At 39.5% G+C, this 72,089-nt stretch overlaps 1 protein-coding gene across 1 annotated transcript; it reads right to left on the reverse strand.

Annotated features, from left to right (window-relative positions):
• Positions 1 to 4,790: 4,790 nt before the first annotated feature.
• LOC139708866 (ras-related and estrogen-regulated growth inhibitor-like) lies at positions 4,791 to 43,808 on the reverse strand. Its single transcript, XM_071620832.1, has 4 exons — positions 43,628 to 43,808; positions 12,730 to 12,786; positions 6,717 to 6,790; positions 4,791 to 5,231 (listed from the first exon to the last, which is right to left on the reverse strand). Exons 1-4 carry the CDS (start codon positions 43,806 to 43,808, stop codon positions 4,791 to 4,793), a joined length of 753 nt encoding a protein of 250 aa, XP_071476933.1.
• Positions 43,809 to 72,089: the final 28,281 nt, after the last annotated feature.

Genomic DNA, 72,089 nt, shown 5'->3' on the forward strand with positions numbered 1-72,089 from the left:
GCAAGAAAAGTAATCCACTGATTGGGCAGATGAAATCACACCGGCTGCGCATCGTAACCCAGTAGTTTACGGTCCGTGAACATTTCGAGTATATTGAGCACAGCTGACATGCTACAAACCATGTCAACCTGGTACTTAAGCTGTGGTAACTCATAAAATGTGTCCTTCGTGAGCTAAAGCGAAGTTATCGAACGGATTTTTGTATCTTACTTTTCCCTATTTGCCGGTCGACACGTGAAAGTCTCTCACGCTGGATGCGACATTTCGTTGGAAACAGTAATAACATAAGAAAGCAAGAATATGACAAGTACAAAATTCAATTCAAAATTTCCAGTCTTCTCCACAAACAATCAACGCTGAGTTACACAGAAATTCAAATTATAATCTACATTTGGCCTTTAAAAGTTAATCAAAAAACCTCTCACAATCACTGTAATCTTAAATGAGAGATTCACTTCAGCATGTAGAAAACATACGATTTCAAATTCTGTACATCGTAGTTTCATTATCAGCTTTTTGTTTTTGTCGATGACGCGTACATTCGATCATCGCCTACAAACATTGCCAACATTACATGTCTCATTCCTTGATAACTAACGAGTTATCAAAGATACAGAATTAGGATGCAATTTCACATAATTGATGGTGAGAATAGCTGATGAATGATATTCTTTGTTTGTTTGTTTGTTTGTTTGTGTTTTCAGCAGAGAAGAACATGGAAGCAGATGCAAAAACAAAAGCAAACAACATTCCTCCGGTAATTTTTTAAATATGAATTTTCCTTCAGGAGAAAATATTCTAAATCTGTACTGATATCAGTTTAAGGTATTATTGATGCCTATCGCTATCAAAGCTAAATCTAGTTTATTCCTTTATGCCTATCCCTTTTTTGTTAGCTGGACATATGAAAGATGAGCAAAAATTTCTAGTTATTCGCGTCTTATACTGTCCATTCCACCTTTCTTTTAGAATACCACCCAACGTGACATGAAATCCACGTGTCGCCGATGCGAAATATCCAGCACAGCCGTGCGTCAAAACAAAACGTAAAACCAAAACAGCCGTATACGTAACAGCTCAGATGCACTGAAGATACCGTTCACAGAAAAAAAAAAAACAGATAAAAACCCAATACACGTTGTACAAACAAAAGCTGTTGCTATCGACCACAAAACACTTCGTCTTGTTTTGTTGTTTTTTTTTTTGTTTTATTGTAATGTACAGTCTAGCTGTGTAGCCGTATCTTTTTTTCCTTTTGTACGGCGCGTATGCAAATTGCGCCACGACGTATCGATCAAGTATAATGGTACAAGGCTAAGTGTAACGTCGCGAGATTTATCTCGGATCATACTTGATCATACTTCTTGTGTCCACTCCTTGGTTCACATGTCGAGCTCTTGTACACATTGTACAAATCATAAAGTAGCACACAGCCTTCACATTTGTGTGTACCGAGAGCTGTTCAAAACATTCTTGCCTTTTGTTTTTTGGATGGTCAGGGGATAAACAACGCCTACTCTGACAAACCAAAAATATACGCTCCCTCCTTTTCATTGTGTGGATTTGTAATTGTGTGCTTTGTTTTAAAAATGTGTGTCGTGTAAAACCAGTAAAACAGTAGCAATTATTCTAAATCTCATTCCCAACTGTCCTGTAAAAGTTAAGATTAGTGGGCACTATGCCATCGCTCAACAGGAATAGGAAACCTACGGCGTAGGCGGGATCGCACTTCGCCGTGCACTGACTCCCAACTTTGATTGATATGGCCACGCACATTTTTCCCCTTGCATCTATTTACGACTAACAGGAATATTATGGATATAGGCTGAGAAATGAAGACAATCTTTCACAAACAACACATGGAGTCCTCAAAGAGGAGACTCGACCTCGGAGAGACTTTCTGAAATCATACAATAAATCAAAACAAACATGCAAACAAACAAACAAACAAACAAACAAACAAACAAACAAACAAACAAACAAACAAACGCAAACAAACGCAGACAACAAGATTGGTCGATCGTGAGAGTTTGAGGAGGGCAATTTCCAGCGGGATTACAGCCAAGATTTCAGCTCAAATTGGAAAAAGCCCACTCAACATATCAAGTTATCTGAACTAGCGCTTCAAAACAGCCAGAGTACGAGGATGAACTATCGCCCTGATATACAGGTTCGTCATTGAGTTCTCTTTGTGCAACTCCTCCTCCCACGGGAAATAGAAAGAAATAGAACTCACCTCTTTTCTCCTTTTTTTTGGGGGGGGGGGGGGGGGGGAGGGGGAGACATACCAGCGACTCTTACTAAGCTTGTATATCTGTGCGCCTTAAGCTGTGAAATGCATTTTACTTTGCCCTGAACGGGAAATTAGGTCCTGATGACATTGCATTTGAACAAGCATCTTTACTTTCACTTCGCGCCCCATGTGCTCTGGCTGCCAGCGAGGTATCCAAATGAAATCGGCGAACGTTACTGTCTGAGGCTTTAGAAAATAATGAAACAATGATCACTGCCTCCGTCGATGACGTCAGAATTGAAATTTGAGTTGAGGGGAATTATGTGCGCATTGTGCATTGTTGTCACAGCGTGATGGAAGTAAGATGTAAAGTCGACCTACATTCTTGCATGAAATATGCGTTACGAATTTCTTTCGACAAGACGTCTTGCACAAAAGTCATTCATTTTTGCTCGTGTGTATACCGACGTTAGATCAGTCCCGCAGCGTTGATTTAACACACTTTCGTGCACAGTGCAAAAACGTGGAAAACGCCAGGGTGAACCAAGAACAGTAAAGAAAGTGAAATAACAACACCTGAACAGTCTTACGTGTATTCGTACCCACCTTGAAGGAAAAGAAGAATAGGAACGCTATGGATGACGTTAACTGATCTACTATATTTAGGTATGTACACCTTGATCTTTACTCAAAATCAATATTTTTGAATGTCACCTTGTGAAAAATGCAGACAACAATGATATCTTACGTCAACACATTGCGCAATGAGATTTTTTTTTTAAGTTTGAATGCACAATTCATTGAACAAGAATTATTTGGGTAGAAGTTGAATAGCAGGCGCTGCCCTCGAACTTAGGGGTAGATGATAATAACCCGCGTGATATCAGTCTTTATGAGACCTGTGACGGACAATGGTCTCAGAAAAAAAACCCGCTAAAAGCTACCTGATTTATTGATGACATGAATCGTGTGCACCTTTTTACGTCATGTTGCATGCTATCCAGATGTGACACATTTGTTTATGGGTCCAGAGCTAATGGTACATAAATCATCTCAAACTCGACAAACCAGGCGTTAGGGCCTTTAAGTTGTGTGCCTTACTCAGACAACTGAAAGCCGGCATTTCCTATGTATCTGTTCAGAAGATGATGTTGGTATTTGCAACCTACTACTCACAGTGAAGGGAAACAAACTCTAAAGGCATGAAAGGCAGACCACAACAAAATGCATGTTGTTAATTGACACTATATAAAAAAGGAAGGGCCGATTAAAGAAAAAGCCTTACTCACTTTCTTTTTTATACATAGATTTTCTAATTACGTTTGTCATTGCGGTTTTTTTTTTAAATATTGTTCGACATCCAGTCGTCGCGATCTGATTCTACAAGACTTGTGTACGATACATTCTGGTCTCTATTAATGAAGCATGGTGTGATCACCCGAGTCAAGAGGCCATTGTGGAAAATACTCCTTTTCAATTAAGCGCAATGCGCCGGAAATGAAATCGACATATGTGTCGCATGAAATTCATCACACTTCGAAATGATGACCTTTAATTCTCCAAAACATAACAACGGACGTATACCATTTTACTCTGGACGCACTCGGAACTTCCATTCAATGGCTCTTGCCTTCTTTCACTGTCGACATAATGACTTTATTGCATTCCGCTTTTTATAGTGCTTACCGGAATAAAAACAAACAAACATTTGCGACACATTTTCGTGTATCTTTCTCTCCTTTTCTTGATATAGTGCGTTGGTTCATTAGACCCTGCTCTGGCATGGATTAATGTGCGAGGAGAAAAAACGACTTCAAAAGGTCAACATAATTAATAGTACTGTAACCTGACAGTACAAACAACAGACATGCAGTCATTAGTTAGGTAATTAGATGGATTACCCTGTCAAACACGCTCATAATTTATACTTCATTGATTCAGCAGCCGAAGAAGTGATTGGCCATCTTGAATCATGTGCTTGTGATGCAAATTTCGTCCTTTAAACACATTGGTGGCATCGGTAAGAGACTCTCAGAGAGTACTCCAAACCTTGTTCATGTCTTCTATAACAAATTCAGCAATTATACTACGCAAAGAAAGACCTCATGTCGAAATGATGGAGCGAAATAAATAAACCCAGTTCAGCCCCGGATGTAATATATCACAATATGCACATAGACCAGACCTTCACATGGCTGTTGTTTTGTTAATTTGTTTGGAACGTGATCTAACATAGATTCATGTGACAATCCATTGGTTGTGAAGGACAAAAACGAGTGAAATTGATATTCACAAGAATAAATTTCAGCAAGGTGAATGCAAATGACATGAATGACACAGTGCTGTTGTGATCACACGGTCAGGACGTGCTCGTCACACCCTGGATGCGTGACGGAAATTTTCCATCCAAGCCATGACCTCGGGTCAAGCATCAAGACGCAGTGCTCGGACCATCTCGTCACATCAGAGGTGGTGCCTTCTCCGTCGTGAACCAAGCTCGAAAAAAACGTATGGACAACATAGTTTGGAAGAGGCATGCTTCCTGATTAAGCCGCGATCAAGGGAGTGAAATCTTCCGCGACCGCCTGGGCGAGCCAAAGACAGCTTGCATCACTTTGTTGGCGACATTCCGCGTCACGCTACTGCGCCTGCGCTTTATCTGAGTCTTCGTCTTCTTGGCCTCATGCAGCTCGCGTAGCACTGTCAGGAATGCCTCGCGCACCTCCGCGCTGCCCTCGGCGGCCGACACCTCGAAGAAGTGGCATCCGTACTCCTCGGCGAGGTCACGCCCCTCCTCGGGGTTGACCTCGCGCCTGTGCTCCAGGTCAACCATGTTGCCCACGATGGCGATGGGGACGGAACAAGGGGCCTTGCAGCGCTGTAACCAGCGGATCTGGGCCTCCACCGGGCGGAATGTGTCTCGATTGCAGACGCTGTAGGTGATGACGAAGGCGTTGCCCCATCTCACGTGATCATCTCGGTGCTTTAGTAGGTCGACCTAAAGTGGGATAAAACACAATACAGTGTTACTTTCCATGTGCCTCTTTGTGGCTGAATCCGACTAGTATATGTGTATGAATTTAACCCACGGGTAATGAATTCACAACCTAATTCGCTTCTTGGGTGCCGTGCGCATGCATACAAGAATAGGCCTTTTTTTCATGGCTGCTTCTCCTCACACCGTACGCAACATACTTCATGATAATTACTGATGAAACGATATGATTATTCTTTACGTGCTGTCTGAATTCTCATATTCAGCCATAAACAACCATGAATCGCACGTATCAACTGGGTTACGCATGACAAACTTGTTAGTATGTCGTGCTGATGTGAATACAATATCAATACAGTCAATTAAGAAAATGAAATTATAAATCCTGATTTGTGTGTGTGTTTGCAAACATCTCAATCCCCATGTTTTTTTTTAAACATTACGTGTGTGTGTGTGTGTGTGTGAGTGTGTTTGTTTGTTTGGAAAAGTGAGCAGCATTTTGGAAGCTAAACTTCCCTTATAATCTCCCTACCAATAGAGTCATCATATTGTCTAACTTGAGGATGACAGACTTTAAATTTGCATCCTATTATCGTCCTTAGAATATGAAACTCGTTACCATTGGGATTTTTTTATGTGTTTTTATTTTTAGGAGGATCAATAAGAGCTAGCATCTGGAGTCAGCTAAGCTTAGGAGACCTGCAGCTTGACGTATCGGTCAGCTTTCCTTCGGCTAAGCCCCAGCTTTAGTTTGAAATCACTCACAGGTGCATCTAGTGGAAAGGAAATAATGATGACAGGAAATACCCCCTAATCTGTAGGAGAACTGGGCGCCGATTGACTACGAAAACAACCTCTCTCCTCTGTAGGGAAAGCCATAATGAACGCGATGACGTTTTATGATTGACCAAAATTGTAAATTCAGCTAAATTAATGTTTGCGATGTTAGATAGTTAGTTGCTATTGGCCATAATATCAAGATATCTGCAAGCCGAAGAGAGAAATAACGGCTAATCAACAGCGGGAACCTGACGCACATGGTTGTTGGAGCTTTCTTGACACTGTTGTTTTTCTCTCCCCTCAAGGTGAATAATTGGACAATATTTAACCTTTTTGCCGGAAAAATCAGGCATAATCGAGACAAATTAGCCTGCAGATGTGCCTAACGGATTCGCTCATATGCACAAAGTCAACGAGAAATCAGAAAAGATCAACGCTGTTTAACAAGCCCCTTTGGCTAGAGTGGGACGACAGTATCAAATATATTCAAGAGACCTATACAACGCACCTGGAATTTCAATCAAACGTTTTACGCCCTTCTGGCGTTTTAAAGCTTTATGAGAGACATCTCTCTTATTATCACTTATGCTTGAGATGGGAAGATTTTTGGGCGAATGAAAAATACAGTGATGAGTGGCGAAGGTATAGCACCGACAAGATTGGAAAAGCCTGTGTCACTACTTGAAAAAAATAGTAGAAAATACTTACCCTTGTACAAGTATCCAAGACTTCCATATTCATCTGCATGTCACTTTGAAGCACAGTTTGCTTGTACAGGAGATCTGCACAAAATAGAAATGAGAAGTAAAGAATGGTATGAATAAACATAGGATTGTTGTAATGCAACTACTCAGTGGTATTCACAGCATGGAACAAACTAGAAAAATAAAGCTTTATCATGTAAGGAAGATTTTTTATCTATCAAGAAGAAGCTGAAGATGGAAAAGAGGAAAAGAATGATTTGATAGAAAGAGGAGTTAAGATAGGAGCGAAATGAATATTCCATTGAAGGTTGACGGTCGTGCGGCGTGAAAACCAGGGAAATGAATCGTGAGGGACGGATATATTAAGATTTGGCAGATGCTTGTGTGTGTATTTTTTTGTTGGTGTGTGTGCCTGTCTGTCTGCGTGTGTGTGTGTGTGTGTGTGTGTGTGTGTGTGTGTGTGTGTGTGTGGATGTGTGACAAAATGTCTCAACAGCACCGGTCCCCCCGCCTCTCCTCATCCCAGCATACCCTCAGCGGCGTCCAGTTAACTCCTCAACTAGTCAATCCTGTCTGTTGGTTAGTTCCCACAGGCACAACTCTCAAACAACCAACATGCCTGAATGACTTGACATTTCTTCCAGGACAATCAGTACTATGAGTCATTTATGACAAGACTTACTTTTGTTTCTCCAAACCTCACTCCCATCACCCCCCCCCCCCATTTTTTTTTTCTTTCTTCTGCCTTCCCGTGATGGTACATCGAGACAATGTATAGAGAAATTGTATGTTCTGGAACGTTTTCTTCAGCAGTAATCGATCTTTGTCGGCTTATGCAAACAATCGTGCACACCACGCTTTCAAGAATTATGATTCTATCTTGTTCAGTTTGCTATGTGTGTGACTGCGGTAATCGATTTCTCTTACGAGACATCTAAGCTCCTTCTTTTAATATAGCACATTATACAATCATCCAGGATTGTACACTCTGTACTCTGATTCTAAATCTCCTCTCCTTATACGGTCTTCGCTCGAAAGCCCCATAATGCCACCAACATTTTGGTTTTATGAATATTCCTTCCTGCTAAAGTCACGTGATCTGATTGCAGTGTAGGGTTCGGCAAGATTAGTCGGACGAGCGCCGTCCCGTTGCCTCGAGTGAACCGGAAATTCCGCGCGGCGGATGCCAGGCAAGAAAATATGGATCCAACCGTACATAAAGTTAGTCGTTCTTAATCATAATCTTATTAAGGTATACCCGAGCGATGTCACTCCCCTTAGTCAACAAAGAGAGTGAGAGAGAGAGAGAGAGAGAGAGAGAGAGAGAGTGTGTGTGTGTGTGTGTGTGAAGATAGATAACAGATAATGCATAGATATAGACGGATAGAGAGACAGAGAGGTATAGCGAGTGAGCGGAAGAATGAAGGAAATACATTTAAATCGATAGGCATAATACGTCACTGGAGGGCGCTATAGAGCCCGAGGCCAGCGCGCAGTATAAAGGCTTAAAATCTTCAGAAGAAGCCCGAGCGGGTTTGGCTCCTGGCTTGTGGTGCACCCGGGGAATGTTCCCGAAATAAACGCAGCCTGTTCATACCAAGGATAAATCTGACAGGTGTTTTAATATCCCAGAGATAAAGAGCTAGGGATGGGGAGAGCTGATTTGTCGGCCCCCTTATCACTTCTTTCTTTCTTTCTCCACCTCAATCTTTCTCACCCAGCTTTCCCGTTCTTTTGATGACCAAATATTATCCATCTACACCACAGAGCGGAGAGGAAAGGTGATGAATACAAGTATACTTTATTTACATTCTATAAACTGTATCCTAGGAACGGAAATGTGACTAGGACTCAGGTAAGAACAGGTGTTTATGTATCTTAAATAGCACGCATGTCACGACACGTGCAATGGAATTGTTTATCGTCAATATTATTTGTTTAGTGACAAAAATTGTTTCTGTAGTGAACCAGAATCATTTCTTTCTGGGCGACCTTTTGTTTAAGTGTGAAAGGAGAGGAAGAGAGAGAGAGAGAGAGAGAGAGAGAGAGAGAGAGAGATAGATAGTGGGGGAGAGGGGTTGGGTAGAGATTCGCAGATGTCCTGTGACAAGCAGAATACAACGAATAATAATTCAGCTCAAACTTTCTCAGTCTGGTCTGCATCACATGGTCTTATAGTGTAGGCGTACTTAGCGGGAAGGACTGAAGGAGCGGGGCGGGAAGGACTGAAGGAGCGGGGAGAGTGGGAGTTGAAACAAGTTCATATCTAACTTGGACAGCAGGTTGATATTTTGTGAGGCGACGGCTCGGAAAATCAAGGAAGAAGCACTGTAAAACATCGTCGGTATATAGGTGCCGCCTTTGTAAATGCTAAGCTAGTATCGCCGAGGGGAGGGGGGGGGGGGGGGTGCCTATAAAAGGAGAGGTATGTTTTGATTTGCTGGCACAATCGCTATCGAGGGTTTGTTTGTGTAAGATCAAGTACTGATGTCCGCGTCTAAGTAACGCCTCTTCGAACACGTTTCTGTCTCCACAGGATGGCCCGCAGACATCGTCATTCTTCACGCCTTAGCTTGAAAAGAACCCGTAGATTTTAATAGCCTGACAGTTTTTTTTTTCTCTCTCTCTCTCTGAGAATTCGTTCTTCTCGTAGAGAAGCGTTGTGGAATTCAGATGTTCGAGTCGTGTCATCAATGTTAAAAGGAACTTAAAGGCCGTATTGCTCACTATCCATCAGTGTTCTAGAATTTGGTGACATATGAAGAAATGCATGGGCAACAAAATCAAAAAGGCATGAAGCGAACAGTGACTTTTCTCTCTCGGTATTTTTCATGTATTCTTGCGTAAATGAATGTGCTATGTTGCCACATAAAAAGGAACATTAGTGTGTTCTGCTTGCTAAGCTGCCTACATGTGGAAACAATACCGAAACGTAAAGTACACTAGTACGTGCCGGGAGCTGCACTAAATTGTAAATTGTGTGGGATCCGTACTTAAACGTGTGTTACATAAATCCGTGCCGAAATGAAACACGGTATACATGCATCTGCATTGGAACGACTACTAGTATGTTGTATGTGAGTTCCGCTCATATGGCACGCAAGCTCTTTACAGCCTATTACGATGGACGTAACTTCAGACTAGGCTGCAATGCACGTACTGAAAATGTGTACTGGATCTGAATTGAACTTGACGGGTGATCACATGTGATCATGTGACATTTTGGTACATGCAGGGTGCATGCAACTGCAAATCGCTTATCCCACCAGCATTAATGTACCACCAAGAGTAAGCTCGTACTGAGGGGTTTTCAGGTTTCCCCATTTCTCATCAGTGTACGATAAACACACGATTGTTTAGAACTCAGCTTCCCACCACGAAACCTTCAATACACGTAAGAAACATTTTCATACTTTTGTTATCTCAATTTCTCCATTATGAAAGATGATAATCAAATTTTGATATGTCATAAGGTAAACAAGTATCATAATCATAGCAGTCCCCTACGAAAATAATTACAAAGCAAACCAGACTTCAAAAATCTAACCACAGCCAGAATCCCTTCCCTAATCACGAAAGCGTATATTTGTTTATACATTTTTGATATAATTTCTTTCTTTTTTTTGTTTGTTGCTATCTTTATTTTGGCTTGATATTTCTGCTCATAAATGGTCCCGATACTGGTCTATTTGCTCACCCACTGCTCTCTCGCAGACGGCTTATTTACACAGCCAGCACAGCGTTTGAGCGGGAAGGAATCTTCCGACAGATCGCAACGACAAGCACAGCATGAAAATTTTGTTTCTGTTTTTGTTAATCCTAAACTGTATGATGACAGAGGCTCCATAGGTTGCCTTCGGGGTAACATCCTTTTTACAAAGGTGTACCCTTTTATTCCAGCACTATACACCTTTGGTATTTAAACATATTATGTTAGTGTTGATGTGTTTGTTAACCCGGAGAAATTGAAAATCACTGTAAACTGTTATTTTTCAGTGATTTCCTCATCAAGAACTTGTAAGACACCAGAAAAGACTGCAAGGGGGTTCAGATAAATATGTAAGCACATTTACAGTCTCTGCTTACAAAAAACAAATACAAAACCTCCAACAAACACACACACACACACACAATCACACGAAAGTCATTTGAAACCACCTCCCTATTTATGACATCTGCGCTATTCTACTTGATCAGGTCCCGAATCATTCGAATAAACTAGTTAACAGAGAAAAAGGAGAATGAATCTAATAAAACATATATATCTAACTTCGAACCCGTATTAACATAGTGAAGTATTAAAATCGGATACATTGTATAAACCGTGTATTGCCTGCTCGTGTTTCTGTTTCATTATTGTTTCGTTCTTGTCGTCTACTATATACTTCTTTGTTTTCGCTTTCCTTTTTTTTTAAATCTTATTTCTCTTCCCCTTTCCGTGAGGAGAGAGATGAGCTCGCCACTTCCTTAGTCTTTGCTTCCATCTTCCAGTGTCTTCGTGTTTTAGATCACATACAGAAGACTCGCCAGTAGCTACTCTGAGGGACATATTATGCATTACAATTTCACGGAGCATCACGCCCTAATTTGTCGAAGAAGAATCATATTGCCCTCAGGCAGTGGTACTGATAAGACCCCGATTCATGGCGTCATTTGCGGAATGACACATTAAATTATATCTGCCCAGGTTACGCATGCAGTGGATGTTATAGTAAATAATATTACGTTACAAGCTCCAATAGATCTTCGACAATCGTATCACAGGGCGCATTGCATGTCGTTACGACAATTACGTGCTCGCATTCTAGGCATATCACGTACCTACTTTGAGAGAGATGCGAAGACATTACTTTCAATGGTATAGAACATTATCCCCCAGCCCCCTACCCCCACCCCCCCCCCCCAAAAAAAAATGATGTAGCTACCACGACGCCAGAAAGCAGTGGTATAGCTGAGATTATAGGAGACGGTTGGCAACGATTTCTGTGTTACTTGATATAAGGCCAGACACCTATTAAGAGCCTCTTCCCCTCATTCTCTTCACCCGTCATGCCACATTATGTATATTGTTCTCCTGAAATGTAGTACTCACGGGTATTGCCGGGAAGATCCTGAATTAAAGGACCATGTCAAATACCCCTGAGCTACTCTGAAATGGAAAACGTCAGATCTGCCTGCATTCGCGATATCGGATTGATATGTGAGTTACATACAACCGATAAAAGACGAAAACCTTGAGCGTGAAGTGTTAAACCCCTTAACAGATGATGTAAAATGCACTATTTGTGAATTATCAGGTATAAAAAGGTCCCTTGCCATTACTTCCTGCACTTAACAGGATGCAGAAAAATTATATATATATAAAAAAAGAAAATGATGCATTTTTTCATGAGGTATTCAGTGATTTGGTCATGTTATACAGACGAAAAGGCACCAATAGAGGTCAACATATTAATATTTGGATTACAGGGACCTTTTAAGGTAATATCAGATCAAGTATATTATTTTGTGTGATTTCAGACATCAATGGCTGTCAGGCGAAAAATAAATGCTTGTCTCGAGTCGATACTATTCATTTTGCTTCTCCCAGGTTATTCACATGGTATTTTACTTGTCAACATGAAGAAATGTCAAGAGTATATATGGTGGGTGATTTTAGGGGAAAACACGAAAATCTACAAGTCAATTCATCATTCATAATCATCATTAACTTATTTCTTATTCGTCTTCAGTATCACTTGAGGTCACTAATCTCAAGAGCCTGTAAATGGCTAAAACCTTAGAAACATCGATTTCAATGTTCACCAACTATTAACATACGGATACTATATGCGTCATCACGATTACATTGACATTACTTTTTCGATATTGCTACAGAGAGAGAGAGAGAGAGAGAGAGAGAGAGAGAGAGAAAGACATCGAAAAAGAGAAAGAGAGGGAGATAGAGAGATAGAGAAAGTTCTATCAGAATAATTAAAAAAAAAGTAATATCGGGATACGGCTGTAGATGTACTCACCGGAATCACTTTCGTATTCTCCAATGTACCTCCGGGTCAGAAACCTCACTGTGACAGCTACACGATACGATGACACAAGAGAAAGGAGAAATAGAAAAGGAAGTTGAGAATTAGAATACATAATACACACTAAATACTATACATAATACATAATGCACAGTACATAATACATCATAATATAATACATAATGTATAATACGGAATACATGATACATAATACATAATGCACAATGCATAACACATAATACAAATACTCAATAAGTGCACTATTTTGTCTCTCATAAGAAAAATCGTTTAGATTGAATCAGAGAAAATGAACAGACAGTTAGTCAGTTTTGACTGGGTCAAGTATAATGTAGGCAGTTTGATAGTGTATTTGTATAGTACTTATGTAAAAGGTAACATTTTCTTCTGGACATTGCATTATGTCATATGGCACTTTGAAAACAGGTATGTACATTATATAAAACATAATTTACGTAAATATACTTATTATGGTGGCGAAGGTATGGTATTGACGTAATAACACCGATAGTCACGATTGTCTCTTTTTCTTTCCAATCTGAAAAGAATTCACTATTTCTTTTTTTTTATACTTCTATTTCAATGACACAAACAACATTTTGATATCGGGTAATGCAAAATGCACAAATTCAATTTTGATAGACAAGCATAAACAGATAAAGGTCTCATCGGATTCTAAAAGTAGAGCACCTAAAGTGCTTTGATCTCAAACTCCTTCCAGTCAAGTGCTCAATATCTTGAATCAATGTACAGATTCTGCGTCAGCTGATCGGCCATAAAATTTGTCACCGCCTCGCACTGACAAACGTAAATTAATCGCGAACACAAAAGAACCATATGTACGCACAAACAGATCTTGACCAGCTCGTGTTGATTATTTAAAGCACCCAAGTTGCAGAGAGAGAGAGAGAGGGGGGGGGGAGGATGCGAGTAAGGTGTTAATAGTCGGCCCACTTCACGTACGCCGATTGTGTACGGAGAGTGTGGACGTCACACTGCAATCAACCTCGTACCGTTTCGCGCTTCTCTTGGCATGCCTGGATAACGTATCGTTTTCTCGCAATTTGCACACTTTTACCTCCGATTCGGCGTTAACGTATCACAAAAAAAGAAAAAGAAATAGAGACGAATGAGGGCAGATGAAGGACACTATCAACCCTCAGATTACATCTTGAGGCCTAAACCAGAGGTCACGCCCCCCCCCCCCCCCGCTCTTGAATTGCATTGCCTCTATCTTCCCTGAATATGTAGTGTCAAATCTCAATCACTCTATAGAAAGATATATTACGTCACTACGTAGACCATAATTATAAAGCAGGTAAGTATTTACCTGTACACAGATATATTATACATGATAATATATACATAATGTGTACGTGGTACACACACACAGTATAGAATATTATAATACAGACGAATTACGAAATTTAAGAATTGATGGTATACAGACGTACAGCACTACACCCAAACACACTCATACACAATGCACATATTAGATAATAATTTAGTAGTATTGTATAATCTATATATTAGTAAACTATGTGTTTGTACATAATCAAATCGGTTCCATGACATTTGCTCCTGCGACAATAGGTCCCATGAAATATCTGCACGCTAAGCCAAGCATAAGTTCTACCCACAAACTTAACCCTGGGCCTAATCTTAAACTTCACATCAAACTAAACCTGAAACTCTATCTCAACCCTTACCCTAACCCTTAGTCCTTGGAGAAAATAAGACGGCAGCAATTGTCGCGGGCGCAACTGTCGTGTCGCCAATCAAATCAGCCTTTAGGTATATTGTGAGGTACAAGAAAACTGAGAAATGCAGGACAATTTACTTGCCTTCAATGTGCTGTTTTATAGTTATATGAGGTTGTCAGTCAACACGTATAATAGCAAACATTCTCTAGACCACACAGGCACACACATACATTCAAATATTGATATTTTCAATCTAAAATCAAAAGTAACAAGTCATATTATATCTACTGAATGTAGTACCTTATTAGGGGAATTTTGCAAAGATGACCAATCGACGATCGTTTTAATATCTTATTTCTTTGCCACAACTTATTTTGAATGATAACATTTACAAGGTATCAATAGAGCAAACCTGATTTGTGTCTAGACAATCTGTAAGAAATGAATATACATATATATATATATATATATATATATATATATATATATACATATATATATATATATATATATATATATATATATATATATATATATATATATATATGTATATAGCATGCACGGTGCTTTCCTCTTCATCCTTACTATGGCTAATAACCTAGGCGGAATACTAATACACCAAAAAAGATGGATTACGCTTTTCATCATAGGATACATTCTGGAGGGATCACGTCGGCAAAGTGACAACCTATTTAACAGGCATGAAAGCGAGATCTAACGGCGAATTCTAGGAAGATGACATCGTGACGGACTTGCACTCGTTACCATGACAACAGCATGTGCGCTGCGATGATACCAAGGCGTGCTTGTTGTAACCATTTTGTCATCCAGGTATGCTCCAAAATAAATGATCATTACGTGGAGTATCTGATGAGGTCTTCACTCTCTGTTCTTTTAACAAACCTAACATGTCCAGGGGGAAGGTTAAGACAGAATACACCTTCTTGTTATTGAATTGGATAATGAAATTTGACTGCATATCCTATGTTGGAGAAGATCAGAAGGAACTCGTTATATCGAATTAGTCTGAATGACATCAGAAAGAAATTCATGAGCAAATTGCCCATTTGAGAGAGAGAAAGGGGAACTCCAAACTTCTAAACTATACGTTGCAAGTTTTAAAGTCGTTTATAATAAGGAAATTACGGGGCTTTTGAAATCCTGCAACAGAAGCATACAGTTACAGGCCTGTTTGAAAAACAAAGGGTTCGACTATTCATAACCTTTCTTCTGATACAATGAAGGAGAATAGTAGAAAAATATTATTAAAAGATACCGCACCAAACGCAGAGAAAGCAGATTTCTGGGATTTGTTGGATTAAGGCACGGAGCTATCATGCCGCAAGGCAAAATATTCAAAGAGCTCAGGGACATTAAACGGAAATATATACCTCTATAACTTTCCTCCCCCAACACACACACACACACACACACAAAAAAAACCAAACAAACAAGGAAAGTGAGATCCGTGAATCGTGCCGATGAAATTGTTGTTGCAGCACCCGACACCAATCATCGCAGACAGTCGCTTCATAGCATGGATTGCTAGGATCTGTGCCAACTCAACATCGAAACCAAGACAAAATTATGCCCGTTTTCGAAAGAACGTGATCCGTGTAAGACTTAATAATACATATGAAAATGGTAACGTCATGGTACAATATTCTATGCCAACGAAATCGACACGCTCGGACAAACTTTCCAGAATCTAGCCGCGCGTCTCATGAACGTACAAGTCGCTATTTAAAGATAATGATCGTTTTTCATGCGTGCCTTGAGAAATTTGTGCATGTGTACATTCTGGAGGTGTCTATCATAGTCTTTGTGTCTCACACACAATAACAACAGCCGAATTCTCCTCGCTATTTCTTTAACTGGTCTGAGATAAGTCCCAGAATAGGATCTAACGCTGATGTGAAGCAATTTTCTGAGCGCTTGACCTGTGGAGGTAGACAACAAGCTATTAGTCACACGAAACCGCCAATTTGAAAAGTGAATTGCGGGTACTTGGTTATTGTTCTCGAACGCCGGTAAAGATGATAATGTGATATGCTGCCGTTCAAATATTATTATCGTCAAACCTTCAGTGTGGCTGACGCACAAGCCTCTATCTTTTCTCTTATAAAACGCACATCACAACAGCGCCTGGAGGTCCTCCAGAGCGTTTGACAAAACAGAAAATCGACAATCACACAAGTATCTTTCTCCCTATACAATTGGTCTTTAGAATAAGGGGAAAATCTCAGGAATGGCATTCGATAAGGCCATCGGTGTGAGTTTCAAAATAGAGAGATTCTTTTTCTCCGGGCATTCTTCCTTAATTGAACGATCAAATACAGCCAGGTACATGAACGCATGATTGACGGGGGGAGGGGGAGGGAGTGAACATACCCGCTCTCTTCCTCTCTCTCTCCCTCTCTTTCCCGCGAGAGATGTAAGAACGAGAAGATGCAAATCTCGACATTTTCGTCTCCCTCGTGCGTTTTGACGATGGCGATGTAAAATTCGTTCGGCAGCGTTTATTGATTACCGATTCTTCAAGTTATTTCCGACGGCTCTCTGCAGAAAGCGGTACCGCGCAAAAAGTGTGTCAATTCGCATGGATGTTATTTGGGATTCTCCTTCGTCACCGTCCCTCCCCTCTCTCCCACCCTCCCAAGGACATTGAGGGGGTAAAGACGCTCGTCCGACCCCTTTCTGAGTCTCTTTCCTTCTACCCCCGCAGGCACTTTTTCGATTGGAGGAGTTGTTTACCAATATTTAGACATTCACAGCTGAAAACGAGGATTTCGGATCGAAAGCCGAGCATGTTGCGTTGGTGTTGAACGTGCGGAACAAAACCGCGATCATTTAACGGTCTAGTTCTTGGGAAATAGTGTCCCCTCAACCTGTCTCGGCAAAGTTTTTACAGAAAGAGTAAAAATTACTCACTACACACACACACAGCTGCAGATCGACTCGGCGCCGGGTTCAAATATTATCTTGTAGCGGGAGAGGGGAATTGTTCCTTTTCACGTTTTCTTCCTCTCTGAATTTTGATGAATGACATTTTTTTTTTCTATCATTTTGATGAATAACCCATCAGGACATGAGTACTGCGTCAATAACGTGCCTCTTCGAAATTTCATGAACAGTTTCAAAGTATTTCATTCGTGCCGATGCAACATAACAAGTGGAGCCACAGCACATTTTACAACTAAAAAAAAAAATACATACTTCCGTTTCCGCATCCTAAAGTTCAGATTGGCGTTTAAATAATATGCCCAACTTTCTTCCGAGAATCGCATCTCGGATCTCGTAGTGAAGAATTTCAACTGATTATCTTGATGGTCGTTCCCAAAGACCTTGTGAGCAACGTCATCCAAGCCTCAACCAGGGACTTAACTTCCGTCCTCCCGGTTTCAATTGCTCTGCACCCTCTTCCCGATCTCCATCTCCTTCCTTCCTCCTTCTTTTTTTTCTTTCTCCTCCTCTTTTTTTTTTCTGCTCGTTTACCTTCCCCATTCTCTCTTCACCTCTCTGATTTTTTTCGGATCGCCTCCAGCCGGGATGAAATTCTGGGTCGAAAATGGGGGCGCACGCTCGGGTGGCGCTCGGGCTCACAGGCCGAGTTGGTAATGGCGGAGAGATCGTCATATGTCGCAGCCTGATTAGACAAATTCGATCCGCCATAATTTCATTACGTCGCTTGCTGAGTTTGTTATCTTTTTGTACGCGTCGCCGCATCCGTTTCGTTGGATTTTGTATAATGTCGCCTCTATATGCTTCGGTTCCCGTAACGACATCGCAGTGCAAAAGTTGTGGGTTTCAAACATAAACGGTACAAAATACAAGCTCACCATGATGATGAAAACAGGTGCATTATGTATAGCATTGATCGGGAATGAATATGTAACCAAACTACCTACAATGTGTCTTTTTTTCACCCATGTCCCTTCTAAACTATCTATCGCATCGAAGATCATGTCTTACACAACTTTTCATGCATATCTTTAACGATTGACAACATTTCTATAACTGACAGCAATCCACCAATTTGGTATACCTATATAATCTTACATAATCCTGTACATATATGTATGTATATATATATATATGTATATATATATATATATATATATATATATATATTCATATATAAGAAATTATTGCAAAAATATCATGAAAATAACATGTCTTTATCGCCACTGGCTTTACTCACCATCTAATTGTAATAGTAAGCTACGGAAAAAAATACGTAATGTCTTCTTTTCGAGTGTACAGGTGGAATTTTTGGCAACCATTAATTGCGAAAGGTTTTGACGTCAAAATCTAACATCCTGATTGACCAGTATAGTTCACCAGCTGTGGCTTGTTTATCTCCTCTCTAACACTTGTCTAATGAGGTTTGCATAACCTTAAGTTTATGTTGTGGTTGTTCCGCCCTTTGGCGGTTATCCGTTCTGATTTCGTATTCTATAATTAGTATGTATTTTTAACGTGTCTCAGGTGCGCAATACTATATCAAACTGGAAAAGTTTATGTCGTAACGCCTCCGTCATCACTGGAAGCATCCCGACGCTGACTGACTGGTACTACTGAAGTTTGTTTGTTCGTTTTATTTCCATAGTTAAAAATCAACATATTCAATGCAGTAGGAAAATGTTTGCATTTAAAGAGTTCAAGGAAAAAACGTCAACGGAGGGTACAGCCAATTTTCAGTAGTGACGATGACTGTCATTCCTGGTCTTCCATGAGGATGTGTTAAAAAAAATAAATGAAGTGGTAAATCGAGCAGCGACATGCCATGAGAAATGAAAAGTGCAAATTAATCTATGGTTATAACGATGAGCTTGCTCAGACTCAAATGATTATGCCCTTATCCACACAAAGGTGATGGCATCTGAAATTCCACGTTTATTGTATAGTCCTGGCCTGGAATGTGTTCATCGTGGCTGCCTAAATCTTGATAAAGAAAAAAATAATCTTTATCAACTTTTGCGACGATTACTCAGTCAAAAATCGCACAGGGTAATGAGACAATATCCTCCTCCTTTCCAATTCAAACAGACAGAAAGACAAACTCGCATTCACACACACACACACACACACACACACACACACACACACACACACACACACACACACACACACACACACACATACATACACGCACTACACTCACGTACTAACTCATAGCGCCATGCACCCACGGAAGGCAAAGTATTTTTGCAGAGCAAATATGCTAACGGAATGACATCGGGGAAAAGTAGTGATATTTGCGTTCGAACGATTGAGCAGCTCATCTGAAACTGGAGCGGAAGACGGCACTTATCTTTCTCTTTCCAAGATAGAAAGGCAGCCTTCGATGAAATTCGCAAACGATCTTTAAGTTTCATTAACAAATTTTGTGCGGGCGTGTTGGTAATACCACAGGTAGGCCTACACGATCCAATTCCACGCAACAGTGCCATATACGAATGTGCAAGTATTACTTGCCATGACTCTATCCAAAGAATGCAAAATTGAAGTGAAACATACTTCTCATGATATGTTTGCAAACCTGTTGATTTTTGCTCTTAAATGTACACCTTTACGCGCTAAAAATGTGTGAAAGATCGCGCCATAATAACATAATTTCAGTATTGGTAACAACGAAAACGCGAAACATTAGCCAAAATGCTTCGCCTGAAGTATTATATTCTCAGAGCTGTACCCAATCGCGGTTGCCGTGAGATGTTTTATTGTCGATTAAATCGATTCCGATAATTATATCGGGCCATAGCGGTGTCCATCGAGCGCGAGAGTGATGTTTTAGCTTTAATAGGAATGCAATGTGTTTGCGTAGATCAATGCGCGTATCGTGCGGCATATCATAATATTGTCGTATTGGTGAATGGATCGTTTTAATGTACAATAAACTACGATAGGAACTTTTTTTATTTTCTCCTCTTCCTAGCTAAATACAATTGCAGAAGTACATAGACACTCATCACCAGGCATTCATGCTGTAATGATGATTAGGAATTCAAATTTCTTATCTATGATATCAAACAATATCATTTCATATCATATCACTTCAAATATCATGAATTAAAAAAAAAAAAAAAACTTCATTCAATGAAGTGATGGTACGAAAGGTATCGGTGAGTCCCTTACGAATTATCTGTGTCTTATATTATTATGGTATAATATCCTTGTTATCATGCTTTTCACTTGTAAGATTCTAGCTCCCACTGGTCGTGGGGTCACGTGTACATACTATGCCTCCATCTTCAAGACGCCCCGTTACCAGTAGAAGATTAATTGTGCACACTATGAAAGGTTAACCTTAGTCAAATTCTGATGCGGAAGCAGCTATCGCGAATCCTACCACGCGAAGTCGAGACTTTTGCCCGATTCTACTGTTTTCTTCCGAACTGTATATGGGTTGGTTTTCAAGTAAAAAAAAAAAAATGATGCAAAGGGCTTTTAGGCCGTCCGAACCGGTTTGCCGTCGGTTTCCGGCGTAAGTGGATGTTTTATTTTCTGTCGTTGCCTGTCGTGTGGAGGTTGAATAGATAGACCAACGCTGATGGTTTGATGTATATCCACACATTGCACTCCCATTTCAGAGTACTTTCACTTCGGAAGTAAGTCCTCACCCCCCCCCCCCCACATTCTAGATTTGTCCATAATATGAAGGTCTTTATATTCTAGTTCCCAGAAGCTTTCCAGCAAAGTAAACTAGCGTTACGATTCCGAAGAAAATGAGCGTATATGAATGCATTCATTGCTCTCAACTTCTCCCCTACTCTCGCTTTGTGTGTGTGCGCGTGTGTGTATCATCGTTTTTATCTCTGAAGTGCATTTTCTATCGACCCTGATTGATATATCCATTAGTTTGACTGCCTAACTCGGTTTCGTCTCCGCGCGCATGATCTATACTCTTGATTCGCAGAAGGCGGTATGTCAATTTTTAGGGCAACCGCTTCAATTTGGCCTGCGATCCCGTCAGGCAGTGGCATCACCGAAAAGAGAGTATGCGATGTGTAGCACTCTGTGATCTCCTGCATTATAGTCCCTTTTACTGCAGCCCTGTCCAGTGCTTACCCCCTCCCAACGATCCAAACGGCATCACTATTTTCAAGTGAAGCGGATTGTCCAACACTAATTGTCTAGGTAACAGTAATGGGTATCATCAGAGTATTTCCAATATACCCAGAGCCAACTTGAGTCACAAAAGGACATAAATTCATAGACTATTCTTACATCTAATCAGGCATTGGCAATTAGTCCATCTAAACGTAAGGAAGTGGCATTCTGTTTCTTTGTTTGTTTGGTTGTTTCTTATACGTCTTCCTTCCTCATGCACCCATACATGATAAATAGGAGCATTCGATATTGTTGACGTGCGTGTTATCCTGCAAGATTGATCAGATTGAAAGGTAAGTACAGAACTTGCGGGGAGCGAGTTTTTAGTTTAGGAAAGGCAAATGGTTTTATGACCAAGCTGCAAAAAGACGAACATATAGCCACAAAACACACTTATCTGCTTTCCAGCTTTACGTTTGGAATAAAGATCAAGCTAAATTCCTGCAGCTCTCGATACCCGAGACTAATAAAAAAACCTTCTATAATCCAGTGTAATCTAACTAAAATGCACCGCGATGTTTGAGATTAAATGGATTTCCTTATTTTTGTAAGCACTCTTTGCATAGCCACAAAAAAAGTTCAAAGAGTACTCTTAGATATCTCCCTGTACAAAGAAGAGGTTAAAAAAAAAAAACTCATGGTCACGAGAAAACTAGACTAATGAGGAATAAAGTAGTGTTTGGCGGTGGAGGTGGCGGCAGTATAACAGGGAGAGCGTAGTTAGCTAAGTGATATGTATCATAATTGTTGTATATACTTTTTGGGTGAAAATCATGTCGTGGTATGCACAAGTCGGCCACGACACCATGCACATATCCCTCTGGACCCGGAAAAAGGCTCGACTCGGAGACATCTCATTTATATAATTCTCTGTAATTTGTTTACAGAATACTCGACGTGCCTCGATTTCTTCAGAGAGCACCGTCGCGTTCAATTACATAATTATCTATCGACAAATATTTATCTAACCACCTAGATTTTCAGGTCGGCCGTGAGAACGTATTTACCAAATACCTAATTAATTAGATTTGAAATCATCCTCTGATATTACATCAAGTATGAAATGGTTTAGAAAGCAAAACAGAAAAATATTTTGTTTGTTCACTGTGCTTGATTACTTCCAACATTAAAGAAGAAAAATTCTGGTAAACTCTCCAAAACAAATGATCAGCTAGTAGTATAGCATATTTTTCATCTTCACTGAGAATATCCCCTAAATTTGTCCCCTTAATTAGTCTAAAACCAATTGTCAGCTGATAGTAGCATGTTTGTTTCCATCTTCGCTATATATAGACTCCCATTCCTGAGGAGTTTGTTTCTTCATTGATAATATATGTCTAATCCGATTCATCGCATGATGGACAGATATCTCAAGGCGCATTGTTGTTAACGTCCAAGCTATACGCCCCGTGCGATTGTCCAAGACTGCGCTGTTTGACCGTATAAGATAATTGTCTAGCCGCACTAACATCTGATTGACCTTGCGAGAAGCTTCATTTTATTCTCCAAATGATCGAAGCTTAGCCGGTTGCAAGGTCTCGCGACATGATTTGTCGACGCAACGCTAAATGAATTAAGAAAAAAATCATAAAATTCATGCACAGCCACGAGGGTCCATGGATAATAAGCAACCTTAGAGTGTGCCACAGCATGCGTGTAACGATCAACATATTGCTGATCAGCGACATCTACACAGAAGTTATCTTCTTGTTATGACGAATAGACGTGATTAGAGTTCTCGTATTATATACTTCCATTATACCGCGTTATTATTGAACACTGAAAACAACGAGGAGATAAAGAATTAAAAGACGGGGGGGGGGGGTTGGGTCGAGACCGAAGGGACTAGAGAGAGAGGGGGGGCAGGAGCGGGAGCAGAGAGATAGAAAGAAGAGAGAGGGACGGAGGGGGATGAGAATGGGAGAGGAGAGAGTTGTAGAAAGAAAACAAGCATCACTGGGTTCTTTCGTTCGTGAATGGCAGTGATTAATGTTATTCCCGGGAATTTTATGCGCGCCTACCTGGTATGTGCGCTTGCACGACAGACACCGTATAATATACGGCGGATTTACTGAATGCTTTGATATTTCTGAAAGCTTCGTGCCAAATCCAACGCTTCTACCAGTAACGGAGAAGACAAATTGTTCGCGTAAATCATAAAATTCAGACAGCCGCATCTTTACTCAGCCTCTAAATTTGTTATCTCCGCCTAGAGATAGCTGAAGTTCTCCCCTGGGCAGCCCCTATACTGCAGCTGGCTTCATTAAGTTTGCTCGGTAGATTTTCTACTACACAAGATACAGGCGAAACGTTTAGCGTGTTCTTCTTCTTCTTTTTTTGTCCCCCAGTTTTGTTCCAAGACGCGAATGATTAACGCCTGCGTCATTCGACAAGAGTACAGGTTACATTTTTCTTTGTGTGTGTGTGGGTGTGTGTGTGTGTGTGTGTGTGTGTGTGTGTGTGTGTGTGTGTGTGTGTGTGTGTGTGTGTGTGTGTGTGTGTGAATAGCTACATACATGGAACTAATCCATGAACAAACCGAACTTCAATTTATGAGAGTGCTCTTTTAGTTATGCATGTTTGCTTTACAATTTCTTTGCAAGGAGATAGCGAGCGATGTATGCCAGTGTATGCGTTGTAAAGTGAGAAAGTGTGCGCTGTTCACCAGAGCACCCTTGTATATAGTGCATGCCCGCCCAGTTCGTGGAGAGGAATAGAAGAAAAAGAAAAGAAGAAGAACACAAATAGAATTGAAGACAAGGAAGCAGAATAAGTGGAAAACATAGCAAAAGAGACAAAGAAAGAGAAAAGCAAAACTACGAAGTGAAAGAAGGAACAGGGAGATGTTGATAATAATGGAGAAGAGGAAGAATTAATGAGAAAAAGATAGAGAAAACACTGTGGCGCTGTTGTAGCGTAATAGCACTCCAAACATTTCGCACATAATTAGTTTATACTCGTATACTGAGTATAGCTATATACAATCCGTGATGGACAGATTTCTATACTGGGCAGGCAGTACATTCTGCCAGTAATCCTCGGTTGTGTTTTCAGCTTCCCAGGAGAATAAACAGTTCAAAATAAAGCATTGGCTCAATGTTTGGTTTGACAGTTCATAAAACAGTGTTAATAAAGGAATACGACTTCGTGTACGGAGAGAAGAGCTGAGAAGTACAACGTACAGACCTCGAATCATCCAAAACGGTCAATAGCCGTAAATGCCAATCCAATGGACACAAACAACGCAGTAGGTATAATATGAAGAACGTATGGGCCTATGCCTAAATCAGCAACGAAACTACCCGGGAATAACATTCAAATAACAGGAGAGTGCGCACAGCGTATAATTGTTTTGACTTACAACGATTAAATCGCAGACATTGAAATAGGACCCAATTAAAAGTTGCAAATTGCAAATTCATAAGAACGATATGATGGGCCCTCAAGTTCCCACTACGCCGCTGAATTCAGTAGTGTCATGTCATAATTCTGTCATGAGAATACCTTTTGGTCTATGAAGGTCAAGGAATATTTTCGCTAACTTAACGGAATTTTTAGATTATAGAAACACGACCATATTAGACTGAGGACGATGATAAAAATGAAGACTATAATGGTGGAGGTGGTGATGATGATGACGTCATCTAGATGGATATGAGAGAAGACTCTCCTCTTTGCATAAATAATCTCTTTCTTTCAAGACAGCTACAATTTGGAAATCTAAAATATTCGGGAGTCTCCTTATAGTGCAAACCACACCACATAATTATCTTAAAGGTTATAGGAGAGTGCTGACGGATCCAGGCAGTTGCCATTAAAATGCAACATGCAACGTATGAAAATGAGATTAGGAAGCTAGTCAGTGATACCCTTATAGAAGGTAGCGAATTACTCATCAGAGATTGGGCACAACACGTGTTCGTGTCTTCTCCTCTCTTCCTCTCACTTTGCCTGTTTATGACGTTATTTCGTTCAAAGAGGGCGGTTGAAGTAATCCCATTAGATAGTCCCGGAGAACCCCTCCACGGGATGAAGAGAGCCGTGAGAACGTCTTCCCAAGATTGCGACCTTGAATCGGAGGGCGACGAGGGTGATGAGCGCGTGGATGATAGGCCGGCCTGATCGCCTTGCCACCTGACTCGAATTACGATAATGGTATCACCTCCGAGGCTGATGCGTGATGTGGGAATAAACTCTTATAGCGGGAATGGTGCACGGCTGCTCCATGGGAGCTAGTCGGGGGAACAGGGGCGGGTAGTGACGGGGAGCGGGAAAAGAAAGGGAAGAGGGGCTGGAGTGAAAGGGAAAGGGGCGCCAAATGGTTTGGATGCTCTCGAAAGCTCTCTTATTACGATTAGGTGATTGCTGAGGAGCTATTGTGGCCACGGTAGAGGATGGAAAATAGAGAGAAGGAATAGGTATCTGTCGAACGATGTGGATTCAAAAGCGATGCAAGAAAAAAAAAAGAGAAAGTGATAGAGAAATGTCATTCGTATGGAAGGAGAACGGAGGTATGAACGGAAAGAGAGGCAAGTAAACAGAGAGGATGAACGTTGATGAGGGAGAAGGAGAGAGGGGCGAGAGGGAGAGAGATGATGCTTTGATCTGCCGACAATGCGTTACTTACGCAGCCTCAAACTTTAGAATTATTAAGCGTCACAAACTTTTTAAACTTCTACACGGAGGGACAGCATATAATATATGTCTCCTTATCATTGCTTTCTTGTTATTCTGCCCTACCCATGGTATTCACTGGCACAGAAAAGATCGAGACTATAACCCAAAAAGATTGTGAGAAACTTTCGCCGGAAACTCATGACCGAAATGGCAATCATTAATGTATTAGGGTTTGTCCTTCAAAGTGGTGGAAAACAATTTACGAGAAAATTAATTCCATAACTGGAGTAATGTGCATGCATTTATTAGTCATTATCAATGAGCCATGCATGGTGAATCGATGTCGATGGGAAAAATGATAAAACAATTCCATGAAAATGTCCCCGCTGCTCATGATACTTCAGCTGCACTTTCGGAAGAGGACGATTCCCAGGAAGCGAAGCATGGGCACCAGTCGATATAGAGAGTCAATGGATACCTGTTTCGCCAGGCGTAGCATTCTATCCCTGCAATGTAGCTCTGAAGATAATTCGATATAATCTCGGCTCTTCGGAAGAAAACGTGACAGCGGGTAAGGATGCGCGTGCGCATGAGCAAAGAAGCATAATCCCGTCCAAAGCAATCACAGGCCGCTGTACTTAATGGTGTACCATGAGAGTTTAACTTGGACACGGTTTGGCCATTGATACTGAGAGCCATGCAGCGTGCGTATAGGTAATGTAATACTCATCACATGCTATGGGCTAATACTTATTTCTTCGGCATCACAGTACACCTGTTAAAACGAAAAAGTCTTCCACTTTAGTCAATCTGTTGTTCCTTGTTCCCTTTTTGTGTTTATATTGTTTTTTCTCTTGCTGTGAGAGCTTTTTTTTGTACTGCATCATATTGATTTGTTTTATGCTGTAAACTTATATACGGACTTACTGAAAAAAAAAGCCTTGTGGCTGATAGCGGTTTTTTTTTAACCCTATGAAAATAGATAAAGAACACGCAAATAAAACAGTCTTCACTGTAATGTGAGCCCGAACACATTTTCAGTTGCGTGCACAACCACCGCAACGAATGCAGTGTATACATTATATTCTACTGCACATCGGCTGCATAGATTCTAATTAAGGATATCATCAAGACCAGATCTGACACATTCTTCATTACGGGTCGCAAATCGTAGTCTCATGGTAAAATCATGCCAGCAGCCACCGCCTTATCCCAAACTTCATATCTACTGCTGATACACTTGCATCATCATCTATTTCTCTCTATATCTTTACAGTATGAACAGCATCTGCATACAAGTGTAGGACAAATAGTCGTCGTAAAAAAATTCAATCCCGGTCCCATTTGCTGTCCATTTGGTCACGGGCCAGTACGATCCCTACCTTTCGAAAACACCCTAAAGAACACTCGTCTGTTCACCTACCGTTTGGCAGGAACCCGCGAAAAGTCGGGCAGAAGTGTCCCTTGGTAGGGGTATAAGTATACTAACGCAGGCTACTTTCCCCTATTGTGTGCTTCGACGGCAATGTTGTGCTCCCCCCCCCCCCCCCCCCCGCGCGCTCTCTCTCTCTGGAGCGTACTCATGACGTCATAATGACGCAAGAGAAACCGAGCGAAACTTTATTTCTACCTTGCGATGAGCATTTCAATATTGTTGAACAATGTACGGCTTTCTCGCGCGCATAACGAAATACATGCGGGACTTGAAGAATTTTTCCATTTCTTTCACTGATTTATCAATCTATCTATCTATCCGCTTATGTATGTATGTGACAGCAAACATAATCAGGTCCTACATGAGCATGTTGAACACAAGTGCTTGTAGGGTGTGTGCACGTGCGGGTGCGGGTTGCTCTCGTACACTCGCTCACTGCGTTCTATGCATACATAATTATACAATACAATTTCTAACCATCTCCTTTTTATTTTATCTTTTTTTTTCATTTACAGTCTCCTCATCTTGCCAGCTTTGCTTCGTTGTGCTCCATCAAAACTCTCCCCCTCGCAAAAAACCATCCCCTACATTTTTATTCAAAGATCCGTCATTCGTCTAGCATCGTCACTCGATCTGTATTTCGATAAGACAGCAGTCTACCCACCTTGTGTCTCACGAAATTTTCAGAATTAGCTGCTTTGGGCGACAGCCTAATTTATCGATCTAGCTGTCGCGAATTGTACGATCCCATTACTATTCTATTTTTTGTGCCATTATCTCGCCATCTAAGCGTGGAAGGCGCGATGAAATGATTATAGACGACTGGGGTATTCATTGCAGTAAGGATGAATTACAGGCTGACTCCCCCCCCCCCCCCCCCCCCCCCCCTCAAACCTGGTTGCGTTTCACGGCTTATTAAACTATTTATGACGTTTTCAATCCTCTGAGGTCTCTTTGTCAATGTTCATTTTGTCCTGCAGTGAGCCTTTCCTGCACACCAGGAAAAAAAAATGAAATTTGTTGTTGTTGTTTTTTTTCATTCCGTGCAGTCACACTTGTTGACGATGGCGTCAAATGTCTCCAAACTCACGTGGCGCACCACGCTGCATGGAGTGTGGCATCATCAGGGACAATACAATTATGGCTAATGAACAGCTTCATGTTAGAGGGCAAAAGAGTAACAACAACAACAGCAGCAGCAGCAAAAGTTACCCCCTATACCATTTACTACATGAAGAGTTTGACAGAAAAATGAGTTAAATCCATTCTTGTTAAGTTGAGATATTTACGATTCAACCTTCGAAGAACAAAAGAATAATAAGAAAATGTTCGATTTTTTTCATCATAACTTCAGAAATAATCTCTCCCCCCCCCCCATTTTATTCTATCTAATAATGAACTTACTTTAAAGGGGCTGTACAGTACTGGTTGAGGTGGGGATTCATGTTTTTTACATTCCTAAGTGAGATAATGAGAAACCTCTTATGAAATATGAAAGAGCATGCAACTTCAAGAAGGATTCAACGTTTATTTGATGAAAATTGGTTTTCAAATGGCTGAGATATCCCAAAAAGTGATAATAATAAAAGACTACAGGTCACGCCTTTTATTAGGATCTGTTTGTTTCACCTTGTTTTTGGATATCTCCGCCATTTCAAAACCGATTTTCATCAAATAAACGTTGAATCCTTCTTGAAGTTGCATGCTCAAACTTTTGATACCCCTTAGAATTGCATGCTCTTTGACATCTCAAAGAGTGGTTTCTGAATATCTCGCAAAACGTTAAAAGCTAAATCCTCACCTCGACCACAACTGTACAGTCCCTGTGAAATGTTTTGAAATAGCTTTTGACTCGTTTTGCGATCACCCTCTTCATATTTACCTCATCTTTCCAAGGTGAGGCAAAAATACTAAGAGAGCAGCTGGAGACAGTGAGAGAGGGAGAGAGAGAGAGAGAGGGGGGCAAACATACGCGGCGGAACGGTTTCACTCTGGAAGACATTTGGGAAAATGATAAACAAGTCATCCATGAGTTCGGAGAAAATAAGCGACTCTGCCTTTGCCATTTTGATGGATACCCCGATTGGAAGTGGGATCAGCTGCTGGAAATCAAAACCTGCATGTAATCCTGATTAGCTGTGTTCCAGAGCATCCATCTCCTTATCTTGACATGCACGGGGTGTGAATATGGATGACGTTATCAACCTCTTTATCTTCATCTCAAGCACAGTGTGAAATCTTCCACCCTGCAATGAAAGTCCGTTCTTCTTGTCCTTGAGTTGTCGTGTTAGATGGTGATCTCACGCGATATAATATACACGTTTCCATCTTATTCTTTCAACTTCTACAAATTCGAAAGGCAGGCAACAAAGTTCTCCACGTCTTGGAAACGCGCCACTTACAAAAAACAAACAATAGATAACAACTGTCTACTTTTTGCACGCATAAATGCAGATATATCATGGGATTTTTTGTGGAGGGGATTTAAAGTCGTTTCAAAAGCTCGAAATGATAAGCAATGTCCCGTTGCCAATCTCCCTTGCTACACTACTCCGTCTTAAGCAAGACGAATGTTCACTTTCCGCCATCGAGTAATCGATAAGGAACGTCGCCAAACTTTCCTCAAGGTTTCCTAGACCCGATTCTGCGGGGAGCGCTGCCTGACTCGAAGGTCAAGCAAATGGAGATTTCCCTCGTCGCGTCGTGCTTCAACGGAAAACGTTTAAGGGGGAAAAGGTTAAAAGGTTTTTTTTTCGCAAATATTAGAATATCTCCCCCCCCCCCCCCCGGACGAAATGGCGCTAGTTTTACTGAGAAACATGCGCCAAATGCACAAACATATACATCTTCATTTTGGTCCACTGCATCGCTGAACAGTAAGGTGGTGTAACACATTAGATAGGCCTATTCGTATTTTCCGCCACTTCCGCCTTCTCACGGAGCCTCACAGAAGTATTGATTTAAGGAAAAGAAAATACTGTAAACCAACCTTTTACTCTATGTCATGCTTGGTATAACCAAATTTATATGCCCTTTAATAGTGTCTTCCCCACCTCATGCATACAATTCGTGGGTGCTATGAAGATATAACATTACGTGTGGTCATGGGTTATTGTTGTTGTTGTTTTTTGAGCCGCTGCTCTCAGGTCGAGTTTACAAAAATCTTAATCTGTTCACTGCTCTCTGAAATACAAATTTTGGCGACAAAGAACTAGATTACAAGCATTATCAATGAATTTTGACCTTCATTTACATTAAATTTTACATTTTAAATCAGAGCATCATGACACAACAGCAACCTCAAGGGTGCGCTCTACGTAAAAAAAAAATAAAATAAAAAATTATTTTTGTCGCAAAATGTAAAACTTGAGACTTGGAAGAACCATATAGCATTCCTATACAGCAAGTTAAAAGATCTCCTTGTAAAAAGACTATGCTCAAATGCAAATTTGGACAATCATTCTTGGTCGAACCTTGCCACGCTGGAAGCAATTACTTCAATTTTGCAGTGTCAAAAAAACAAAAAGGAAAGAAAGAAAGAAAGAAAGAAAAGGAAAAAAGCAACAAGGAAAGAAAAAAGAAACAAGGAAAGAAAAAAGAAAGAAAGAAAAAATGCTTTGCATTAAACAAATTTCACTTTGCTGCAGGCATTTCACATCGGACGTAAGGCTCAATTACAACACCTATCCTTCACATTATTGAATTGTCGGTGCTATCCCTATCTGATTGGGATCGATTCATTTGACAGAATCATATTCATTTCATGGAGAACTCGCGAGGCTTAAGGAAATTAATGATCGTGTGTCTTCAGTATTAGGTACGATTACACATCACGTTGAATAACTTTTGAAACGAGATGTTGTACTAAAGTAAAATTAGACCAGCAGAAAGAGACGAAATTCACGTAAAAAGAGGTAGAAAGATATGCACATGCTTTCAACGGAAAGTGATGCTGTTGCAATCACAATATAGGCCTAGCACAGACGCAACGTAGCTGAGATGGTGATGTCATTAGCTCAGAATACTCGTATTAGGCATAGGCACACAAATATCACCGAATTACATAATTTTCCTCTTCTTTTTATGGTAAGTAATATACCTTGACTAAATCAACGCCTTCGCCCTTAAAATCAATCATTGTTGAGGTGACTGAAACACACACACACACACACACAATCATTTTGATGTGAAAGATATACAATGCAATATATATCCATATGTTTTCTTTTCAATTTTAGCCCTCGAAGAAATATCTAGTGATGTTTATGTGGTGGTCAATTAGAGATTTGTGATTTCATGGCGATCATCACGTCATGTGCGGCTGAATGATTGCGTTTATACCGTAATATTTGATGTCATTTCAAGTTTCATGCCTTTTTGTACTTTAAAACAAGTACTGCATACAACATACTTCATACCATTAGTATCTTATACCACTAATCAAATTCCTTTACGGTATATAATTGGACTGATTTTGCATACATATGCTATTGTTATGTATTGTGTGTGTGTTTTTTTCCAAGTGAGCCACGTTTCATAAGCAGTACAATTCAATGGATCACTCTTTTCCATCGTTGTTTTTGTTGTTGTTGTTGTTTTTAAGGAAGAAGAGAAAGAGAGAAAATCGCTTAATTAATTTTTTGTTGGCGATTGCAAAGTTTGCATTTTTCCAGCTATAACATTATCCGTCTATATATTTTGCATAGTATACTTATGTGTCATGACAATAATATTATGATTAATTTATAAATGTATATTTTGTATTATCTATTGTTTTACAGTGATGGATTGAAATACAGTATTATTGAATTGAAATGCAAATTGCCTTCAAATACAGTTGATGGTAATATCTCTGTTTCATGAATGCACAAAGAGTTTTCAACATTATTCATATCATTCTCATTAGTTTTGCTTCTGCTTTGACCTTATCTATTGGGGCCAACTTTGAACACAGAGTAGAAGTTACTCTTAAATTTCAGCAACCATCAATCTGTGAAGAAGACTCAGAGAGGGGGAGGGGAAAATATCGCTGGGCTGATTCGATCATAAAGACACGCTGTCGTTTATGACATTCACTCCAATCATTTCATCCTTAGATATCCTTATAATATCCTGTCCTCCTGTATACCATTATTTCATCTTCCTACTCCAGGGGGAGCGCCCACACGATGCATCCGATGTCTTACCAACATCACTCATCACCTACACTTTTGTTTCAATAAATAATTGTGTCAGAGCTCTCCTTACCTCGGCGAAACCTTTTCTTATACACCATCAGAGACTACTTATTGTAGTTAATGCTCCCTCTCAGGCTACATATAATTTTCACGAGTCATCCTGGTGTCTTTAGAGTGATAATTGACAAATTATAGCGGGCAAAGTGCGGATAAACAAATAAAAAATTTTTCGTCAACTTGATGACACGGCGACCTTTTTTACCATAGTTCCGAAGATGAAGAAACGATTGAAGATACAAATGTTTTATGTTTAAGATTATGCCAATATATTCTGCGAATTGATTTCTCTGATGAATCTGTCGGGGTGTAAGATGGGGTGGAAAGTCCTGTACAAATCTTAATAACCTCCCTTTATACACTTGTACGTTGGTGTTTATGTTTCAGGGGATATCTCTTCAATGGCGTTGTCCGTCAAGTTAGAATTATGAATTGAATTTCTTTGGGGGTCACGATGTACTATTTCAGTGAATCAGGCTTGGGTATTACACGAAATAAGTTGAACTGCAAAGCTTTCATTGGCTCTTATGGTGGCTCAACAGCAACAACAAAATCTGAATGAAAAATCTCAGAAAGGAGTTTTCTTATTCTTTGTTTTAAAGTGTCCCTATCTTTCTGTATCCAGGGGCCACTCTATATGGTCAAACCTACACAGCGTAGCCGGTCAGATCTCCAAGGGATAGTCTTCACTGACCCGAATTGACCGTCTACATGTCTGCGAGTAACTAACCCTTTCAGCACCAGAAGCTTATACCTGTCTGTAACGTATAGGCCTACTAGTATACCTTGGTGGCTACAAGGGTTTGAACATAATCATGGAAGTACAGCTCTGTGGTTTGAACTAACAGAGACCAAAGCACAATTCTGATGAGGGGAGACCTATCAATCATCAAGTAAAGAGTTGTCGTGACACAACACAGCCACAAATATCACGGCATTACATCTTTATTACTCGCTCGATAAATTCCCATTTCTTTCTCTCCATTCCTGTGTATCGGTCAAATGCCCTTCAGGCTTCCAATCAAACGAAGGAATACGAAAGCTCTTCAAAACTTTTGCGGTCGCTTCTGTTCCTCGTGTCCCTCTAGAATATCCAACACATTAAAAGGTGAAACCGCGGAGTCTTATACGAATCTATGCATCCGCCTTTTGAGAGTGATCTTTAAACAAGGCGAAATTTCATTGTGCTGAAAGCAGCAGCCTACGGCCATCGTTCGTGTTCATTTGAGAAGGCATTTAGTCGGCAATGAGAAAATCTACAGATACCAGTTTCGATACAAACGGCGCTTGTGTCCAACACAAAAACTCGTGTCTTATGGTTTTAAAAAAAAAACCCAAAACATTGCAAGACTGAAATCCATTGTGGCTGGTTACATTACAATGGTCCTTATTATCACGAGCAAGAGTTTCAATAGCATCGTGCACAAATCTGCTCTCTTTGTTAGACACTGTGAGACCACAACAAATCAATTAAGTGGTGAAATGCTTTTAGCTGAGTGTGGTAGACGTTGCAATAATTCACTCTTGCCATTATTTTCTTTAGAATCCAAGCGCACAAAGGGTAAAACGATTAAGGTATCAAATTATTGCATTTAATTTTGTTGTCGGTAAATGGCTGTCCTAGTTCACCGACGCTGGCTAGATTTGTCTGTGTTCGACGATTCCCCTAATTGACCCGTAGCCTCCTCCTCATCCCCCCCCCCAAAAAAAAAAAAGAGGAAACGATAGAAATGAATAAGAAAAAAAAAAGAGGTACTATCTTCACAATGCATTCATACAGTCAGAATTAGACGATCACGTTGTGGCTAATATTTATGAATAACACTCATGCAGCTACATGTTCAATTTTGCCCGTCTTGCAATAAAAGTGGAAAGAGCTTCAGTTCGGTCTGTGGTCCTTATCTCATTAATGTCATTCGACTCATAGTCAACCCCAATCAGCTCTATCATCTGCAATGCCCCAATTTGACGTTAATGGCCGTGCGTAAAAGATGCAAATGAACTTCATGCGAGGCAAAAAAAAAAAAGAAGGAACAAAAAAGAAAAAAAGAAAGAAATTAAACGTACGTCTTCTAATCGTAGTTAGCATTCCGATGGATCGCCACATGCATTGTTTAGTGACACGTACAACGTAAAAGAGCGCCATCTGAATTGATGGGGAAGGTGGAATCTATATGCTGATGGGGCCCGAATTATGCGTTGCTATGTCATCGTCGTATATTTTGTCCCATATACCACCCCCATCCCATCCGTTTATGCAGAAATGGTAGCACAATTCCCAACCGGAATGGTCTGAAAGATGACAAAGATGAAGTCCTTCCATTTCGTTTCTGTTTTAATTTTTTTTTCTATTCGGCGAAGTCCTATCTTGGTTTCTTTGACCAATCCGATGGCATGCATGCCATTTACCGTACATTTTGTTTGCCCATTGATATAATTAATTGGTCACCCTGATGCGCAAGCGTAATTTGTTTCAACTGTCAGTCATTTATACGGGCATGAGTCCATCAGATGGATGACCTTTGGACAGGGCATAGTGACGACCGTCGAAGTAGCAACACAGGCCGGGTTAAAGCATATACATACACCCCCCCCCCCCCCCCACACACACACACACACACACAACCATGTACAATCCTTGTCTTTAACTCAAAATATGCCGTGGCAATGGAAACAAAATTTTCTCAGTTTGTTACTTTATTTTGTTTAAGTATATAATATGACATGAGACGTGTTGACTTGATCACGGCGATGTCATGTCGATAAATGGCTTTCATCATCTTTATCAGTAATTACCGACCGTGGTAGGTCACGTGGTTACAAATGCGTTGGAATCTGCTAACTACGAGTTAGACGGTAGAATAACGGTGACCGATATTTCACGGTAAAAGGGTCTAACTTGAAGAGAGCCGACTTTGCCATAAAACCACCCGATGTGTGATGGGAAGATTTCTGTAGTAAAACCGTCTATCTCGAAGATACCCCTTTTTGCCATGTAAAATATCACCGATAGTAGCGATCATTTATCTCTATCTTATAAGATACACCGTTTTGACGTATAGAAATCAAACAAAACCTGTGAAAGGGTCAGAAATATCTAAAAAACGAAGCGTTTTTTAGACAAGCCGGATGTCACAAATGGAAGGAGCGCCCAGAATTAACTAAATATTGAAATTTTCACAAAAAGTCACAATTTTCAAGATAGACCCTTTTACCATGTGACGGCCGTAATGTTGTGGTCAAAGAAAGCTTTGATGTTTCTTGGAAAAGGACCTTGTAACTTTGGTTGTTGTTTCTTTTTTTTTCAGTCTTTTTCACAATGAGAGAACGCCACAGCAGAGTGCGAAGGAGTTTGAGTACCATCTATTAATCTGAAATTCATGACAGGATAAGAGACAAATGGAAATAAAGAAGAGCGCAGGTAATCTTGCGATGAACTCAAGTAAGGCAATCTGCGGTCTCTTCGAACGGTGCTGGAAGAAGACAATCGTGAATAAAGGAGTGAGAATTAAGTGGTAACGAACTTCCCAAGAAATCCTGGAAAATGCTATCCGATCCAATAGAGTCCTCGCAGTATTCTTTTATCTTCTTCGGGAGCTTACCGCAAGTTCATCGACACGCTTAACATTTTAGTCAATTAGATGCGCTAATAAAAAAAATAAAAACTGGATTATCAAACTTAATCAGTCCTCCACTTAATCGTCCTCCATCAACAGGATCAATAACAGCCAATTAACCGCAAAGGACTTCTTTTTGACGGACAGATTAAAAGATACGTCGGACTAAAAGCTAAAACTATACGGACCTCAACTGCTAATACAACTTTTCCTCTAACCACTAAACACGGCATTATACAGAGACTTAAACACCGGGAAAATGGTTCTTTTCTTTGCTGAATTGAGTCGGTGAACACTGGTGTCAAAGGGAAGAAAGATGGAGGATGGTGTCTTCAAGTAAAACTTGGTCTTGCTGTTGGATGATGAATTGATTTAGCTAAGCTGAAAGCACGAGACTTTTGTTCACAACGTGATTACCCGTGCCTCAAGTTGTCCAACCTTTTTATGGCTGGATGAAAGGACAAAATTCATTTTCTGCTCCGTGAAAACTCCATGTCTTAGTTCCCAAAATTATCTTCATGCCAAAAATAACCATAATGATGTTGCCATGGTCGTAAATAATGCAGTGCGAAATGTGCGAGTGCATGCGCCCACGCGCGTGCGTGAGAATACAGCACACATCTAATCACCGTCACATTAGCTGAAATGACTTCTAATTGCGCTACTTCTTTTTATCCGAAACCGTTGGTTGCTTTCCTTTCGCACGTGAAAGACAATGTTCTAAATTAACTATCGGTCAACATGGACGCAGACATCAAAATTTGGAACGAATATACAAAACCAATTATACTGAAAATAACATCGAAATCTTGGTAAGGAGTGAAAATAGCTCCTCTATGCGCTCTTTATACTATCTCAATATTACGCCTTTTTCTCATCTATGAACAGCTTGATCAGCTCATCATATGAAATTCTGATCACTCGAGCGAGTTAATTGGACCTAAATTCTTTCCGGACGGAAGCCCAACTGCTCAAGCGTCGATTATATGGATCAAGTCATTAGTTACAACCATAACATTGCTGCAAAAAATAGAATCGGTCGAGGCCGCTTTGCGATCTAACGATTTTTAAGCTTAGAATTTTCCTTTGCAGTGATTAACAAGAAATACTTAAACATGTGCAAGGCTAACGTTAAAAGTTTCGTGTTCGACTCACAAGTACTGGTTATTCAAACATGTTCTGTTAACAGATATCTCGAGACAGCAATGGGCAATCCATTGTGCGTCTACACCTCATGTCGTTTTTCCCATTTTCATCATGACATTAATTCTTTTCCACCTCACCCCCTGGAATTTCCCCTAATTTTAACTTTTCCCTTTTGATATGCCCCAGCTACTTCCTCGAAAAGATGTGTGTTTTTTTTTTAATTTCTCCTGTAAGATTATAAACTATGTAAATTTTCATTGAATGCCTGTTGTTCGTTCATGTATTGTTTGTTACTGTTTTAACTCTTTAGCTTGTTTGTATTTGTCCATGTTTGTTGCAAAATGTAACAAGAGTAGTGAAAAAAAGGATTATTTAACCTTGATAGGTCAATGGCTTTTGCTACCCCCTGCTGCGCTTGTGTTTTGTGTGTGTGTGTGTGTGTGTGTGTGTGAGTGTGTATGTGTGCGTGTCAGACAATATGATGCCATATGACCTTATTTTCATGTACTTTGTGTAATACTTCGCATTGTATTTTATTTGTGTTTTTGACGTCAAATGCGATAATGTTATCTATGTTGTACCTTTTGTTTATGCTCTATTTCTTTTTAAAGATGTGAATTAAACTTGGAACTTGAAAACTTAAAACTTGTTTTTTTTTTCTTTTTAAAATTGTAATGAGGTAAGGCGCGATGTCACTACTTTTATGAAGTTATTTGTGTGTGTGTGTGTGTGTGTGTGTGTGTGTACGCGCGCACGGAGCTACATCCATTCGTCGTCACAGGACGCTTGATGAAGCCCTCATTTGCTGCCACCGAGCATGTGCACTGCCTACACTAACTTCTACAGTGGTTACCTATAGGTCTGTTCTGTTTATAACGAAGTCGTGCGCCCGCGTTCAAAGGGACAACGTATAGGGATGCATGGCTTAGAATATAGCACGTCTTTGGAACATTGCCCCTTCATCAACATGAGAGGTTAAGATAGTTTTAAATGAACTAAAGAAGTGATTAACTCAAACAGCGGCCACCAAAACCCTTCCTCTGGACTAATTGCTTCCAGAGGATTACCCCCGGAATCAACGCTCGGCCTTAAGTTGCTCCGTAAATTACTTTATGCGCGTGTCGTTTTCTAGCCATGGATTGTGGTTAATTAGCTATCACGAGGCCATACAAAGGTTGTGCATGCGCCTGTGAAGAACATTCATGTTTAAACATAGTGAAAATTCCAAGAAAACCCTGCAACCCTTAACTGTAATTTAGCTTGACTGATGAAAGTACTTTTGACGAGATGTTGAGAAGAAAGGTGCTAAGTTGCAGTTTCTCATACTTTCGAGAACTGTCGAAATAGGCAAGAGATCCTATGTAATCATTTCAAGACACACCCTCAAAATATTTGTCGCCTACAGTATGTAAATCAAAAGTAGTGTTACAGCTCATAGCAACATACATTATGTACATTATACAGTACATTCACGAAGCTGTAACAACACATCCCTGCCATCCCACTCCCACTAACGGGATGCATTTCGGATGCATTAAAAAACTGGACTGCATTCCGCGTCTTTATCGGAGATGTCTATCGACCCATGCGGTCGCAAGTCTAATCCTTTCTCGGCCAGGGACTTTGGACAGTGTGTACAAGGCCATGGGGTTTGCTGTACCAATCGGCATTCAAAGTATACAAAGGGTTAAAGTATTTGAGTTCACGGAGTAAACTCGAACAAGACGCTTCACCGAAAATCAGACACAGAGTAGGGTAAGTTTCTAAAGTTTTCACAAAACAGTGATGCCAGTCGCTACTTCATGGGCAAAAATAATCAAGGTGATAAGATTACTAGCATATCTAAAGTCTCTCATTGACATAATTATTATACAAAGAGATTATCGCTATGATAGAGGTTAAATTTGTATTTTCGCATACATTCATAATGGAAATTGAAAGGAGAGGCAATTTTATTGGTGAAGGAGCTAGCAGTCGCCTTGTAGCCAACAGAAAATGTTCTTAATCTTTGTTTTAAAACCTACATAAGACAGGCAATGTGGTAAGATAAACCTAATTTACACATTCGCCTAGTTTCGACCAATATCAAGAACTTTTATGATGGATATCTTAAAAGATACTGTCAGTCAAGACTTGATCAATCTTCTGTCATTCTCCTTGCTTGATTTTAATCGATATGGATACACAAAATGTGGCAATATGATGGCATTGCACTCTGCAATTGTATTTTGCATGGGCACTGAGTCCCTGCCTGGAAGTTTTCATTACAAGTTGTTGTTGCCGCGACCGCTCAACATTGAATCTATCTCGCGTTTGTATCTAAATGAATCATATGAATTTCATTAAATCCACAATGAATCTTGGAACAGATGCTCTCAGATCAGTTCCTTTTATGCAAATGATTCGATGACGATATGATAATAATTTGATTCACCGTCCCTCCGGGGATACATAATGGGAACTTACGCCAGTGAGTTTTCTGTTGATTTTAGGCATTTTGCCTCTTGATACCGGAAAGAAGAGATGGTCAGGTCAGATAAAAAAAGAATACGGAAATTTCAACTCAGAGTGGAAATGCTTTTATCTTTAATGACACTGAATTGTCTACATCACAAGGAAAAAAAGGCCGAGCGTCTAGTCTCGGTATTATTCCGCCGAATTTATTTTTGTAAATAAGTTACTGCCGGGATAAATATATTCCCAAAATAAGTAGATGACTTTAAGGTACGTGCGTACTTTTACGTAGCTTTTATAATGGTTCTGCAGTTACATTATACGCAACTTGGTCTTTGTGATGCCAATATAGATATATATCGCAGACTTAATTGTCATTGTTTAGTGCACTTTAATTACCATGAGTAATGCGACTTTGTTCCTAATTTTATTTATTCGGAAACCTCAAAATGACGTCATAATTCGTTATCTTGAATTCAGCGTCCGTTTAAACATGTAATGTCGAGTTGGTTTTCAGATAACGAGTTAATTGATATTCACTTTAACTACAGCGCGTATATGGGCAACAACCAGCTGCAGTGGTTGCTATAATCAGATTTTTACTACATGTCTGGAGAGTACGTAAACACAGACGATCCCAAGAGAAGAAATTGCACAAAGGAGCATTCCTTGTCGAAATCGTGCTTGCATCTCTGCCTAGACAGTAGACGCCTAGGGTCACACTCACACTCAAAATAATACTTTAAAATATAACAGCTAGAGAGTGACACTGATCATTAGGCGCGTTTGGTACGGTTTGGCGCCAAACTGAGACATTGCGCTGCATTGTCATTGAGTTTCCTATCCACCCAGAGGGCATGTGTGTTTGATGCATAATGTCCCAACCCTTAAGACAAAGCACGCATATTAACCCTTTCCAGAGAACCTTTAAAGGCTATACTGATTTCGTGAATGATTGTCTTGCCCTTCGCTTTTATGGGCTTAATTGCACACTGATTTCTTGCACGAGGCTACAGGACGCAAAGATTCTGTCGTTTACTTGTCTATGGCATCAATGAGGCCACAGTCTCTATTCAGCTCTATTTTGCATATAGAACAGAATTTTCATTCTTCCGATTCGTGTGTGTCGAACTGCATGGTGTGGGTGGTGTGGAAACAGGCACCCACTCCGCCTGCTTACACACACACGTCTGCCGAAAAGACAAATACATCTCAAAAAGCTCTATTGAAAGCTTAATAAAAATGCCCTTCGTCATTACCTCAATATCGCACCATATACACTGTATATATATAAATAAATAAATAAATAAATAAATAAATATATATATATATATATATATATATATATATATATATATATAGTGTGTGTGTGTGTGATGATGCTGATATTCCTACCGCGCGCCTCTGTCATCTTAAGTGAAATTATAGTTGAGACAATGTAGATAACAGAAGATGTCGCATGAAACCGGCAGAGTTGTGAAGCTTTCGACCGTGGTCTTCCTCAGCTGTAATGTCTGTTTGTGAAACGAAATATATGTTTTTGAGCATAACAAATCTGAAGTCATGAACACAATATATTAAATATATTGTGTTTATGACTTCAGATTTGTTATGCTCAAAAACATATATTTCGTTTCACAAACAGACATTAAAGCTCTGATGATAAATAATGAGTACTCTTTCTTACAACAGATTCCTCACACAACACATCCACTGACATCGTTGACTCGATGCCGGCGTGTTCGTAATAATCTTCAGGGTTTTCCTCACATCATCGCAGATGCACTTTCCATAAAATTGTAGCGGAACGGGATAGAGAGGGGGATAGGATAGGATGAGAAGGAAAGCAAAGGAAGGAAGTAAAGCTTTCGAAGTCCCGAAATACAAATGATTTTTTTTTTTTCACAGCCGAAATATTGACTACACACATTAGAAATATGAATGTAAGCTGAAGGAAGGCAGCACGAAGCGTTTTATTCGGATTAAATCAAATACTAATGACAGCTAAAAGACAGAATGCGAAAGAATGCTTTCTGCAATGGCATAATATCACAAGTTGATACTGTGCAAATAATCAAATTATGTACTTAGATTTGCAAATGCAGAATAAGACAGTTTTAGTATACACTAATGACATGGAAATAACACATATACAATGATGAACATGACAGAGATACCAATGACAGGTATACTACCATAGTAGTTTCTGTGTAAGATTAAGCAAAGATAAGTCTAAGATTCTTACTTTAAGATTGATATGGCGTAAAAGGCGCTTTTTGTTTATTCTTATGGTGATTCATCTGTCTTTATTCATCTATATAGTCATTCTTTACTTATCCTATACAACTATCTGATCAATCATAATAAGTACTTTAACAATTTAACGTATAGTGTTTGATGATTCCATTATTTCTATGCTGTTGTTCTCTCCTTTCCAGAAAATTTACATTAAAGGCAAAAAAAAAAAGAAAAAAAAAAGAAGACAAAATGACAACATTGGCCATCACATCAGCGTTGAGTTTTCCTTGCGCAACTTCATCCTTTCTTATGCAGGAGAAAATGTTGAGTACACCGAGAGGATGCCCGCCAGCCGACTGCAGTGCTCCAATGTGGGCACCATTTGCAAATTTCGATCAATTTAATCCAAGCAAATTGTCGGCGTCGCAGCCCCGGAGGGAAGAGACGAATCTCCTTTCTTTCGCGTGCACGTTTGAGCTCTCTCTCTTCCTTGCACTTCATATCTATTTTTTTACTGATAATTTTTTTTTTCATCATATCTAATCCTTTATTGGTTCTCATTTCTTTAAAAGAGATGGGGATAAGAGATGGATGCTTGCTGCTTTATTTGCTTCTTTCGGGAGCAATCGAGGAGTATAAATAGAGATAGAGTTCGATGCTCTCCTCGCATATTTTCGACTTTATTTCGCTGATCATGGCAGCGTCGCGGTATTTTAATTCTTTTATGCACTTTAATGTCGATTTATTATTTCTTCTTCGTGCTAAGTACAATGTTTTGACACGCTAGTTTCCTTGAAGAGAACCAAAGCCATCTACGCCCACAACTACCCGCGCACACATGCAGACCATAAATTGTAATGAGTTTGACAGTGATAAAAATAAAGTTGATAACATCAACAGAAAATAGCAATGATAATGGTTTAAACAAAAGTATATAATCACTGGTTGTAATAACACTAAGATGATGAGAATTTTATTGATAATGAGACTAATGTTAAGAAAACTAGTCCCCGGTAACGTTTACATACTTTTCATAAGTACAGAGGGAAATTTTCGTTTTGTTTTGCACATTACCCTTAAAATTGATGATGTTTTTTCAAATGGGGAAAAACCGACAATTTCCAAATGTTAAGTTCTCCTGGAGCTTCTAATTGTGTCTCTTCTCTTTGGTGACCTGCACTTGGCCTCCACTGTAGTAGATTTGCCTTGTATATATACGCGCTATTTTTAGCTTAACGTATATAATATCTCACCATGTGTGATGGCTGCGACATTCATACTTGAAACTGAGAGCTTTTAGAAAAACACAGGGCTTACCTGATTTGCCTACTTTCTTCTCGCCGATCACGACAATCCGAGCGTCGGCCGCCATTTTGTCGCCCGCCTTCAAGTTCTCCACGGCCGTGCGCTCCTCCGGGGAGCGCCGATTTTGCTGGTACCCGCACATGGTGATGATCGGCTGGGTCTCAATACTCCACCGTGCTAGATCCGCCGTCATTTAGTTTCACAGAGGAGCAGCGCAGTAGGACCTACTTGTGTTACCGGAACGGACTTGCCACAGAATTCAACAGTTAGGCGGAGCAAAGTGAGGGGAAAAAAATTCTTAACAGGATCTGAAGATGAGTTTCTTCCTTTATTTTGTTGATTGCAGAGGAAAACAGTCGCCCTGGGGGACGGTAACTGCAGTAATGTATCGAGGCTTTATTTCAACTCTTTTGCCGACTAGACGCCAATGTCGCTGTTTGTTCCGTTACCAAGGTTGCGTTTGGTGGATGCGTATTTTTGAATTCCACTTGATGCCAGCATCAAGAAAAGAATGGCGGGCAGAATATTCTGTCGATGTCAGAAGACGATGTCCACAATTCGACTGTTGAGCCTTACCTGCAGAACAGAAGAAACATTAAACAGAAATAAAAGTTACTTTGAATCAATTGTTCATTTTGGATATAACTACATTCAGAGAGGGAGAGAGGAATATACATATATATATATATATATATATATATATACACAGAGAGAGAGAGAGATACATTTATATATATGATGGGGAAAGAGGGTAAGAAGATTGAGAGATAAAAGAATACAAATATGCATTTACGCACACACCTACTTTTCAAATAAATGTCATATACAAACATTACTTTTGAGACTAATCGTGAAACAACCACACATGATAATTTTGTGCATTATGTATTGTAAGAATATACGGATCACTCGCACGAGGCATTGGTTTTGAAAAATCTGACAACCGGCCAAATCACTTACACTTGAATTCATAATTTGAATACAAAATTATGAAAATATTTGAAATTGACCTTGCTTCAAACTACACTTTAGTTTACATTATTACTTCAAAGCATTAATTTTTCTGTCTTTTGGCCTAATTCATTGAAACTGAACAAATGAAAGAGTATGTTATGCTGACCGGATGATCAAAACCTCATAATGATTTAATATTTCGTTTCGAGCAAGAAATGATGACGGTATCTCTTGATTAAAAAAAAAATAGAAAAAGAATGCTATGTTACGTGACTAGATCTCATGATCTGAAGTACAGCTGACAAGTTCTTCCCGATTTCCCCCTGGAGTATCACATCTGTACCCGATTGCGGCACCTCGGCGAACATAAACACACCTCATCTCAAGTGCCACCTATCGTATAGCTAGCGCTAACGACGAAAACAGAGAAGTAAAAACCGAATCGACGGAGCAGTGAGTGACACCTCACGTGCTTCTCTTGGGTGAGATAATTTGTGCTTGGGGCTAATTCGACGGGTGCTTAAACCACTCGAGGGAGAAAATATCAAAATTCACTGCAAAAACGCCGTGAAACACGACAGCAGACAAGAGCAATGCCATAGAGCTCGGGCACAGCAGGGGAGAGACCTACGCCACGCTTTCAATAAACACGACCTTTTTTATTTTCAAACTGGATGTTATTTTACACCCGGTCTTTCTTCACTTTTAATACTCTGTTTAACGATCGGAGCCTAGGTCATGAACTTTTCTCTTTGAATAATGCATCAGGGCGTATTATTTTCCTCCTTACTGCAGATCCAATATCATAATTCAATTAGTCTGACGTCGTGAAAACATCTTAATACTCGATGTCCAGCTGCCGTTTCAAAAACTTTGCGGGAGTCGATCTCGAGATCATTCGACCTTCGGGCCAAAGGCCACATAAATACCCTCTATCCATCAAGCATTCAATGCAAACGTAGCCTACATATACTCATACATTGGCCAAGTACCAATATTGTGACTAAATATTCACCTCTATATGGGGGTGAAAATACCACAGGCAAACGACCTCTGATTCAAGGTGCATTTTTATTACGACGTTGTGCTTTGTGCTTTGCGACTGATTCTCACAAAGGATGCGGTAGCTCATTTTTGCCTCATTTAATTAAAAAAAAAATTCGAATAGACATCATTTCAATAATGCAATGGCGTCTTTTCATTCCTGTAGGTGGCCCGGTTTTGCATGAACCCATGGCGCCTCATAACACACAGTCACAATCACACATACACACAAACAGACAAACGGAGTTAAAACTATTAACTATTAACTTTAATTATTAGATACTGATTATGTTATCTTCTCATCCCCCAAAGCCCCCAAATGTCATTTGATTCTTGTTGTAATTTAGTGTGCAGTAATTATAACTTGTCAACTGCCACTACATTACGTTAATGTCTAACTGGACTTTTATCCAGGCACAAGGTCCCTAAGCTTTTTCTCAAGCTCTATGTTCATTTCATAATAATTTCAAACAAGGGCTTCGTTTCATCTTGCATTAGGAAATGATGAAGAAGTAACCTGTGTGTATGCATTGTATTTGTTGGACATATTCATTTGAAATGGAATAAGATAAATGGTGCGAACAAAATAATGTGAGCCTTGACATAATAGATTTTTACATTCATCCACACCTTGCAAAATGTACGAAACGCCTAATAATGACCTAACGTATTATTCAGTGCTTCACAATGACACAATGATATCTCTTTGGTTAACTGGACGACGAGTTCAGAAAAAAAACAAGTACAAGTACACGTACGTGTCTGCTCGAAATCATGACAAGCGTATTGTATAGGCTATGATGTATACTGGAAAACTGATCATTAAATACTCCAAGACTTTGCATTACTCTTCGACAAGATCGCAAAGTCTTCAATTCAAGTACGATTCCAGTACATAACCTGTACTTCATCAACAGCGCTGTTGCGAAAGGGGGATTCAGGGATTCTAATTTCTGTGAGAGAAAATATCTAAAATGGTAAAAAAAATGTAGGAGAGGGGACAGCGATAATACTCCACTCTGCATTTACGCACAAACAAACAAAAACAAACATGATGGTATATGTAAACTCCACATCAATATATTAATATCCACAGAGCTTCAGAGATCCTTGATATAACCAATGTTACATGTTATCATGACGACTGAAGTATAAGACATTCATTCTCATACTTTAGTTTTGTGAAAATAGTAGATTAAGTACCTCTCCCCCCCCCCAACACACACACCCAGACACAATCTTTGTCACTATGGAAAGTACATGATAGCTAGAGTGGAGGCCGATACCGCTGTCCATTCGCGAAGCAGCAGCACACAGGAGCCAGACAGAAGAAGAAGCAGAGGAAGAAGAAGAAAGGAAAGAAAGAAAGAAAGAAAGAAAGAAAGAAAGAAAGAAAGAAAGAAAGAAAGAAAGAAAGAACGAAAGAAAGAAATGATATTCCTCACATACACTGTGAAACTGCATCCGTCTGGCATGGCGGCGGCTGCGAGAACCCCCAGTCGTGTTTTCCTTACCTTCAACCTAAGCGGATCGATTACAACTTCATAGTGGTCATAGCACCCCGCCTCCTCGCGGGAAGAAAAGTGATAAAAAGTGTGACAACAGCAGCAGCAGCAACAACAACAACAACAACAACAACAATGGCACCCTGCCCAGTGTTTGATCGAGTGACGGCGCCCCACATGCAGCATTTGACAATTTTGATTGCCGCATAATTTTGTATGATAATATTATACAGCGTACATTGTGCATATTCCTGTCAATAGATTTGAAGGAGTTGAGGAAAAATTGAGGATAAACCACAGCCATGAAAATGCAGCGCTTCTCGCTTTATTGTTTCCCCCTTTACACCATCGTCGACAAATATGCAAACAACCATCGATTTTATGACAAATAATGTCTTCATCAGTACAACACAACCGAGTCCATACATACAAAAGGAAATGTAAGAACACTTATATAATTTTAAGTGTCAAAACTCATAGAACAACGCAAGAGAAATCAAACAGTTTTCCCTTTGTTCTAATATATACCTTGTTTTAAGATAAAAAGAAGAGAAAACTGCATAATTATTTCTGCAGTCTGTTTTCTTTGTTCTTTCTATTATTTACTTACTTTTAAAACGGGATATAGACAAGTGAAATGCACCTGCACATTGTCGACTAGCGCTGTCCTAGTGTCCATGGATACGCAGCAGAAAAACAAAGTCTTTTCCCCATAACAGAATGATGTGACAACTCCTCATCTGATTAAGAAATACTTCAAGGTGTCCTGTTCTGGAGGTAATCTTCCCTGAAATCTTTCGCTCCAAAGCTTTGCACTTGTACTTGTACTTCAGGCAAATGTTTCGAGCCAGCACGTTTCAACCCCATCCACGTGACACATACGTCAAAGTCAATAAAGTAATGAAGTACAATACGCACCAAGGGTGAGGGGGTCGGTAACCTGCTCGCCTTTCCGCGCTCCATTGCCTAAAGTGAAAAAGCGTGGCGAATCAAAGTGGCGAGTAACATACAGGCCACCAAAGAACACAGTGAACTGGATTCCTAACCATTCACCGACAGAAGAACCATCCACTGTCTAGCAGTGAACACATTGCAGATTAAGCTTCTCATCAAACTATACTGCTGAATCCCACCGGTCATTGCCAGCTATACAACTTATTGTCCACTAATTAATTTGAAATCGCTCAAGCCTAGCACCTATAGTCACATCCTTGTCAACTTCCCTGCCAATTGAGCGAAATCACTTCTGGGATTAATGCGTCCATTCTTCCACTGTATTGTCGGTGTTAATCAAATGGAGTTAGGGGATTGGAGATGAAACGTTTCTCTTCAAAACGGTTAACCTGCTGATAAGAATGGGATGAACAGGAATAACTTTAATCCGACTACGAAAGGAAGCAACGTGTCCGAACTTGAGGAAAATGTGTGAGAGGAAGGGGAGGGGACGAATGGCAGTGTTAACATAATTACGTATAGGCCTATAATGTAGTTGGCGCAGTCGTGAAGTTCAGGGCTGCGGTGCTTTACCATCATGTCCACTGATTCTCCACATTATTTTTTTAAAGAATATTTTATTCTTCATCAATGGAAAACATAATATACAAACAAATTTATACAAAATTCTCCGGACCAATTTTATAATCCTTTACATCAATGAATACAAAACTGATACCAAAACGTTACATCAGTTTAACATGTTTTGATACACTCTGGTACATTTTTTTCACAATCCATATACACAATCCCTATAAGAACGTCCCTTCTTTTCTACTTTTACATTACTAATTCCTCAATCTCTTAACAATGTTATTCTTTCATTACATAATAAATTCTATTAACTGAATCACTTACCCAAAAAATAATTTCTTTTCAGCTTTCATTCAATCCAACCTAAAATATCAATATCCATTGATTGAAGTTTATTGTTAAAAAAACAAAACACCCCCCTCGCAACCCCCCCCCCGACCACTCTATACCCCCGTCCATTCTCCCTCTTACTACCCCACCCAATCCCCCTCCCCCTTCCAAAACCCCCATCACAGCAAAACCTCAAAGGCAACTGAAACATATGTGTCCTGACTTACATTATAACACATAATACGAGTGCGTGGAAAATTATGGGTTCCGGGATCGATAGACTAATTTTTGTATTATCATCTTCTGAACAAAGCTGATGTGATGACAAGTGACACATGTTGAAATAAAAAGCATTCAAACACTCACATAAATAGAAAACACTAACACATGGGAAATCTCATGATATCTGCTTATTATCTTGTCGGTGTCCGTTAACTCTTAATTCATCACACTTACTCGTAAGCCACTAAAATATAGCAGACACACTTGTGCTCAATCGAGAAAAGCAGAGATTAATGCACACACTGAGAAAATGATAAGTGCAGCCATATAGAGTAGGCCTATATCAAAGAAATATTCTTCATTAAGTAAAGCCACATTTGGCTCTGCACGAAATTAAATTCTACAAAGCTGGTTTGAATCTTAAGATGACAAGATAATTTCCTCATGTAATGTGAAACGTTCAGAAAGCCCTGCAACTCCAAGAGGGGAAATCGAAATGAATTTTACCTCGTCTGTGCTTTATCTTTTTCTTAGTACGACCAGGGAGGTGTTCACACCTCCCTGGTACGACCAAGACTATCACTGACGGCCGACCGTCATCGGTTATAATGTTTGTTACACTGAAGAGATCATCAAAAGTTTTCAAAATGCTCTGTGACACATACAACAAGTCATTTTCTAATCAGTGATTGTGCATGTGATGAACACTTTAGTGACAGAGAAGAACTTACCTTCGATCACGTGCGTTACGCCGTATACAATGGTATGTATAGTGTTGAAACTGTACTTCTGTCAACCCCAACACAGTTTTTCATATAGAGGTATACGCCATTGGCGGTGCCAATTTCATGGGCTGTACCCCAACAAAGCAAGCTTTCATAACACGCCAGTTGGCCCATGAGTGACTTTTCACCCTAGAGTACTTTATTCCCTTCAAAAAAACATAATACACAATACCCGAGCACAATAATTGCATGCTATTAACCGCCACGGGGAAGTAGCGATTTATAGAAACGTTACAATAGCATTTGTCCTACCCATCGTAATTTGCGTTTCGTTTTCTGCATTGAGCAGGTGCTTTCGTCGACATTTCCACAATAGAGAAACGAAGCACAGGAAGAAACAAACGGGGAAATTTCCCAATAGAGAAAACACACACACACACACACACATACACACATACACACAAAACCAGTCCTCACACGAGTCACACACTTCTCACTTGGATGGAATTTTTGGCTCCTCTAACACTTGTGCCGCCATATAATCACCTTCGTCCCCACGCCCCCCCCCCCCCCCCCCAATGTCATTCTCCAGACACGCAATATATAGTAATGACATGAAAACTGTCCTCCGCTCTTTTGGGGACTTTGCGGAGTTTGTTAAAAAAAAAAAATACACACAAACCACATAGCACACTCACATCTATTAGAGAAAAGTTACAAATAAAACAGAATTCTCTTAAAGGGACTATGCAATGCAAATGCCATGTTGACTTGTTTTAATTAAAAATACTCTGATCATCACTTTTGCGGCCGAAAGAAAGTTTAAAATGTGCCATCTTAATGATTTTGATACTTAATGATTTTGATATATCTTCAGATTATTCTTGGATACGCCTTCAAAAAAACATACCAAACCAAAATTCTGCCAGTGACATCATTTGTCAATCATCTCTTAAGTACTAAATGTAACATGATTAACTATATAACACTGTAATGTACCTACCCCTAGACCGAGGAAAACTTCCATGTTTACCTGCAATGTGTTTTGTTAATCATAATCTGATAATGGCATAGAAACATGCAAGTCTAGGAAATTAAAGGTGCATTCCAATGTCTATTATTAATCCTATTACTTTAGCAATTATTGACAGATTATGTCACTGGCAGAATCTTGACTTGTAGTTGTTGTTGTTTTTGTGTGTGTGTTGGCGTATCCATCAAAATCTTAACAAAAGTAGTAGAAAACTTGTAAGAAAATATATAATACGTACAGATAGTCATTTGGCCACACACGTGATTTTGACGGTAGAATGCGTTTGATTTGACATTGCGTCCTAATTAAAAGAGAAGACATTTTTACACACGTGAAATATGGGGGACCTAATACTACACTGTTAGAACGCTGTGTAAAATTTCGTTGTTTAAAATATTGTTGTTTAAAATTCTAAACAATGTTGTTTAAATATAGAAAATCGGAGCTTGATTGCCTTAAACAGTGGTTGTTTAAAAACAATTCGGAATGATTGTCCAAACGATTAAACATCGTTGTTTAGAAATTGATGGGCAAAAGTCATGTGATAGTCATGAACCAATCAGCGGGCCTGCATGTATATCCTTCGTCGCAATCGATCGCCCCGCCCGCCGCCGGGCGCGGCCACTACTGCGCCTCACACACACACGTACATCACACGTTTATGTACGTATATAGCTATACAGTAGCGCGGCTATTCATCATGATGGACGGCGGTGACGATGACTGCAATGCAGCTAGGACCCTATATGGAGTCACGAACATTTTCAGCAAGTGGGGTCTAGCTATAGAAGAACTTTGCCAGTCATTCCAAGGTATTTACTTATTTAACTGATAGTTACATCGCTTCATGCCCATCTGTAATTTGCATGATGTATGAAGCTAGTCACGGCTCACGCTTTGGGTTCTTGGCCGGGCTGCGCTACGCCTCGCCTTCATGCATGTAACGTTAGATCTTAGTGTTAATGTTAACGTTAACGTTAAGTTAGGTCGTCTGTTCCGGTACGTACATTATGTTTTTCAACCAACTCGTGCTTGAATAAACACTTGCATAATTCAATCTGTAATGGATTCGTATGCAATCTCTTCAGATGGACACGTTGTTGCAATAAAAGAACAAAGAAATCCTCGGTTTAACGTGATGTGGGTTCTTTATTCTGTTACACAGCATTATCAGCGATATGTAACTGTGCATACTGCAAACTTGCGCTTGCTAGTGTGATATATTCAACAACTGTGTTGGAATGAGTGGTTCCTGTAAGATACTAACAAGAAGAAAATTATCTATATAACACGCCATACAAATCAGTATACTCTATTTCAGATCTACACAGAAATAGTAAGACGATAATGAATATTTTCTTTCTTTCCTGATAACGTAATTAAGGCCAGAATATTTAAACAACGTTTATATCTATTCTAACTAACTCATGAGAATAGCTGTGTTATCTATAATCATGAGTATTGCTGTTATGTATCCTGTTATGTATCTGGTGTAATCTACAAGCAGGATAAACATAATGAACTTTCAATATTCTGTCTAAGTCAAACAAATCATCGTCGGTTAATAAACCTATTTAACACAATCAATATATGTCTTGAATCTTATGATTGTAAACGCTCAATGCCGCATCTCACATCAATGTCACTATAAGACGTCCTGTCGCAAATTGTGCACTGATAACAACGAGCATTAGATTCTCCCTAGCAACCCTTTTTGTGGTCTTAAATGAGACTATCAAAGAATCTACAGCTAGACATATCACTATAACTTCAACTTTAATATCCCTCCGCGTGCATGAACTTCGTGCGTGGAGCGTTCCTAACACAAATACCTTAAAGATATACATACGCGAAAAGATATAATCCAACTTTTACGTTTTAACGTGAGTAATACATAATACCAGAAAATCCGTTTGAAACTCCACGGATTCACATTCACATTACTATCATTTCGGACCGTTCTCCGATAGGGAGAGGTCTTTACAAAGACCGTCCAAAACGTTCAACGTATTCTCATTAACACTTTCCACACCGCGGACCATGCACCACGCACGCTACACTGAACGTTTATGCAATTGAACAATGCACGGAACAATAGACGCTAATACGTAGTACAGCGTATACGGCGATGACCTTGACCTTGACCTTGAACATACATAACCTTATATCTCATTTACGGTTTTTCCTCTTATAGTCTTAACTCCCTGACCATGGAAGCTTTGTTTGTTCCTTAAATGATGCACAAATCATAAAAGAACGATTTATGACATACCTTGGATTGTTGGACTTCATCACATTGTCCAAGAAACCCAAACTGTAAGCAAACTGCTGTGGCCAACTGCTGAGCAAACTGCTGCTCATGTGGAACGACTGACCGGAACTCTTTGCTAACAGTCTATAATTCAGACCCTAATTTTGAGACTCGTACTATATTGTATCATTCCATGACACAATCCTTACATACATTTTCAAAACTTCACATCAAAAATACGAATTTCTTTTACAAAAACTAATCATCTAAATCAGCGTACGGAATATTCCCATTGTTGACACAGTACAGTAGCCTAACGGTTATTCGTTTTACAGTACAGTAATTGTAACAGGCACCGTATCACATCATGCACAATTATAGGCGCAGTGTCCGAGTTCAATGATGTAGAAATCTAACAAGTTAGTTAGGCATAGCCAGGGTCTAACGTGACGGTTAGGGCCTAGCTATAGGCAATGCTAGGGCCTAGTCAAGGGTTAGGGCCTATATTTTAGACTGCTATTGCTATTAAACTAAGTTCATAATTACACAATGACCTGTCTCGATCATTTCCTACCTCATAATTTAGAACTTATGGTCGGCTGTATGATAGCCCTACTACATCGACCACCCTTTTGTAATAAACCGACCGTGTGTTAATTGGCGCACTGAACGCTTTATTAGTACGCACTTCACTGCCCGCAAAGCACATAAAAATGGATTGGCTTTGACTGTTGATGAGGATGGTGTGGGAAAACGCGAAAATTCACCGTTCATTAACAAAGTTATGGTTTTAATCAAGGACAAAATTTCGAATGAATATTTTCACCGAATCGTAATGTAATGTCTATAGTATGGCAGTTTCTAAAAAGCTTCGTACAACACGGTGCTCAATACAACTCGGTTTGCGTGCATTGTCAATGCAAAAACAGCGGTCGATCTCAATAAGAAGCGTTACCGCGGGGAGCTGAAACGAGGCCCCGCAAGTTCGACGGCGATATTTTTGCACTGAAACTTCGAATCAAAAAGGGAACAAAGGCATTTACTGATAGCCAAGCTCTGGATTTTCTCAATCACGTAGGTCAAGTTTTTTGCAAGAATTTCAGTGTTAAATATTTTCATCAAGCAAATAAACATTAGGCGGTCATGGGTAGTAGGTCCAACCGTACAACCAAAATCTACTGTAAACATAACGAACCCCCTAAAATCCAATACTAAAGTGCAAGTTAAGTTCTGCTACTTTTGCTGGAGCAATTCATTCTGTACTGAGCATCATTGCCATCAATGATGATCGAATTAAGGTCTACGTAAGCTTCCAGTAGAAAAAAAGGCCTAGAACCCCTATAGAAAATGAAGATAAAGACAGAAAACAGATTGTGGTGTTTTTAACGCACAATATAGTCTATGCACCACACGTACCACCTTAGTAGAGTTCTATTTGTTTCGTGTAGGAAGATGGTTTGGAACCAATTTTTGGCACTTTTGTCACTTTTGAATAAGTTTCTATGCAAAGATTAGGAGCTTTCTTCTCAGTCTGTCAAGATTTCCATGCCAAACGATGCATGTATTGTGCAAATTCACACAAACTGGTGAGAAAAATCTTTATAGAATGAACATTTTTGCAGAAGTTAATGATCATGCATAATTCACTCCATCATTTATGTTTTTGTTATTAACTTTAGTATTATATTTTTTTCCATTTGGTTTATAGCATTCTTTCTGGGCCACCCTTAATATGATTACAAATGCAATCTTGTTCGCTAATTTGTACAGATCAAGCAAGACTTCAGCCAGGAGATGCCGGCTGGAGACAGGATGTTTGCAGCATGGCCATGTATGCTGACAAAGTACTCTAGTATGGGGAATCAAGATGTCCATCGTAGCAAACGCTGCTTATTCGTCACATGGGTGACACCGATGGCCTTTCCCAAGGTACATTTTAAATAGTATTCATTGCTCTGTGTAGAGATCATCTACAGCCCCAGTACCACCCTTTCCTTTTTTGCATTTGAGTTGAGGTGAATTTATTAACAACATTAACAAAATACTTACAGTATGTACATGACTATATAAAAAAAAAATTGTTCGATCGAGAAATTCATTCAATGCTTGTTAATTCGCAAAAACCTGCAAAAACTGAAGTGGATCTGTAATTTCAAAGCCAATATCAAAGAGATCATCCGGGCTCTTGATGACTCTGCTTTGTCCATCATTCAACTTGCATGTCATGTTCCCGTATTTGGTTTTGTTGCCGATTCGACATTCCCCTTTTCTTCTCCACTGCCTGATCAACTCACATGATAATCAAGCTTTTGTCATTATAGGATAACATTTACAGAGAAATCTTTTATGAACTATTGAAGTTTTTGCATTCTTTTTCCTACTACTTGGAATAAAAATGAATGGACCTTGAACATCCCTTGCTCTTGCTAATCTAATTAAGATATATGCATATCAACTGATCTTGCTTTATGCAATGCCAGAATATGACATGAACCTCCTGCAAAAGCCCAAATGTCATTCATATTGCAATAGTCTTTGTTAAGCACTTAACAGTAGAGCAAGATTATTCTTATTAAGGCACTGGCTGTCAACACCATTCAACTGTCTTTCATCCAAGTTCATGGTAACTCTGATTGCTGTTTTGTAGAATAGCATGATGATTATTACAGCATTATAATTCTAATGCTTGGCCTTACAAGTTTGGCTCTACTCATCCACAATTACTTGCCGTCTTGGTAGTAAATGCCGTTGCCAGAATCAGTCCCTCTTTCAAAATGTGTAGTATTTTCTACAATACCCTCCAAACAACTTGAAAACAGCCCTCCCCCCCCCCCCCCACAGTTAGTAATCCTGGTTGCAATCAAGTACAATATACGTACCTAAGCTAGCATCTGAATATGAGCTGATACTTGTCAGCATTTCTCTTTATCAGCCTTAATTGTGTTATTTTTAAAGGGTATATTTGTACTTATCATTCAAAATACTCGCCCTGTGTCATACATTTTGCTCCACAGAGGAAAAAGAGACGCTTGCATTCAGCATGCTGCCGCTAGTTTGCCGAGGCTGGACTGCTGGGGTGTGGGGCAAGTGCTCCTTTCAGGAGTCGTTGGAGTTATTCTACGACTTTCAACCTGTAACTGTTCGGACGCTTATCTTCTAAAACAAGTGATGTGTTGCCCTCTTATTAAAATGATGAGATGGACTTTGACATTGCAATACAAAATATAAAAATCATCAAGCTGTGGTCCATAGTTACAGAAATTCCCAGTTTATGCTGTTTCATTTGTTAGTTTAGTCCATTGATTCTACATATTTATGCAAATTTACTATGTTGCTAATGTATGCTGTGAATCACAATTTTTTTTAATGAAAAAAAAAATCTTATATTACATAGTCAACATACATATTTACTTTATTTTGTGCCTGACTGCTCAATCACACACTTGTCCAATATCAATATGTCCTTTTCATTTTGACAAAAAGGGGAAAACATTCGCATGAAATGCAAAATTGGTCCCAAATGTCGCCAACAAGGAATATTCCATTCATCAGTAAATATTGCACTTGACCTATGGTATCATTATATTCAGCAAGATGCTGGAAATATATTACATACCACTCGTATACATCCAATGTGATACAGGGTGTCCCCCCCCCATACCAAAAAGAAAAAAGACCTCGCATACTCCTTAATGCTCCTACAATGTAAGTGGACAAAATTGTTATACTACTAGTATTGGAAAGAGTAACTTACCCAAAATAATGAAATGCAATTCAGAAGTAGTTTTTGTTTGATAATACTGTTTGCCTGGGCTTGCCAGCAATAAAATTAATTGCCTTTCAGAAGTTCCCATAGGCCACACAGTTGAAAATTCATTCAGCCAGGTCATGGTTAGCCCTTTCAAGAATAGAAAATTTAATACATGGATGTTATATACCCTACTACATAAAATACCCAATTTAGGGTACTAGTATATGTTTGCAAATGAAATGTTGCAGAATTTGGCCAGGCACTTTATCATGAACTCTACCTTGAACATTGGAGAGGTGTGGGAAATATATCTGTTCTGATGGACTTCATTATACCAATGCCTCAACCCAACACTTCTGCGTAGATTATTTCAAGATTTTATCGAGATGTTATTATGCATGTTTCTTTTCCACTTCCATTTCATTTTACAGGAGGGCACAGACCTGGCTTTCTACATTGGACGAATTGACAGGAAGCAGAGACCACAGCCCTTCATCTTGCTGATGGGAGGATCCTGGAAGAAGCCACTGCAAACCTTTTTCATTAGGAAGTTTTCGCTACACGACGCGAAGACCGAGAATACGAGGAAGCAATCACTTGTGACAGTCCCCGTACTCTTGACTCCCGTCCCCATATCTATGCAGTTTCGCTTTCGTGTACAGGACGGAGGCGTGGGGACAAGATTGCTGATTGGTTGGCTGACTGGCTGGCTCACTCCTGCCCAGCATCGGGACCGAACGCTATTTTGGCCAAGTACCGTACTCGTTTTCCCCCGGACAGGACGTTCCTCGGATTTGATCATGTGCAGAAGCAAATTTCGCACACGACACGCTTAACTCCCGGCCGCGTTGTGCTTGCGAAAACTCCCTATTGTAGAGAGACAGGGATTCTTGTTTCCAACTTTGACAAAGGCTGTGGACTGTGCATTCAAAGTGCATTATGTCCTAGATGTAGAGTACCAGGCTCAATGTTTTGCTGCCTGGCAGTGCTTGGAGACAGTTGTGTACAAAATGCCTGGTAAAGTGACGTCCAATTCTGTGAGAGAGATCAGGACACACCTGAACTCTTCAAATCAGGAAGATTAGATGCGTAGAATGAGATTTTCGTGGTCATCAGAACTTTAATTGACAAAGTTGACTAATAACCCCTGACTTACTATTGCAGATGTTCCCCAAAAGCATTGCAACTGAAATGATTCAAAATGTTGTTACATCAAATTGAACATTGTTAAAAATGATCTAGTTAATAGAGAAGCTGTGTAGTGCAATACCTTCAGTAATATTTTCTTAGTGGGGCAACAAAGTACAGTATTGGGACAGAAAAGCAAATCCTTAGAGGGCCATTCCCTTATGCTTCGCTTATGAGATTTCCAAGCGCATGTAATAGTGACAAACACTTCAAGAACAAAGTCAGTGGTTCTAAGAAAATCAGGTAATTATTCCAGGAAATAAGACTCATTCAAGATTTATCTTGTCTTGTCAGGGTATGATCACTATAAAACTGGATAATGTGTCTGTAAGGTGTGCATTTGGACTGTAAAAGCATTCTGAAAAATTACATTCTCTGTGTACTGTTCATTCAGTTAGCCCTTTTGGACCCATCTGAGGGCAACTGATGGTCCCCATGCACCCACACAATATGAGAAATGAACCAACAAAATATTAAATGTGGCACAGGTACAGTTGTATACATAATCTCAAGCTGAACACATCCATGTTATGCATAATAATCAATTCTTTAATTATTGCATATTTCAAATTCAATTTGCCATTGCAGTTTAGTTGAAATATTGTGAAATGTGATTTTTACGGCGTTAAGCACCCCATTTGTATGTAGTGGAATCAAAATGTACATTTGACAATACACTAAGCTTTAGATGAGTTGAGGTCAATTCAGCTGGGAAATCACTTAACTCAAGCATAACAATAGCTCGTGATTTTTCCTCTGCAGTCAAACTGCATATTTTTACTAAATCCGCGCAATTCGACACATTTTATCGGTTCTCGAGAACTTCGACTTATCAAAGGTTAACTGTATAAGAAGAATTGCTACTCTGTATATATTCTGAAAATGGATGAGACAATTCTTGATTGGCTCAATTTGTTATTTGTTATTTGCAACAAGTTTGCACATCGATGGACAGATTGACCGATTGAAGGTTTTCTAATGATACGCTGTCAGTGATATAGACAGTGAAAATGTGCTGAAATATATAATTGGCCAAAAACATAAACATTTGTGTTATTGTGCTTATATACAAGTGAGTTGTACAGTAATATGGGATTAAGAACTGTTTAAATTCTAAACATGAATATTTAATATTTGCTTTAAACAACCCAGTTGTATAAAATTACTTTTAAACAACCCGGTTGTATAAAATGACTTTTAAACAACAGTTGTTTAGAGTTTTAAACAACTTTTTTTAAACAACTCAGTTGTATAAAATTACATTTAAACAACAGTTGTTTAGACTTTTAAACAACTTTTTTTAAACAACCCAGTTGTATAAAATGACTTTTAAACAACAGTTGTTTAAATTTTTAAACAACTTTTTTAAACAACCCAGTTGTTTAAATTTCTTTTAAACAACAGTTGTTTAGAATTTTTAAACAACAAAGGGTTATAAGTTTAAACAACTACGTGTTGTTTAATTTTTAAACAACAGTTGAGCGATTCACCGGTTAACTTGTGGTTGTTTAAAATTTTAAACAACCTTGTTGATTTTTTTCTAACAGTGTAAAAAGCAAAGCTTGTATTGTATAGGTCCCAAGATGAAAATGTAGAGATCTTATTAAACAAACAACCTAATAACGAAAACTATGAAAGGAAGGAGTGGGACGTAAAATACGCAAGTCAACATGCATTTATATTGATAGTTCCTTTAACAATGACAACCATTGTTAAAGATAGAAAACGCGACTTCAGAATTTTACGGCCAAGATTGAGACATTGAAAGAGAGGGATAAAAAAAGGCAGACAGGGAGACTGACGAGGATGAGAACTAGAATTGTGAAAGAATAGTACGAAGACCAAGAGATGAATAGATGGATAGGAAGATACTAGTATAGAGAGGGGGGGATGGGGGAGGGCAACACTATTATGTACGAGAAGGACTGAGAGAAAGAAAACAAAATGGGAGGAGTGATAATTATTAACAGTCGCACTTGACTACGTGAATGTAAAGTCCTGGGTCTGTTTCATGTAGAGTTACAACTGATCTCATACGCTCAATTTATTGAGCGTAACTCAGAGGATCGAGCTTACGATCAAACCTGATCGTAAGTCTGTTTCATGAAGAATCTTACGCTCGATCTAAAGCACAGACTTGATAGCAGGTCGAGCGTAACTTTTTTTTGAATCGCATCAATCGTAAGACGAATCTTACGAACAATCTTTATGAAACAGCACAGGCCCCTGCTAATTACATGCATTTTACATTTTACTTATTCAGAAGCATTCTACTCTGCAAAATCAAGATATCTGTGGCGCACAGCATCGAAAATAAGAAGTAGTCATTTGCATGGGACGATGTTCCTTGATCTATGATGAGATGGAGGAGAGATGCAGCGGCTGCAGTCTGTCAGACATGAGATTAAATGACACGATTTGGAGTCTCGTTGACTTGTCATCGCATTGAGGCATTCCATGCGATGGGAGCCCCGGAGACATTACGATTCTATAGAGCACTCGGAAAAATTTTGTTATAACTATTCCTTAAAGTCACTACTCTTCTTTGCGGCACATTACACTGTGTCTTAAAGATTACCATCGTGTAATTGTGTATCGTGTGTTACGATGTATATCAAATCATTATATCTATATCATATATATATATTTGATAAATTTCGGCCAACTTTAAGAACGACTTGCGATGTTTGAACAACATGGTGATGTATATAAAGTTGCTATATAAAACACTAGAATTTATTCTCATTTTTCCGATTCCCATGTAGTTGCTAATTACTGAGGACTATATCAAGACATACATACAATTTGTACGTACCAATGCGGCCAGCAAGACGATCCTTCTCACATATCAGTTCTGGTTAATATTAAATGCATTGCAGAATAAAAACGTAATATATATGGTGTGCTCGGGAGCCATTCTCATTAATTAGACTACCACCTTCTACATCCGTAATTGCGTATTGCATATATTTCCTGAATTCTTCCAAGAATCAAAGCAGGCGTTATCGCCCCATCCAATTAAAGAGTAATTACATACATGCTAATTATATATAGGGGAATTCAACTTACTGGTATACCTGGAGGATGGCCCCGTTTGAGCCAGAAAGTAGGAGCGGGCTATCACATTGAGCCAATCAGCTAACAAATGGGACAGACACGGGGAGGATTCTGGCCTACGATACGGGTTATCAACTGTATGTGATGAGCCTGACTGAAGGACAGTTCGATCAAGGCATTGTTTTTGTTTTTATTTCATCATTCTCTTCTCTTTTGTTTTTTCTTTCTCTCTCTCTCTTAGGACGATAAGATACAGGTCATTTACAAAGAATCACATTCCGGAGCGGATTGAGTAGCAGTAAAACAAACTCCTGCAAGACTGGCGACTTGAATTCGAGGTAGAATGACCACAATTTCGAGGGTATACTGATTGATTGACATATCGATTGGTGTATCATCGTTCACAAGATATACTCGCCGTTGTTTTTTGTTTTTGTTTTCGTAAATACCCGTACTCCAACTCGAACTGTCACGACTTTAACTGACACACCGTGATCGAGGTCCTATATGCAGATTCTTTTCTTTCTTTCTTTTTTCTGCATGCAGGGAATGATATAAGGTTCTCACCATATCATTTCTCTATTCAAAGTATATAATATGCCTGTATGTAACCTATATGTACGTACTTATGTATGTATGTATGTATTTCCGTTCACGAATTTTTTTCATTTACCACAAAGTTGCATCGATTATTTATAACTTTGTACATTTTAAATGTATTACTGCAAATGCATTTTTTTTTAATGAAAACATTTGCAAATGAAATGTAAAATGTATGTATATATGTATGTATGTATGTACCTATCTATCTATCTATCCGTCGTAGATATTGGGATATACCTGTCATCTACAGCCGATCTATCTATATTGATTTCTGAGATAAACTTTTGTTGTACATTGTAGTTCATTCCCAATAGCATGTAGGCCTATAGAATTTGACTCATACAAGCAAACCTTGAAACTCTACACATTATAGTGTCTACATTATTGTGCCTCGTGCTACCCGCTCCCCCCCCCCCCCCGCCCCCTTGGAGAAGGGGGATATCATCCTTGCACAATGCGAGTGCCTGCATTGAGTCTCTGTCTGCTCATACATACTAGTACCAGTTCATATGACATCGTCTTCTACTGATGAAAACTTACTGCATGGAACACGTCTCAAGTGGAAAGCTTGAAACTTATGACGCAAACCACAGATCGCAATCCTTCAAGTGTGGTGAGTGAAGAGCGTGAGGGTTTAAATCAAGGGAAAGCGCAAGACGAAATGAGAACACGTATCAGTCTTTGTGACTGAGAGCTTTAATTCGTCGATGTTAATCTATTATAGCCGGCCGATACTTAAAATTCTTAGAAAAAGAAGTAGGCAAGTTCTTTATATCATGCACCTTTAAAAGATGACAAGAAAAAAAATGTTTGAGAACTGTATTCATGTCAATAGAATGCAAACTTCGGCATAGCAGTGAAATGAATCAATCAGTGATATTTCTTTCAGCCATGGAGAGCATTCTCCGTGCTCCAGTTGATCATGAGTTGATTGGGGCTGCATAACCGAGAAAGCGATATGCAGCGGTGTCGTCCTTATAATTCCAGACTGCTTTATACCGAGCAGAATGGGGTACTCAATGAATGACGCCCTCCCAGGCACCTCAAACATTCACTATTCGTGAGGATATTGTGATTTTATGGAAACAAAGCAACAAGAAAAAGCCAGGCAAACACACACACACACACACACACACAAAACTGAAAAATACCCGAAACATGTCAAACAACAATAAAAGACAGTTATGATTTGCAAACAGGGGAGACTGAGACTGTAGAAAACACTACGACGAGAAGTTTGTATCTTTTCCTCCGTTTCGTATAGTTGAACTAAGTGGGTTATATATAGTAGATCTAAATCTACAGTATTTGAACTCTAAATTACTGCAGCTTAAGCAAAATTAGTAGGAAAATCACGACCATGTCTGTGGCTAGCTACCTCTCAACTCGTTCAGTACCGGGATGAAAACTTAAATGAAATGAATACTCTAAAAGGCATCAGCCATCTCAAAAGCAGACTGAGAAAGTACCAGAAATTATAAGGATAATGTAATTTAAAATCATTAGCATTCTGCACCGCCGTCAAACTTATATGAAAGAATGTTTGATATTATGCATATCACCCACATTTCATACGATGAATACAGATGTGCATTTTAATAAAATCAGTCACCGCAATCCAAACTTGTCTAAAAGACAAAATTAAGCAAAAAAAAAAAGAAGAAAAATATTGAAAACAAAATCAAGAACGGAGAATTCTAGAGCCACAGCGGCCCACGCATAAAACATCTATAGGGATAGGTTCTGAATTTTAAAAGCAGTCCTCTTGTGTCAGACAAGAGGAGTGGCGTGCAATGAATTATTACTTTTTATTTTGATGCGAGTGCAATGAGTTTTGTGGTATACTGATTCTTATTGACTGATTTTGGGGCTTGTTTTTTAAGTCCAAAGGGCCCGGAATTCACAAACGATTTCTAGCACACACAAAAAAAGCAAATGCCGCCGTCCTTGCTTCAAAGACGTTTTTACATCATGCATCCAAAATGTCAATGTCTCAATCTAACCTTTTCATTTCCCATTCGTCAAAAAAGAAGGAAAATCTGTATACGAAAAAACAACAACAACAACAACCCACGACATCATGTACCTACGCAAATAGCCCTAATGAAATTCACGGCTAGGCGTCTAATCGCCAATAACATACTCTGCAAACTAAATTACATGAGAGGGGCATGTTAGCAGGGAGCGAGGAAAGAACATACAACGCATATCATATAGGCCTACATACATGTGTCTAAAAAGGTGTGTTCGCATGCAAAGTTTGCATTGCTTCGAGTTGTTGAAGTTACTATATTGCTTATTGTGTCATACATATTTTCATTTTCAGCAGTAAGGATTGAGTATGGAATATAATTCCGATATCATGCGATGCTTTTATCTACAAAAGAAAAGGGGAAAAACCGTGTAAAGGAGTTGCCAGCACACGTTCGGATAACATAAGTATCCAAACAAAGAGAGGATTCAAAATACTGAAAAGTAGGAACGAAGAAGGAAGTCCAAACATGAAATACAAAATATTCATGTGCACAGGGTGAAATCACAGAATTTGGAATTTCGGGTGTTGTTGAGTTGTGGCACGGAATGAGTGTGGTGATGGGGAGGCGGGTTGGAGCCCAATTAACTCATTTACATTAGGCCTGTAGTTATCAATGGAATCAGGACCAGAAGTAGCCGATTTAACAATAACAGCATTGATGAAATCAACTGATCATAGATGGACAAGATATGCTCATCGGTTAGATAGATTTCGTTCAGTCATAAAGTTGTCAGAAAAAGATCAAAAACCAACTGTCCTCGAAGTCAGTGATGTGTTTTCCTTTTCACACATTGGATAGGATAAGTTCGCCTGATCGTTGAATGCGAGATGCAAATTCACAGTTACGTTTACTGCAAGGCACAATTATTAGATAATAATAATTATGTTAGATTTGTGGAGATTGATAACGCACTGTCATCTCGTACAATACGTTCAAGGATAAACTATGATTGCAACATAGAAATTGCCGTGTTCCACAAGGACTCTGGTGATGATACAGTACAGTACACTATACAAAACTGGTAAGTAACTTACCTCTAGTATGGCGATGTGATGATGGTCCTTTGTTGACTACGTCTCTGAAAAGCTAAGCAAATGTTGCATCAAATTCCTCCGGAATTTTGATTTGACTGAAATGAGCATCAGCTGCTTGCCCGTCGTAAGACCAGCGTGCTGTAGGCCAGTGCAGTCCGAGTTGAGCTTCCACAATCGCACGACCAAAATAGTCCTTGGATCAGCTATCGGTATAGGACGGTCGCGGCGATCGCAACTGCATGCATTCAAGCCAGCGGATGCACGGAGTGCACTGCTCACCGTCTGCAACCGACGACATCCACGCGCAAGAGTGGTTGCATAGCGATGGTGAGCATGTGAAAAAATATCACCGTTTCGCTCTGCTCGCAGCCAACCCGGTCCGCAACATGAATGGCGCGGCCAAGTTCGATGTCTTCACAACGAAGTCTTGCGAGTGCGTAGTCTGCGCGTCGCAGAATCGTTGAATCCATAATTACCGCCCTCAAAGGCTCACTCAGTGCTTATGCCCCTGTCACACTTTGCCGGATAAGGCAAACGTTGCTATCCGTTGATATCCGTTAAAATGCGTTTCATGTCCTTTTTATCCTTTGGATGGACGTTTGTCTTTCGGTGGATGTTCGTCAGAGCGGCCAGAAAACTTTGTGCATGCACACAGTTTTTCCTCGGCAAATCGGATCTAGCGTGATCCGACCCTTGTCCTATAGTTGCACGTTTTCTCCTATATCTGTACTGTACTTTGTCGTTTTCCTCGCGTTTCTATCCGCTAGGCCTCCTGTAAAGTCCGGTTGCTGCAGAATGCCAACGTGGCCCTCAAAAAGTATATTGGAGGAGGCAACGCAAGCAACAGAGAAGGCAGATGAGGTCCAAGAAGTGGCAAATTGGTCCTGAGAGACACAGGCAGTTTGGTTTGTATGACCAGCTGTCATATAGACACAAAGGCGAAACAAATTCGAACTACTTTGCTAAATCTCCCAGAATTTACCATGAAATGTTGTGTTTCAGGAGAGAGGCACATCAAAAAGAAAGCAAAATGCATCATATGTTTCAAGGTCGGAAAAACCATTATCTTCTTGGGGGGGGGGGGGAGTTCTCATCCTTCTGTGACAGGACAATAAGTCTTTCGGAAAAGCAAGATTTTCAGTCAGTTTACTATCATGGCTGTTGTAAGATTATTGAGGAATACTGAGGAACTGCAGAGATCTGAATAAAATTTATGGAGGCATGCATAATTAATACACTAGCTGTAGGTTTTACTAGCAAAATGGGCAGCCTTGATTAGATTCGCTATCATCGGGCAATGAAGTATATTCGATATGACTGGGCATCGACTGAGATAAACTGTTGGATATTCACAGGTTCAAAGTTATGAGTGAACTTTGAGTTGAAAATGAAACAATGAGTAGAAGCCATCAAAATCAAAACCCATGACGTCAAGGTTCGAATAGCATTAGGAAATCTAAATGAGCCATCTTACTATCTTGTGACTGTGATGCATTTGGTTTGATGTATCACAGAAACTGTGAGAAAGAAATTAGAGACTGCTTCAAACATGGAGTCAATGTCCAAACATGAAAAATGTTTTGCTGACATTGATATTCTGAATGCAGTCAAAATAGTGTTTTATGACATCAGGATCTTCAAATACAATGGATGAGTTCAATGAAGAATAATTATGTGCCTTTACTTGAGAACACCAACGTTCATCCTGCTGTCAATCATTATAAAGAACATCTGGAAAAAAAAAATCAGTCAGAAACAAAAATAGAGAAGGTTAAATTTGTGAAGTAGCACCGGGCATGAATGAAAATGATTTTGTGTAAAGTGAGAAACTTTTGTGTAAATCTGCATAAAAGTGATATTTAGGACCAAAATGAAGAAAGCGGTGTCAAAGGTCTAACAACAAGTAGCCAACATATTGAGAAGGAGGCTAAGTCTTGGCCTTCGATCCCTTGGCATATTGATGGGAGCTGATATGAGACGTGAAGTGAAGTGTACAGGCAGTAGAAGCAGAACTGGCCGACTGGTGGACGCTCCAAGATGATGTAATAAATGTACAGCCCGATAGCCGTAACGTCAATGAATCTCTGACGTTCGATGTACGTCTCGTGCGTCACCCATTTGTTCCTCGTGCGCTTTGTCCTGTGGGCAAGCAGTTCATATTCGTTTCTCATTCGTTTGCGCACGTTTTACTGTCCTGTACACAATTGTCCCAGGTTCGGTGTTTCTTCGTTTGGTTCGGCCCCTATACCGTGTACGTACGCTCCTCTAAAACGGAAACTTTGTACTTTGTCCACCGGATTGACGATTATTGAACAACGGATGACAAAATGTCACCCGTTTTTTGTACTGTGGCCCTATCCGGCAAAGTGTGCCAGGGGCTTTTGTGCGGTTGTTTTATACATGGAATTGGTAATGACACTAGTTGACACTACATAGGCCCTTTAATGAAGATGATGATTGCGATATCATTTCAACTAGTACTACTTTTACGACTGCTATTGCTACAGCTATACTACTGACAGCTGTATGATTTCGGTTATAACGACGATAATGATGATATGTAATAACAATAACAGTTATCACACATTGTTACGAATTATATAAAAAATGAAGGAAAGAAGAAGAAATTGAATCATATATAATGTTATATTGTAACGATTTTTTTTCACTCCCCCTTTTTAATTATTATGTATAAAGCTATCTAATAGCAAACGATCAAGAGGGCTGCATTTGCTACAGGTGTTAACGATGTTACAAAAGCGTCATTGAATCCGAATATTTTCAAGATTGGTTTTGAACTCGATATGATTCTTACCCATCACACTGCTCTTTCAATAACTATTGCCAAGTTGATATTTTATATGCTATGCTAAACATAATTCATTAGTTGGAATTAAAAGTTATTCATGTTTAAAAAGATACAGACTTGGAAAAGGGTTTCACCATTGAGATACAGAACTAATTCCTCTGAAAAGCAGAAAGGTGGAAGGAAGCCAACCCACCCATCCCCCCCCCCCTTCAAACTAATCGCACGGTCCTATCCGACTGCCACTGCGAGCGTGCTTTTTAACAACGAATTACTCACGTTCGAGCAACAATGGAATCAAGTACATTCTACCAGCGCATGTATCTTATTTGAAGACGTGACATACGCTCTTTCGCGATTGCGACTCTGAAGCACAGCTTTCCCACAGTCGTCTCTTCCCCCCCCCCCCCCCCCCCCGCCTCCTTTGTTTGTTACGAACAGCCAAAGCGGAAATCGAAATCCGAGCAACTTAACGCGGTAATACATTTGAATCCCGATGTGGCGTGGCTGGAATAATTTCGCTGCTGCCCGTGTATTCTTGCATATGGTGCTGCATGATATAGTGATGACATTACACTAGCTTAAGCCATTGAAATATTGAGCGACTCATTGGAAACAACTTAATTTCGTAGAATTAAAAACCCATCCATCACTATCACTCATGCACAAAGAAATCCTACACTTTGATATCTTTATATATCTTTCCGTGAAATTGACTTCGAAATGACAGTCTGTGACGCGTATGAAAGAAACGCAGAGGAAAACAAACGTTATACCGAATCTACAAGACACTTCATGATTGTTCATCAAAAATGTGGGAAAACCCCCACAATAACATCAAACTTTTACGGATTCAGTCTTCAGTCATTTTACCAAAGTTTCGAGAAATTGTCATTCTGTTATTTCGTATTCATTCCATGGTAGGACTTGTCTGGTTTTGACACCATATCTTGTTCACTTTTTTGTCTGTTGTAGAGTTGTCATTGTCATGGATCGTCGTGGTTCATTTTTCTCGTATTTTCATGACCCATATGCTGTTTAAAAAACAGACAAACAAACATGGCGAAAGTGAGCATGAAAAAAACAACAACAACAGAAGAGACATCGTAATAAACAAAACAAAACCAACAACAACATACAAACTTAAAATCTTAAAATGAAGAGACAGTGTTTTGTTTTAATTTATATACTTTTCCCACTTCAACCCCCCAAAACCAACAAACAAAGGAAAAAGCACAACACACACACACACACACACACACACACACACACACACACACACACACACACACACACACACACAAATATTCATTGCTGCCCCATCTCTCTGGAATGCTCTTCCACTTAGGATCCGATCAGCAGAATCCCTAGAAGCATTTAAAAAGCATCTGAAGTCATATTATATTCTGTCCGAATCTTGTTTTCGTTGAATGTTTGTTGGAATGTTTATATAAATGCATTTCTGTCTCTTCCTCGTCCTTTCCACTTTCATATTATGTACAATAATGTGTGTAATTCGCCTTATATGTTCCTCTGGGACCCAGAATAGGCCACTAGATCGATGACGCAGTACAAGTGCTGTACTTACTGCTATTATCATTATTATTGCTATTATCATAGATTATTGATATGTAATAAATGTACTCTTGGTGCATGTACGCCTAATATCCATCCAGTAAATATGAATTAATGTAATCAAAATGAGTTAATACAACAAGTAACAAGAAGTACATATAATAAGAAATATCAATTATGCTTAATAAAATCTTGGAAGGCCAATATGCGAAAGAATACCGACGCCATGACGTCACAAGGAATGCGGAGAAATCTGATTTAGCATTTCGACTGCTTGATTAGGGGAAACGGCTGAGGTGCATTGGCGAACCATTATGACTAATGAATAACGAAATATTGCCGACGTTTATACAACTTTACCCTAGCTTGAATCACTTAATACATTTTCGTTTCTAATAAGGCGTAGTGTACCTTTTCCATGTAATCCCACTGAATTCCAAGCATGAGGAAAATCGCAGCAATGTGATTTGATTCTTTCGTTTGAAGCATGAATAGCTATTCAGTTTTATTCATATATTTATTACTATGATTTGCAATTCCTGTGTAACAATCAAGACAATTATTGCATGCTAGAGTGTTCTTTCTCGATTAAAATGCCTATATTGATTAAGTTAAAGACGTTTTAGATTAGACGTTTCCCAAAGATTAATTTGTTTGTCTACAAGAGTATTAAAGAAAAGAAAAACAATTTATCTATGTTTTATCTATCAATGTACCTATCTATTCACATATAATATATATAACATATATGAAAAAATATGAAAAGAATGGAAAAGAATTCTACAAAATATCATCTTTTAATGAAAGCACGTAATTCCTTGACTTGTTACTGACATGTGCTCCTTGTCATATTCTTCCCCATTCTTACTGAAAGAATTAAGTCAAGTGGTCTTTCATTGTATCAAATCATTGAAATTATGTTTAATTTTCTTCATAATGTATATTCTACGTGCTCCTTTCCATATTTGGGACGTCACGAACTGTATATTCATAGCGATGGCGGCACCAGAATTGTAAAATTCATAACTTTAGAACGGATTGTCCGATTTTCCTCAAACTTTTAATGACGTGTTCTGCTAAACACTGCTGCATTCATTCTATTCACATGTATATTTGGGTTTCATTCCCCTTTAACGGAGTATGTGAATATCGAGAGAGTGAGTGAGAGAGAGGGAGAAGGAGGGAGGGATAGGGATGGGGCGAGAAAGAAAGAAAATGAAACAAAGAGAGAGAGAGAGAGGGTGGTGAGTTAGCTCAGGCGGTAGCGCGTCTGCCTCACGATCCAAAGGACCCCGGTTCTATTCCCGGGTCCCACTGAGCAATGTTGTGTGTAATAATCATATTGTCCCATCTAGTAAGAGGCAAAACACTCTGTCCCTCGGATAGGACATAACATGGAGGTCCCGTGTGTGAGAGAGTCACAACTCATGCACGTAAAAGATCCCGCTTCATTAATTTTATTCATCGCAAAGAGCAGGGTGGTTAACCCGGTGAAGTGTCCCATCCTCATATCCAAGTGGACCCAATGAAAGACTCGCTATTGCAGCTAAATATGGGCTATGTCCAGCCATTCTCGCAGATGGAAATAAAAAACAAGCAAATTATAAACAAACAAACAAACAAACAAACAAACAAGAGAGAGAGAGAGAGAGAGAGAGAGAGAGAGAGAGAGTGTGTGTGTGTGTGTGTGTGTGTGTGTGAAAAGAAAGAGAGGAAAGGGGGAGGACCAGAGAGGGGAGGGGATGGAGATCATGCTGGGTGACTTTCCTGCCAGAGCTCTCGTCACGTGATCATAGCTAATGGCCCGCAAGATACTAATTTTCACGCTCTACTGACTTCACCGCGGAGGCAATTGTGCTAATCATAACATTAGTTCACAGTCCAATTCCTCCCGGACATTGCAGCCATGTCATTACATTGCTTGTAAATAGTTCCTGTATGTACTTAATAAAGCTTTTTAGCATGTATTTCTCGACCCCCCCCCCCCCCCCCCCCCATCAACTCTCATTACAGTTTAAGCATCCTCATCATGCAGTTTAAGCTATTCTTACTTTTCTGAGCGTGTTGGTTAAAGCTATTTTTTTTTTCTGCAAGTTCACTTTAGGACTTAACGAGATTGCATAAAATTTCAAGGGGGGGGGGTCGCATATATACATTGTTTTCACCTACTGTTTTTCAGACGATCATTTACTCGTGAAGTTATCTTGGCGGGAGATTATGATTAGCTCATGATATGATAGAGATAATACGATGTTATTATATACTCTGTCTTAATTGCAGCATTTCTAGGGAGGGGTTGATAGAGGCATCCACGATCATCTAGAAAAGAATGAATTTTACCATCATATGACTGAATTACCATTAAATAAAAGAGAGATTTCGAATGTTTTAGCATTGGACATTTATTAAGTAATTCGATGAGGAGAGAGTATAATTTTATCTCCATACCCACCCAAAATATTTTTTTGTGTGATGTTGTATCGACCTGCATCGACATGACGATACTTTGCTGAAGTGAATGCGAAGATAATCCATATCATAGCGTACTTGTCATACAGAGATTTCCTAATGGTATGGGTATACCAAACAGCTTATGAGATAGTGAGTAGTGAGAAAAATCTCTTTGAGGTACACCGAGGTATATGACGAAAAATGTCCACTGCCAATAAATTGTATCGATGTCTTTTTTCCCAATTGCAGTTACTTTTCGCTTTTCAGTAAGTAAGCTTTGTGGGATATTATTTGCTTATGAATCTTTTAACAGGAGCATTCTCTTCCATTGCTTAGAAGATCACACTTGTCTCCTCTGTCGTTTCCGTTTGAATAGGATTAT

The sequence above is a fragment of the Diadema antillarum genome, unplaced genomic scaffold (genome assembly GCF_040938485.1).
Source record: "Diadema antillarum isolate AM-2024a unplaced genomic scaffold, OU_Dant_1.0 scf00000037, whole genome shotgun sequence".
Classification (NCBI taxonomy): domain Eukaryota; kingdom Metazoa; phylum Echinodermata; class Echinoidea; order Diadematoida; family Diadematidae; genus Diadema; species Diadema antillarum.

What these genes read in the sequence shown, in the direction of transcription:
- LOC139708866 (XM_071620832.1), bottom strand. Translation starts at nt 43,808, where the DNA reads ATGACGGCGGATCTAGCACGGTGGAGTATTGAGACCCAGCCGATCATC. An exon ending in GAAGAAAGTAGGCAAATCAG is followed by an intron (nt 12,787 to 43,627) that starts GTAAGCCCTGTG and finishes CGTATCGTGTAG; the next exon opens with CTGTCACAGTGAGGTTTCTG. An exon ending in TCTTGGATACTTGTACAAGG is followed by an intron (nt 5,232 to 6,716) that starts GTAAGTATTTTC and finishes ATCCCACTTTAG; the next exon opens with GTCGACCTACTAAAGCACCG.